At 51.6% G+C, this 70,146-nt stretch overlaps 1 protein-coding gene across 4 annotated transcripts; it reads left to right on the forward strand.

Moving 5' to 3' along the window:
* The first annotated feature begins 25,958 nt into the window (after window positions 1-25,958).
* Window positions 25,959-42,435, forward strand: VEGFA (vascular endothelial growth factor A). 4 transcript variants are annotated; one of them, XM_030796157.1, is made up of 8 exons: window positions 25,961-27,101; window positions 30,129-30,180; window positions 33,265-33,461; window positions 34,257-34,333; window positions 34,687-34,716; window positions 36,532-36,585; window positions 37,773-37,904; window positions 40,495-42,435. In XM_030796157.1, the coding sequence occupies exons 1-8, from the start codon at window positions 27,036-27,038 to the stop codon at window positions 40,514-40,516; spliced, it is 630 nt and encodes a 209-aa protein (XP_030652017.1). In that variant the 5' UTR covers window positions 25,961-27,035; the 3' UTR covers window positions 40,517-42,435. The 4 variants fall into 4 exon arrangements, with proteins under 4 accessions (XP_030652019.1, XP_030652017.1, XP_030652016.1 ...); XM_030796156.1 differs by having other exon boundaries at window positions 25,965-27,101; window positions 36,532-36,603; XM_030796158.1 differs by lacking the exon at window positions 36,532-36,585 and having other exon boundaries at window positions 25,971-27,101.
* The last annotated feature ends 27,711 nt before the right edge of the window (window positions 42,436-70,146 follow it).

Here is a 70,146-nt window from a genome sequence, read left to right on the forward strand (position 1 = left end):
CTCCTTTCAGACTAGGGGTCCTTGGGGTTGGAAGTCTTTCTTGGGACTTCCCCTAGGCTTCCCTTTGCAGGCCCAACGTTGCACTAGAGGGGTGACTGTGCCTGGTGTGGTGCCCAGTTGGCTGTGTGTGTGCACACGTGTGTGTGTGTGTGTGTGTGTGTGTGTGTGTGTATTGTGTGGGGAGGGTTTGCTTCTGGTTTTCCATCACCTTCCCTGTCCTTTCCTGATCAGATCCTCTGAGTGAGGCTGGTTAGGGAGACGGAGCTTGGAATGAGGGAGGAAGATGGGGCGGTGTGGCACCCCAACCCTACGTCCGGCCAGGGCTCCAATGGAGAGTGGGCAGCGTGACCTCCTTCCTGGGCCTCCCGCTGGGGTGTGAGGGAGGAAGGCCAGTCTTGAGCTGGGGTCAGGGTGGAGAGGGGCAGCCTTTCAGCTGAGGTCCGTCACTCAGAGGCAGGGTCCGTGGCATTTGGCCGGCAGGGGAGAAAGGACGGAATGTGAGGAATAGGCTGACTCAGCAGTTGCCCCCTCCCAGCTCCGGGGACAGGCTCTAGGGGAGGACTGATTGCTGAGAACATGCAGATGGTGGTGGCAGTTCCTCTGGGTTGTGTTTTGAGGGGAGGGCTGGGGAGAGATAGGAGTCAGAAACACCAGAGTCCCCCAGAGATACTGGGGAGGCGTGAGAGGGAGCCGGGGGAGGGGAACCCAGGAGAGGGTGCCTTTTGACATTGCCATAGCTGTGAATATCAGTGACATGCAAAGGAATGCCCCAAACATGAAGAAGGCCGCTCCTTTGCGGGGATGAGCTGGGGACAGTATGAGGAGAGGGCTTGACTAGGGGGCAATGGGACCTGTGAGGGAGTGGAGGGTGTTAAGAGTGAGCCAACAGTGGCCAAGCCTGGCCCAGCCGAAGGGGAGGTAGACGGCAGACCTGCTTTGGCCGAATCTAGAGCTCCTCTCTGCAACTTGATCATAAGTTTCATTAAGGCAGGGGCCGTCTCATAACATCTCTTAATTATCTGACAACCCCTCCACAGGGCTGGGCACATATAAGCATTGTGCCCAAGTTTAATTTTGAGTATACTTAAATTATTTTTAAAGCAGTCTTGCAATATCAGGCACCCCACATTAAACTCACACCCATAATCCCAGCTATTTACTTTTCTCCTTGTACCTTCCAAAATCTTTATAGGCATGCTTACGTAAGGGTGACTTAGGTAAACGCGGCCTGAGTCAGGCTTTTCCACCAGCTTTACCGGGTGCACTGGTTGACGGGGTGTAAGTGTATGTACTGGGCTCCTTTGCTCTGAGGTAACCCTTGTTTGCAGGCAAGGAGAGCTGGGGGCACCCTCATTACCCAGTCTCCATGCTCTTCCCTCTGTTTACATTGCTGCCAAGCGGACACCTGCTTCATTTATCTTCTCACCTGAAACAACTCTGACTTATGCAAAAATGGACTTACTTAAGATTTACCAGAACAGAATACTAGCTTGATTTGGGGACTGTGTGTGTGTGTGGCAATGGCTGGTTGATTTCAGGTAGTGATTCCCAAACATTTTGAGCTGGAAAACCCTATTTTAACACTAAAAAACAAAAACAAAAACAAAACCTTCAGAGAACTCCAAAAGACAGCGATTGTATAACAGATATTCATCATCTGAGAAAAATCCATGAAGACAACAAACTGTGGTGAAGTTAGAAATAATTTGAAATTATCACATATTATTGATCTCCACAGTATCTACATAAGTTTGAAAGAAAAATAGCAAATGCATTCAGGAATATTATTCACTTGACTATGTGAGCAAAGATGTTCATGATAGCATTATAATTTAAAGTCAAATAACTAGCGTCTGTTGGGAGATATTGTCCCCTACTTGGGTACGTGACTCTACCATGTAAATGCAGCACTGTACTGTATAGAACTGTGTGTGTGTGTGTGTGTGTGTGTGTGTGTGTGTGTGTGGAAGAGGGCACATGTGAAGAACGGGAAGGGAATGTATTAGAACACAGTGTTTTGCTTGTGAAAATTCAGTGGTCTCTGGGGGGTGTGGGGGAGGTAAGTGACAGGAAGGAGCTGTGCTGATGGCTGAAATCTATGGGTGCTGAGAAGTCCTTTCTGAGAGCAAAGTTAGTGTCTGGCTTTGAGTTCTGGGGTGGGGAGAGGAGGCTGAAGAGGCAGGCGAGAGCCAGACCACACAGGCTCCGGTGGGCCATGTGAGACAGAGACTCCTTATCCTTAGAGAGGAGATGTCCTCTCTGGGTGTGGTGTGAGACAGCCAGGAAGTTCCTCCCTACATGAAGATCCTTCTTGCTATGTGTTTTTCCCCATCCCCTCTTCATTTCTCTGCATTTTATATCATTGCTCGCTGGGCCCAGGGCAGCTCAGTGTAAATCTTCAATCTACAGTTCCAGGAACCCTGTTTCCCAACCCCCAAAATCTGGGCCTGAGGTCTGACAAGTCCCAGAAGAGCTGCGGGGATTACGAGGCAGGATGTGTAAAATCAGGGCCGTTCAGGAACATGGAGCTCGACGGTAGCAGGAGGAGTGGAGAAGCCAGGCCTGGGACTGACTCCCATTCCCCTAATTAGGCATCTTGCCCCTCCCTTGGGGGGCTGGGGGCGGTCAGCTCCAGGCTTCCCCACGTCTCCACGGCACCTTCCGCTGCCCGTGCTCTTCTGAGAGCAACGTGCTGAGGGAGCACTTGTGAGCCATGGGGGCAGGAGTTGGGGCAGGGGTCAGGGTGCTTTTTAATTTCTCGTTAGCAATGACAGCTGTAGAACTCAAGCAATTAAGGAGGACGACTCCCCCAGGATGCCAGAGGGCCAGCCCCCCGCCAAGCTGTGCACAACTTCCTCCCTTCCTCCTTTTCCATGTCCCCGCTCACCCCCATCACGGGCTTCCCCTCCCTGGGCCCAGGAAGCTGTGAGCCACTGTTCAGGGGAGGAAAGGGGTGCAAACGGTCCCCTTCCAACATTTTATCAGGGAGAACAGAACAAAAGGAAGATGGAGGGGCTCCTGAGTCTGGAAGCTGCTTCTCCCTCCCTGTGATCCACGCCTGGGGGTGGGCCGGTCCTGTGGAAAGGGGTCCACTCTCTTCAGAGTTGGTATTGAGGATGGGGACATAAAAATGACCAAAGGTTGGCTGGGTGTGGTGGCTCACATCTGTAATCCCAGCACTTTGAGAGGCCAAGGTGGGAGAATCATTTGAGCCCAGGAGTTTGAGACCAGCCTCGGCAACATGGTGAGACTCGGTCTCAAAAAAAGACCAAAAAGGCATAGCAATTTTCCCTGTGCTTCAAAACTGTTCTTTTTTTCTAAGATCTACAGGGCATTCAACTTCTCTTGAATTTCTTCTTCATCATTTGGCTGGAGCTTTTCAGCAGCCTACTCCGGATCCTGCCTACCGCGCAGACTTGTTCTGTCCCCACCTGCCGGGCGAGGGTACATGTGTCATGTGTTCAATGCTATGCTTTTATTAACATCAGTCCTGCTGCATGGGCAGGGACATGTTTTTGGGTGCAGGAGCAAAGCTTTATATCCTTGTCCAAACATCTCACTCCACCCAGCAGCTGATACTTGAAACCCTACCATTAATATTTGCCTCCTTTACGGTCATCTCCTTGTGAAATTGCAAACACCCTTGGGAAGGAAACCTCTTCTGCATGAACAAAAGATCTGACAGCTGACATTGATATGGAATAACAGGGGTGGGAGGCTTGCTGGCCAAGATTCCCAGGGATGAGGAGGAGTTGGGGGCAGAGGGTTAAAGAGAAGAGTGGACACACTTCATAGTTTTCCCCTGCTGCTGGTTAAGTCTTTAGAGCCTGGAAGACTAACAGACCAGCTGTCTTCTCTGACCTAAAAGAAAAGACATCCTTCTCATGTTCACGGTCATGACCATTGCCATCAACAGCCTCATATGGATGTTGAACACCAATGATGCCTCAAAGATATTAAACACATGGTCCTTGCTCTCAAGGCGCTCACAGCTCACTATGGGGCACCCCGCTCACCTGAGTGTGCAATGATGAGCCTATGAAAGTTTTAGAGGAAGGGCTTACATGTACCAAGTGTTATCTAAGGGAGATTAGCCAGGTGTTGGTGACCAAGGCGGATTGAGCACAGGGGAGAAGAGATGGTGAAACTTGCTGGGAGCCCTTTGCCATCACGCAGGTGAGAGCTGAGAGGCCTCAGATAGGCTGATGGCAGTGCGAACACAGATGCTAGGACTTACAGAAAGGCGTTTTGGAAAAGCAATCTCCAGGACTCTGACTATGGAGAGGGTAAGAGAAGGAGGAATTGAGCATCAGCCCAAGGTTCAGAACTTGGGTCCCCAAAAGATGGTGGCAACAGAAAGGGAAGTCTGTTGGAGCCATGTTTGAATGGAAGGTGAGTTCTGGTGCAACATGCTGCATTTAAAGAGAGGTCATCCTACCCCATGCCCCACCACAAACAAGGCAGGACTGAAGGCAAGCTGTGCATACACAGAATGCAATTTTTCTGAAAGAACTTATACAAATATCAGCAGTCCTCCAAAGTGGTCAGTACAAGAGGCTAGGCAAGTTTTCCAAAGAGCTCGCCTTTGATCAACACTTTTTTTTACTTATTTGTGGGATATTTCCTGTGTGTCCACTAGGTGCCTGGTGCAGTCTAGTGCAGGAGACATGTAGACTGTTGGTTTCTGCCTTTAGGCAGCTTACTATCTAATTAGGGTGACAGTAAAGTCAAATTCATAAGAAAGGGTCTATGTATCTATGACTTCCCATCATATTGAACATAATGGCTTTTTTATTGCTGTGCAACAAATGACCACAAACTTAGCACCTCTGAATAACACCTATTGATTAGCCTACAGTTCTGTAGGTCAGAAGTCAGGGACAGTGTGAGTGGGCTTTTCACTCAGGGTGTCACAAGGCTGAAATCAAAATGTCAGCTGAACTGAGTTCTTTTTGTTTTTGTTGTTGTTGACACAAGGTCTCACTCTGTTGCCCAGGCTGGAGTGCAGTGGTGTGATCATGGCTTGCTGCAGCCTTGAACTCCTGGGCTCAAGTGATCCTCTTACCTCATCCTCTTGAGTAGCTAGGACCACAGATGTACACCACCACACCTGGCTAATTTTCAAAATTTTTGTAGAGGGGGGTCCCACTATGTTGCCCAGGCTGGTCTTGAACTCCTGAGCTCATGTGATTCAGGCGTGAGCCACCAGGCCTGGCTATGGATAATCTCTCATTTTGAGTCACCTATGCCATGGAACAACCTAACCGCGGGGGTGAAACCTATCATATTCACAGTCCTGGGATTATGTATAGGGGCAAACCAAGGAGCAGGGGATTTTGGTGGGTCATCTTAGAATCCTCCCTACCACACTTAGAATTAAATATGAAGTTTTTACAGTGGCCTATAAGGCTTTACATGTTTTGGCCCCTAGCTACCTCTCTCCTTTGCCATTTAGACATTCTTACTTTTCCTCAAAAAGACAAGCATATTCCGGTTTCAGGGAATTTGCCCTTGCTTCTGTCTCAGCCTGGAATGCCCTTTCCCTAGATATTTCCGGGCGTTCCCCCTCATTTCCTTCAGATCTCTACTCAGAATGAGCCCTTTGTTGACCTCATCTAAAATAGAAACAGCCCCTTCTCCCAAAACCTGCTCAGTCTCTGTCCCCTCACCTTGCTTTGTCTGCATAGCATTTATCAACACTATTTTTTAAAAATAAATTTATTTGTTAAATTACATGGTCAGTGCCGGGCACGGTGGCTCACGCCTGTAATCCCAGCACTTTGGGAGGCTCAGGCAGGCAGATCATTTGAGGTCAGGAGTTCAAGACCAGCCTGGCCAACATGGTGAAATACCGTCTCTACTAAAAATACAAAAATTAGCCAGGCGGGGTGGCGTGTGCCTGTAGTCCCAGCTCCTCTGGAGGCTGAGACAGGAGAATCACTTGAACCCGGGAGGCAGAGGTTACAGTAAGCCAAGATCACGCCACTGTACTCCAGCCTGGGTGACAGAGTGAGACTCCGTCTCAAACCAATCAACAAACAACAACAACAACAACAAATTACATAGTCCATTTGTGTGTGTGTGTATGTGTGTGGTTTTTTCTTTATTGAGATGGAGTCTTGCTCTGTCACCCAGGCTGGAGTGCAGTGGCATGATCTTGGCTCACTGCAATCTCCGTCTCCCAGGTTCAAGCCATCCTCTTGCCTCAGCCTCCCTGGTAGCTGGGACTACAGGCGTGTGCCACCACACCTGGCTAATTTTTGTGTTTTTAGTAGAGACAGGGTTTCACCATGTTGGCCAGGCTGGTCTTGAACTCCTGGCCTCAAGTGATCCACCTGCCTCGGCCTCCCAAAATGTTGGAATTACAGGGATGAGCCACCACGCCTGGTCTACATAATTAATTTGAACATATGATATATTTATCTGTTTGTTGTCCATCTCCAACTAGAATATAGGGTCAGTGAGGGCATGACCTTTGTTTTATTCACTATCTCTGGTGCCTAGAATAGTGCCTAGCACATGGTAGGTGCTCGATAAATATTTGATGAATAAATAATTGGACATGTTTTCAGACTTACTGAGAAATTTTGAAATGAAAAGTTTATTTTAGAGCACAAGATGAAAAATTATTTCTGTACTTTTTGTTTTATAGTTTAACATTTCTAATGAATTTAAAAACCTTTGACTAGAGCAAGTTAAACACAAAGTAAGGAGAAGAAATTAGATAATAAAGATCAGAGAAAAATTTAGCTAGGTGCAGCGGCTCACGCCTGTAATCCCAGCACTTGGGGAGGTCGAGGCAGATGGATCACTTGAGGTCAGGAATTCGAGATCAGCCTGGCCAATATGGCAAAACCCTAACTCTACTAAAAAACACAAAAATTAACTCAGTGTGGTGGCAGGTGTCTGTAATCCCATCTACTCGGGAGGCTAAGGCATGAGAATTGCTTGAATCTGGGAGGTGGAGGTGGCAGTGAGCTGAGATTGCACCACTGCACTCTAGCCTGGGTGATAGAGCGAGACTGTCTAAAAAAAGAAAAATATCAGAGAAAAATTAGTGAAGTTGAAAATAGAAGAACATTGAGACAATCAATAAAACCAAAAGCTGTTATTTCAAGAAAATCAATAATATTGATAAACCTCTGGCCAGATTGATCTGGAAAAAAAGAGAAGACACAAATTACCGGTATCAAGAATGAAAGCTGTGATTGACTACAGACTGTATAGATAGTAAAAAGATAAGAAAGTAATATGAAAAATTTTACTTCAATAAATTCCCTAACTTAGATGAAATGAACTAATTCTGTTGAAGACACATACTATGGTAGCTTACTCAAGAAGAAACAGAGGCCGGGCGTGATGGCTCATGCCTGTAATCCCAGCACTTTGGAAGGCCAAGGTGGGTGGATCACCTGAGGTCAGGAGTTGGAGACCAGCCTGGCCACCATAGTGAAACCCCATCTCTACTAAAAATACAGAAATACAAAAATTAGCCACGTGTGGTGGCACATGCCTGTAATGCCAGCTACTCGGGAGGCTGAGGCATGAGAATTGCTTGAACCTGGGAGGTGGAGGTTGCAGTCAGCTGATTGTGCCACTCCACTCCATTCAGGTTATTTAGAAGACATAGATAACTTGAATGGACTTATATGTAATTTTTTAAAAACTGAATTTGCAGTTGAAAGCCTCCCCACAAAGAAAATCCAGGCCCAGATGGCTTTACTGATGTATACTACCAAACATTTAAGGAAGAAATAATAATAATTCTATATGAACTTTTCTAGAATATTCAGGAGGAGGAAATACCTCCCAACGCATCAGATAAGGCTAAAACCAAACAAAGATACTACAAGAACAGAAAACTACTGGCCAATATCTCTCATGAGTATAGATGAAAAATTTCTACACAAAATTCATGTAAATATAATTGAACTCTCTCTATCACCTATACACATACTATATATACATATTCATGCACTGATAATGATATTTTGGTCAATGACGGACCTTATGTATGATGATGATTCTATAAGATTATAATACTGTATTTTTACTGAAACTTTTCATGTATTACATGAATACTTACCATTGTGTTACTATTGCTTACAGTATTTAGTAGAGTAACATGCTATACAGGTTTGTAGCTTAGAAGTAATAGGCTATACTACATAGCCTAGGTATGTAGTATGCTGTATCATCTATATGTGTATTAGTAGATATATATATATATATGTACTAGTGTATATACATGTACACTAATAACATCATAACCAAGTAGAGCTTATCCTAGGAATTCAAGGTTAGCTTAACATTCAACAATTCAATGTAATTCACTATATTAACAAATTAAAAAGAAAAACCCATACAATCATCTCAATAGATGTAGAAAATACATTTGACAAAACACAACATCCATTTCTGATTTTTAAAACTTAAACAAACTAAGAATATAAAGGAACTTCCACAACCTGATAATAAGCCTCTACCAAAAAAAAAAAAAAAACTATAATTGTGAAAAGATAGAATATTTTCTCCTGAATGTGCTTGATCTCATCTGATCTGATCTTGTAAACCTAAGCAGGGTTGGGCCTAGTTAGTGCTTGGATGGGAGACCACCTTGGCATACTGGGTGCTGTAGGCTTTTGGCCTTCTGTTCCCTTCCTAAAAAAAAAAAAAAAAGAATAGAACGAGGATGTCCACTCTTACTGTTTTTATTCAACATTGTACCAGAGGCTCTAACCACTGTAATAAGGCAAGAAACATACAAGGCATTCAGATAGGACAGGAAGAAGTAAAATTTTCATTATTTGCAGATGACATGATCAACCCTGTAGAAGGTCTGATGGAATCTACAAGGAAGCTACTAGAACTAATAAATGAATTTAGTATGGTAGTGAGACACAAAAGTGGTATACAAAAATCAATTACATTCCTAAATATGAGCAATGAACCAGTGGAAATTGAAATGTAAAAATAATACTTAAAAATATTATCTGTTGCACTGAGCTCTCAGGGATTCCTCAGTTACGGGAAATTTTCTTAGATTATGTCACTGAGGATGTCTTTCCCTTAGTTTCTCTGTTTCTCCTGTTATTTAGATGTTGTTGTCTCTCCTGGACTGGTCCTGTAGTTTTACTGCATAGTTACTTGTAACTTTCCATCCTTTTGTTATTTTCTCTCTACTTGATGGACATTTCCTCAGCTTTATCTTCCAAATTTCCACTGAATTTTTTATTTCTGCTATCACATTTGATTTTTTAAGACCTCTCTCTTATTCTCTGTTTTTTAAAAAAACACTGTTCTGTTTTTGTTTCATCTTTGCAATATTTTTTCTTATCATTCACAGTATATGATAATAATGTGTTGTTATTTTTAAGCTTTCTTCTTGCTACGTAGACTCAGCTTCCTTCAAGTGATTTTTTGTTTGTTTTGGCCTCTGTCTTTTGTGTTAGAAGCTTTCCTCAAATGTCTCATAATCCTCAGTTGTTTGCTTATTTTTAGGTGTGGAGATTTGTAAAGCTAGTTGGGAGCTGTGTATGTGTGTGACTACGTATGTGTAGGTATTTGTGTATATGTGAGTATGTATATGAGTGTATGCATGTGGGTGTGTAGGTGTGTGTGCATATGTGAGTGTGTATGTGTGTGTGTGCATGTGTGTGTAGGTATGTGTGTATATGTGACTGTGTATGCTAGTGTATGTATGTGGGTGTGTAGGTGTGTGTGCGTATGTGTGTATGTGTGTGTGCGTGTGTGTAGGTGTGTGTATATGTGATTGTGTATGTGAATATACATATGTATGTGTGTAGGTGTGTGTGCATATGTGAGTGTATGTGGGTGTGGTTCTGTGAGCCTCACACTAGGGTGACCTGGCTGGGATGTTTCATTTTGTCCCCAGTGTTAGTGTCTTTGCTAACTTTGCTTAAGTGGAGATTCAGGAACAAGAAAACTAGATGTAAGAGTTCAGGCTGCCAATTTTTCCTGGAAGTCTTTTAATTTATTTTTAGATGCTTTTTTTATTTAAATTTTTTATTTTTTAGAGCTAGGGGGTCTCACTATGTCACCCTGGCTGGTGAGCAGGAGCTATTCACAGGCACAATCTTCATGCACTACAGCCTTGGACTCCTGCCTTAGCCTTCGGAGTAGCTGGGACTGCAGGTGTGCGCCATTGTGCCCAGCTATTATTATTATTATCAATTCCATGTAATAATACTGAAAGAACAGATCAGGTATGCTCTGAAATTGAGTCAGTCTGGTTTACTGTGCCATTTCCATCCCCCAGCACAGGGCCTGGTATATAAGGAAGTATCAATAGATATTTACTAAATTTATGGATAAACAAACAAATAAGCTACTTTCGGAGCCTTTATCATGTTAAAAGTATTCCACAATGGTGTCAAGACTTCATCCTGGCCAGGAGTGCTGGCTCACACCTGTACTCCTAGCACTTTGGGAGGCCGAAGCAGGCTGATCACTTGAAGTCAGGAGTTTGAAACCCGCCTGGCCGACATGGTGAAACCTCGTCTCTACTAAAAATACAAAAAATTAGCCGGGCCTGGTGGTGGACACCTGTAATCCTGGCTACTTGGGAGGCTGAGACAGGAGAATTGCTTGAACCCGGGAGGCAGAGGTTGCAGTGAGCCGAGATTGAGCCATTGCACTCCAGCCTGGGCAAAAGAGTGAGACTCCTTCTAAAAAAAAAAAAAAAAAGACTTCATCCTAGGGAACCAAATGTAAGTGGAAATAACCAAAAGTTGTTTAGTGCCCAGGTGTGTGACCTAGGAGACTGAGCAAACTGAGTAGGTAATAGCAGCACCGTTTTTTTTTTTTGTTTTGTTTTTTTTTTTTTGGTCCAAAACAAGGTGTGGCACCAAATTAAGAAATTGATTTCCTTGTTTGGTGTATAATGAAGTCTAAGATCAATTCATAAGGGGAAGTAAAGTCCAAAAATGGCTTTGAGCAAATTTGGTTTTGTTGGCCTAGGTGTGTAGGGTCCACTTTTTGAATGTATAGGATTTTGCAGGTGAATTAGAAGCAAATGGTATGTGATTTGAGGCATGCCATTTACATTGCAGAGTTTTGCCTTTCCTTTCAGAAAAAATAAAGTTGAGTCAGATGAGCTCTCACTACCTTCTTAGTCATGGAGTTTGATGATTCTAAGTCTTGAGGGGCTGGGGTGTGACTGGAGGGACGAGAGAGTAGTGAGTGAGGGCTGATTCTCAGGGACATGGATCCTAGGAGACAGGTGGGAAAGCGTGCCGGGAGAAGCAGTTTTCCCACAGCTAGAGAAGTTCAGGCCTCTGGGCATCTTTACCAGGCTTGAAATGACAGCACCCACAGCCCCAAATGTTTCCTCTGCTCTCCCTCCATGCCAGTTGCTGTGTTTCCTACACATTGCCTGGTTGGATCCTTGCCATGGCCCTGTAGAGTTGGTGGTCTTATGATCCTCATTTCCCAGGTAAGGACACTGAGTCACAGAGAGGGGAATGTAATGTAGAGATTCCAAGGGCAGTTTAATGCCACAGCAGCAAAAGGAAGATGGCAAAGGAGAACGGAGGCCTGAAGGGGATACATTTCCCTTTGACAACATTTTATTGTAACAGTTGGGGATTGATGGGAGTATGTGTGAAAATGAGTCAGTGAGTGGTTTTCTGGTAGTTACTCCATGTAATATTGCTGACTGGCCAATGTTGTCCATTTAGTTATCAAAAAGTTGCCAAATTGTTAATAAACAAATGGAGAGCAAATAAAAGTTTCTCCTACAGAAGTTAAAATAGAGCGAGGGTCGACAGGAACATTCTGGGAATTGAACAAAGTAAGTGATTTTTCTGACTCACTCTGGGATGAATATTTTTTCAACCCCATTTGTTGAAAAAATGGTCTAAAACCCTACTGAGTAAGGCAAGACCCTCTGGGTGCCTCTGAGACCATCTGGGTGTAATGACTGGGTGGGGGCTCTGGTCTCAGTATGAACAGCAGAACATTCTGAACTTGAACCCCAACAGATTCTGATTTAAAACCTTGAAAGCATTTGACTGAAGTTCTGATATCTGCTTGCTTTTTGGTTATTTCTTTCTTTGAGTACAGAAAGGAAATTTGGTTTGTTGATTGTTCATTCTTGTATTCAAGCCATAGTGGTTAAGAGTGCTGGTTTTGGAGCCAGAGAGAGTTGAGTTTAAATCCCAGTGCTATTGCTTATTTGCTGTATGACTGTGAGCAAGTTACCTAAACTCTCCTGGCCTTTGTTTTATAATTGTAATCTACTTCACAGGGCTATTGTTGGGATTAATGAGATAACATAAGGCACACAGTAGGGATATGATCCCAGGCAGTATTTACCACTATTATTTTCTTTTTTTTTTTTTTGAGACCAAGTCTCACCCCGTTGCCCAGGCTGGAATGCAGTGGCACGATCTCAGCTCACTGCAACCTCTGCCTCCCAGTTTCAAGTGATTTTCCTGCCTCAGCCTCTCGAGTAGCTGGGACTACAGGCACCTGCCACTACACCTGGCTAATTTTTGTATTTTTAAATTAGAGACGGGGTTTCACCATGTTGGCCAGGCTGGTCTCAAACTCCTGACCTCAGGTGATCCACCTGCCTCGGCCTCCCAAAGTGCTGGGATTATAGGTGTGAACCCCTGTGCCCGGTCACCATTATTATTTTCATTCATAAAGAGTTTACAAGTAAACTGGGCGTGGTGGCTCACACCTGTAATCCCAGCACTTTGGGAGACCAACATGGGCAGATTGCTTGAGCCCAGGGGTTGGAGACCAACCTGGGCAAAATGGCTAAACCCTGTCTCTACAAAACAAACAAACAAACAAACAAACAAACAAACAAAATCACAAAAATTAGCCAGGTATAGAGGAACATGCCTGTGGTCCCAGCTACCCAGGCAGCTGAGGTGCCCAGGAGGTCGAAGCTGCAGTAAGCTGAGATCATGCCACTGCGCTCCAGCCTGGTAAACAGGGCAAGACCCTGTCTCAAAAAACAAAAACAAAAACAAAAACAAAGAAAAGAAAAGAGTCTACATGTGGATGTCTATACCTGCAGGCCTGTATTAGTCCTTAGGGTTGGATGGGGTAAGAGATCACTGAAAAATACACTCTCTCCTCTGTGAATGCACTTGGAGAAAGATAAAACACACACACACACACACACACACACTCCTTTACAAAGTTAAATACATCAGACAGCATTTGAGGCTGGATGAAGAGGTACAGACAGCTCATCCTCTAGGAGTTTAGGGGAGACTGCTGAGCAGAAGTGGTCTAAGAAGGCTTCATGTTTTAAGAGGCAAATCTTCACGGCTGGCACTGTATAGACCAGGATGAAGAAATGAGCAACCTGTGCTTGGGGCTGTCAGAAGACTTGGCTGGCTGGAGTGGGATGGATGTGTAAGGAGGCAGGGGAAAGAAGGGGCCACACACAATCATATTATGAATAATAATGGGAATAGAAACCACCATTTGTTTGGTTCCTACTATGCACAGGCCAGGTGCTCATGCTACACCCTTTCCATATATTATCTCATTCAATCCTCACAAGAACCCTGTATAGGTATTATTAGCATGGGTTTTCAAGGAAACTCAGGTTCAGAGAGGTTGCATGACTTGCCCAGGGACAGATAGCTAGAAGTGGGGAGATCCACAATCTGAATGAGCAAATTACACACACAGACACTGTCACAGACAGGCACACACACACAGAGCCCAGGCGCCGGCAAGACAGTTGTCTGTTTCACCTCATCTGTGGCCCCACTCTCCTTTAGTTGAGTTAGGTGCTAGTTCTTTCCTTTGAGGGGTCCAGTGTGAAAAAGTGACCCCACTCCTCATCCCAACTCTGTCTTAAATGTCCCTGCGGCTTTAGTCCCCAGGCAGGCTCCCAAGAGGGCGGGGCCTGGTGCAGTGTTTAAGGAGGCACTCACTCTTAGGGCCTGCACTGCACCTGCATGACCCTTATAAGAGTGAGCAGCTCCTTACTCCTTACATTTGGTCCTCACCTAGCAGCCTCGCTTGCCTCTCCCTAGTTCCGACCCTGGATGAGGCGAGGGTAATGGTGATTTGCAATGCGACCCAAGAAGCCTCTTTCTCTTCCAAGGTCAGGCAGAGATTCCTGAGGCTCAAGCCATTGCTCTCCTTTCTGTACTCAAATGAACAGTGTATTTCAGCATATTATCTGAATATTGCTCAGATAATATTTCCATCACTCAAACCTACCCTTCTTCAGGGTCCTCCACAGTCCAGCCTACCTTTCTGTCCCTGAATCATCCAAGCAGTCCTCGTCCCAGCCCTGGCTTATACCCCATACTTCCCTGCTCCTAGAGGGTGAGTCTGGATAGACAGCCTCCGGTGTGGTGCCCCCTCCTCAGGGACCAGGGGCCTGTGCAGAAAGCCTCCTGGGCATGCCCCAGAGGCTGGGAAGTCCAGCACTGCTCTCCCTCGCCCTCTAGAGGCTCGGGGTGGCACTAGGTGAGGTACCTGGGAGGGGTCCTGACTGAGGAGGGGGCCCTGGGCTTCCAGAGAATGTCTGGGGTGTGGCCACGGTTGGGCAACAGCTACATCTGAAGCCCACTGATGGAAGGTGCCCAGCAAGGTTGTTCTGTCATCTCAGACAGAAGGGGGTTCAAGGCCCCCCACCTCTGTCTGGGTGTTGCGGGTCTTCCCTCCTGTGGGCCAGAGAAGGGGCTCCCTAACCTGCACCCAGCCAGGCCAGCGGGACAGCCCCTCTCCACCTCCTACCTTCCTCTTGGGCAGCTTCGAGGAGCCTGGAGGCTGCCCCTGCCAGCCCTGGGGGACTGTGGCCCCGCTCTAGAGAGCCAGACATCCCTGAGGAGCTTTAGGACAGGAGGGGAGGAAGTGTGAGGAGCTGTGTCCCAAGGTGGCTGTGATCGGGGTTGATGTAGGCAGAACCTGGGAGATGATGGAAGAAATCTTCAACTCCTGGTAGGGAAGGACACATAGAAAAAGGGGAGGATGGCAGTGTGGAGACAGCCTGTGGGAGAGTCCAGAGTGGACAGAGGCTGTGGACTCACTTAACAAACCTTTCTGGGCTGGAAGACTCGGTGCTGGGGCGTGGGCCTCCAGAGCGGAGTAAACAGGGCAGACCCACCCTTCCTCATAATACATATGCATAAGCTCATTTGCATAACACCACACCTGCTCACCTGGCTCCCATCGAGGTAACTGGCCTTGCCTCAAATGGTCCACTATTTTTGACTAAAGTATGGGGAAAGGGGACCCATTCTCTTGCTCATCCTTCTCCTTATCTCCCAGATTCCTGGGTTTGGAAATGAAGGAGGAGTAGCTGTGGAATGAGTCACAGAATTATTCCACCTGCCCCAGGGCCAGGCCAGGAGTACAGTGAGGATAGACGTCTCCCTAGAGCCTCACCTGCTGCCCCTGGAGAGGTCTGGGGCTTCCACCCAGAGGAAGAGCAGGGGTGGTCTGGGCATCCCAGGAGTCCGGGGGAAGGAAGCACCCTTGCTCCTCATGATCTGTGTCCTGTTACCCTCCCCAGTGCCTGGGGCCAGGGGTAGGTGTGTGTTATCTCACCTCAAACAGTGGCTCCGGGCTCCCCTGCCCAAGCTAATGTCATAGTGGAGGCCTCGGGCCCTGCTCCAAGAAGATTCTGTAGTCCCTGGAGTCAGGCTGGGGGAGCCCAGGGCTGAGACTCCCTTTCATCCCCTCCCACCAGGAAAGGGTCTTTCTCGGTATTTCCCACAAACACTCATATCACCACTTGACAGTCTTTTCATTCCATTCTCCCGCCTCGCTCAGCCCCACCACACCCCTGACACATTCCTTCCCCTACTTCAGCTCCTGGATCGCAGGCAGGGGCACCCTGCCTACCCCCTCGCCCAAAGGGGGTGCCTGGGAGCTGACATCTTGGCTCACCTTCTCCTCCTTTGTCTTCTCTTCCTTTCCCCCACTCCCCAGCATTTCATCCAGGCCAGAAATGGACCTAGAAGTCTGTAGAAAGACATCCCACTGCTATCACTCCACAAATACTCTAGAGAGGATGAGTTTGGTAGACCTCTGCTTATCTGATTTAAATTTTTCTTGCTGCTATCTCAGCTGTTCTGGTTGGTGGCAATAGGCAAACTCAGGCTGTTGGTCAGACAATGGACTGAAGGGTTTACTTTTCTCTGCTTCCCTGCCCAACTGTACCTGAGTAATCTTTATAGTATCTCTAAAAGATGGTCCTGGAATGGTGCTCCCTGGTCCTTCCCCGTCTCTTGCAGTCGGCCAGGCCACAGGCGGGAGTGTCCACAGCTCTCATTTTATAGTTTCCTTCCCATTCCCTACAGCAATAGACAGGGAGCCCTAATGGAGTTTTAGCAATCAGTCCAGCCCCTTCAGTCTAGAAAGGAGGACACTGAGGCAGGGATGGGCGGTGCCTTGCTCCAGGCCACACAACAAATCAGTGACAGTGGCTGCGTTTGAACCCAGGTGTCCTGACCTCCAGGACCCACACGTGGCAATCTGAGGAACCGCTCAGGGTGCAGAGTGCTTAATGACAGGGCTTCAGGGACACTATTTGTCAGAGGGGCTTTCAAGGTAACTCCTGTGGTGGTGTTGGGAGGGGCTGCTCAGCCGACACCTAGTCTCTCTGTAGCCTTGATGGGGAGGCCATTGTGACCCAGGTCGGCTTGCCTGGAACAGCTGGGTTTCTGGAAACACTTCTCTCTTCTCTGTGGGGCCCTGTCGTGGGTGGTGGTGGTAGATGGGGTTTGTGTGTGTGTGTGTGTGTGTGTGTGTGTGTGTGTGATTTAGTAGTCCCTGCAGCCTTCAGCCTGGAAAGCTGAGGAGACATGGAGAGGCAGGGGGTTGGTGGATGAGTGACGGGAGGGAAATGCAGTGGGGGAGGAGATGCCAGCCCAGGGCTACTGTCAGAGCTGGTGAAGGGCAGATTCATCGTGCCTCCCTCTGTCCTCCTGAAGACCTCTGGTCATGCCAGGGTCTTATGGAGGGGGTTTGGTGCTCCGCACTGTATTTGTTGCTCTCTCTGGAGTTGCCGTACCAACTGTCCTGGCATCCCGACAGGCAGGAGTATGTCCCATAGCCACAGAAATGCCTGTTTGCAAGTTCTTCCTAGTTCTTGGAGGGCTAGAAGGAACTGAGGGGATGTGAAGAACGAACATCTTTCCTCCTAGCTTGTTCCCCACTGCCCAGGCTTGCTCCCCGACAGTGAATGGGAAGTGGGGAGCAGTCACCTTCCCAGGGGGCTCCAGGAAGCTGAGGACAGTGGAGCTAAGCTGACAGAGGAGCACGTTGTCCATGGGACTGACCCAGGAGGCCCCCGGGACAATGGGGCTAGGCAGAAAGGAGGAAGAGAGAAGGAGGCAAGGAGGGATGGAGACATCTGAGGAAAGACAGAGAAGGAAGGGAAAAGAAAATGCTCTGTTCACCCATAACCGTCCATGATCTGGACATTTGGGGTTGGAATTCCACCCCAGAGCTGGGGCTTGCCTTGTCTACCATGTTTTCAACAGTGTCTGGGACCCATGAGTCCACCGCCTCAGGCCTGGCCTCTGGAACTAAAGACCTGGTGAGGTACCTGCTATGTTGGCTGTAGGCTACACTTACGCATGAAGATTAGTGGGGAGTCCTGGCCTGGCCTTTCCAAGAGAGGAGGAGGTAGGGAGGCATGCAGACCAGGGACCCAGACAGGCCTCATTCTCAGCAGGGAGCTGCACATTCCAGCCTGGAGTCAAGAGTGGACTGGGGCAGGGCAGACATTCACCTGGTGTACCCCAGCACGCCTCCTGATTGATTGGTAAATAGCTGTTGTTCCAGTCCTTGAGTTCCCCCTGTGCCTCTCTGGCCACCCCAGTCCCTTACTTGGTACCCTGGACCTCTCCACCATCCAGAAATTGAGGTTCATGTCTGGCTTGGCATACGCCGTCAGCTCTACGTGAACTGTGCCTGAGCCACAGCAGGTGTTAAATGTTTTGGCCATCACCCTGAGCTCCGTGGGGGCCTGGTGCCCCACAGCTGGAGCTGACTGCTACCAGGTCCTGGAACTTGGAGAAGCTGGCGGCAGGCACAGCAGCTCTGAGCATGCCCTGCCTCACTTCTCCTGATGCTTCCAGCTGTGTTCTGGAAGGAGATGGGTCTGGATGAGCAGGCTGGCATGCAGGGAGATGTAGGCGGGACCATCTCTCCAGGAGACCCCAGTGGGGCATGGTTTAGCTGTGCCCTCTGAAGGGCACTGCCTGGAGTGAGGGAGTGCTGAGCCCTTCCAGGGAAGGAGGAGCAAACAACAGATCCCTGGGTCAGCTGCTGACACACTCCTATGCACGCAGCATCTAGTTCCAACACCTCGTCTCTGGCACTGCCTGGCTCCCCACCCAGCCAGTCAGTTCTTAGAGGCAGAAGCCCAGTGTATCCCAAAGGTGCCTGGCTCAGTGCTGGGCCCCGATTAAATGATGAAGTGGCCCTGGGGAGGTAGAAAGAGCCCCAAGCTGTGAGTTGAGTGATCTGGGTTGATGTCTTGACTCTGTGCAGCGCACCGGCTTTGGACAACTCTGGGCCTCCTTCTGCTCCTCTGGCCGGTAAGCTTCTTTAGCAGTGGAAACTTTTCCTCAAATGAAATTCCAAGGGAAGCGCCAATAAATGAAGCAGATAAAACTGCATGTACTCTGTTTGCCCACTCCCACACCTTCCTGCCACCTGTCCCATCTCTGAGGACCCTCAAGACTCCTAGGAGCACAGTCTGATGTTCTCCTGACATGGATATCCTCTGACTAATTGCCTGCTCCCCTGAATATCTCGAGGTTATTGGGCCAGGCTGATCCTGGAAGCTGAGGGGAGGCCTCCCCACTCCCCATGCCCTGCACTTCTGGGTCTGGGACAGCAGGGAGGATGGTGGGACTTTGAATCCAAAGTCCCTGTACTTTCCACTGTCTTACCTAGATGTCCCTGTACCTCCTGTAAAATCAGCATAGAGCCTGGTGCCTGGTAGTCCCTACAAATATTCACAAATTGGAGCTTAGCTCAGCTCTCAGGGGGCCAATCAGGGGGCCAATCATTAACTGGCTTTATCTTTGTGAACCATCCTGGGGGGCCCAGGTCATCGCCCCAGCTTCCAGCCCAGGCCCAGGGGGCTGCTGGGGGAAGGGGCCCTTCTTGCTGGGAGGTAGGGGGCGCCTTGGGTCCCTGCCTCTTTTTTTTCCTGGGACTTCCCCGAAGGAACTCACATTGCAGTCAGCTCAATGACAACCTAGTTACATAGTTGCTTCAAAGAAAGACTAAAGCAGGAACCAAGCCAACAGATCCCCCACCCCTAGTCATCTTTGGCATGCATTATGTGATTTCTTGCTTTTCTTTTTTTTTTTTTTAACCAGGGGTGGGGCAAACCCATTTCCCTATTTGTTTCTGTTTTACTTTAGCCAGATGACAGTGGGTTTGCATTCTCTAAGAGTTTGTTCACGAATGGGGGTAGGAACAGGAGACAGGGAAGGGAAAAACATTTATATGACACTTACTCTGGGTGAGGAGCTTAGCTGATGTTTGCTGTTTCCACATATTTCCCTACAACCCTGGGAGGTAAGAACCATGAACCTCATTTTACAGATGAGGAAACTGAGGCTCAGACAGATAAGTGAATTGTCCAAGTCTTAAAGCTTGGAAGTGTTGAACCAAGATCAAACCCAGCCTGTCTGGCTTTTTCCATTACTCGCTATGGGGGTGGTGGGGTGGAGCAAGGGGAGTGGGTGGGTGGCTGAGGCTTTTCACAGTGAGGGTTCATCAAGCTGGTGTCTTTCCTGAAAGGACAGAGGTCTGGCATCTCAGGTAACAGAGGAAGCGGTTCCCTACCTGCTGGGATTTGAGGAGTTCAGGAGAACTGCTTCTCCCTTCCATCACTTGGTGCTGAGCCCCAGATTTCACCATTAGTGCTAGATTTGTTTGAGTTAAGCACTGCCCTCTCCAAGAGGCTTTTAAAACACACAGGCCCTGGAAGATGTGACATTTGGTATCAGTCATCTCATTTGGAGTGTTTGAGGGAGATGTTACAGGCTCACAGAGCCTCAGAGCTTAGGGAGTGGAACCTCATGCTTTACCCAGGAGAAGCCTGAGGTCCAGCAAGGGGAGCTGACTCGGCCAAGGTCACACAGCATGCAACAGACTCTGGAAATTTTTTTTTTTTTTTTTTAGACGGAGTCTCGCTTTGTCACCCAGGCTGGAGTGCAGTGGTGCCATCTCGGCTTACTTGCCTCCTGGGTTTAAGTGATTCTCCTGCCTCAGCCTCCCGAGTAGTTGGTACTATAGGCACGCACAACTACGCCTGGCTAACTTTTGTATTTTTAGTAGAGACAGGGTTTCACCATGTTGGCCAGGCTGGTCTTGAACTCCTGACCTCAGGTGATTTGCCCATCTTGGCCTCCCAAAGTGCTGAGATTACAGACGTGAGCCACCACACCCAGCCAGACTCAGGAATTTTTTGCCCAGTGCTGTTTCCAAGTCGCCACATGCCTGTGACAGGTAGACAGGAGGGCTCTGGGTACCAGGTAATGAAGGGAGGGATTAAAGCTGGAGGAAATATATCTTTCTGCTTTATGCCTTGGCCCAGCTGAGTGGCCCTGTGCTTGTCACAGGCTGGTGTCCTCTGCTCTCCTTCCCTCACTCCTGGGGCAAGCAACAGTGGTGTTCCATGTGTGAGCTGGACCTGCCTCTAGTGCTGGCTTGTTTAAATTCTCTGACAGAGACAAACTGTCCCCGGGGGGTGGGGAAGGCAGTGTGGAGCTCACCCCCTGAGGGAACAGCATTGTCTCTATGGGCTTTGGCTGGGAATGTTTCTGAAGACGCCCTAATCCCCTGCCCTGCCTAGCCTCAAAGTCTCTATCACTCAGAGGAGTACTGGGAGGGCTCACTGTGAGCCATGAGAACCTTCCAGGCTATCTTCCCTTGCTTGTTCTCTCTGCACAGTCCACTTGGTTTGCTAAACTCCTGCTCTTTCATCAAGACCCAACTCAAGGCCAGGCACGGTGGCTCACGCCTGGAATCCCAGCACTCTGGGAGGCAGAGGTGGGCAGATCACTTGAGGTCAGGAGTTCGAGACCAGCCTGGGCAACATGGTGAAACACCATCTCTACTAAAAATACAAAAATCAGCCACGTGTGGTGGCAGGCACCTGCAGTCCCAGCTACTCCGGAGGCTGAGGCAGGAGAATTGCTTGAACCTGGGAGGCAGAGGTTGCAGTGAGCCGAGATGGCACCACTGCACTCCAGTCTGGGCGACAGAGTGAGACCCTGTCTCAGAAAAAAAAAAAAAAAAAGACCCAACTCAAGTATCATCTCCTCCAGGAAGCCTTCCCCTACTCCCAGCAATTAAGTGCTCCTCAGAGAATTCCCATTTTTGGTTTAGTCTTTGGTTTACCTCCAGACAGGAAGCCCCCACTGACATTGTTGTAGTCCCAGGGTCCAACACAAAGCAGAGATCACAAGCTGAGTTTAATAATTGCTTGTGGAATACATGTCCCAAGCCACCTCCTGTAGGAAGCCCTTCCAGATGCCCATTCTAGCCAGTCTGGCTCTTTGCTTCCACACCTTCACAACACTTGTGCCTCCCCCAGGGCCTCTTTCTCATCTTGCTTTCTGGGGCAGCTGTGTGCACATCTGTCTATGTGCAGCAACTCTCTAAGGCAGGGATTTTTACTTCTATTTTTGATGAGGGGAGCTGTGGCTCAGAGAGGTTGAATAACCTGCCTAAGGCCACACAGTTAGTGGCAGAGCCAGGAATGCGACTTGGGTCCATTTGAATCCAAAGTCCCTGTACTTTCCACTGTCCTACCTAGATGTCCCTGTACCTCCTGTAAAATCAGCATGGAGCCTGGTGCCTGGTAGTCCCTACAAATATTCACAAATTGGAGCTTAGCTCAGCTCTCAGGCAAGGCACAGGTCAAAAGAGCAGATACAACTTTGGGACCTTAGTTGCCACCACATGCCACACCTTCTTCCCAGCAGAGGGACTCCCTCCAAGACAGGGTAGGGGTGGAGGATGTGAACAGGGGCAGAAATGGGCATGTTTTGGGGTCAGACTTGGAGGAATAGCAGAGATTGGAGAGTCGGAAGGTGGGCATGCCTGGGGCTGTTGGGGAGATGCAATTCATCAGGGACAGTTTAGTGTCAGGGGATTAGACTGGGGCCCATGAAGGAGAGGCAGAGGCTGATGGGCCTAGGGGTGGTGTGGGTAGGTGAGCTTCCCCAGACAGTGACTCTGCCCTGCCCTCTCTCCAGCTAGGTCCTCTTCCCCATTCCTTCCCCCTTTCCTGACTGGATCCTCTTGGGAGAGTTATCCTCCTTGGCTTCCTCTGCTCCAAGCTTTTTATCAATTGGCTGTCATTACTTATCATTACCTCAAGTCAAACCTCCAGATCCACATGGGGCTAGGACACTGGCACTGGACAAAAGAGGCCCTTTTCTTTGCTTTCTCTTTGTCTTTTTAATGCTTTGTTGCAAAGACCTGGCAGGGGGGTGGCGGGGGGAGACAGACAGAGAGAGAGAGAGAGAGAGAGAGAGAGAGAGACATTGACCCACAGTCAGGGTCAGGGAATTGAGGGGAACCAACCCAATTCTCTCTCCTTCAATTCACCAGATTTGTATCCTGCCCTTCCTGCAGATCAGTGTCCTGCTAGTCACCTGGGGGTCAGGGGATGGAGTGAAGGACAAGACCTCCTTCCATTGCAGTGAAACCACTTGGAGAAATGTGTGGAAAACGGCAAGACCCAGTGACCCTCTCCTCACCTTCTTTCCAATCTCAGGAGAGATTTTGTCCCTTCATCCACCGGCTTCTAGATTAACCACCCACACCCACACAGGCGAGAGTTTCCCTGAATATTGGAGGTGACAGGACATCAGGACAAAGTACAACTATTGTGCCTTGGCCCAATCACTACTTTCTTTGTCTGGGGCCGCCGCTGGCTCCTGGCTGCCTTTCACACTCTTCTCCACCCCCACCCCTTTCTCCCCTTCCCCCTCACCTGGAACACCTTCCCCTTCCTCCTTGGCTCCTTCTGAACTGCCTTCAGAGCCACAGGCTGTGGGGAGTGGCCACTGCACTCCCAAGGTGAGGCCCTCCAAGCGGGGCCGAGTTTGCCCCTCAAATGGGAGCCAGCGTGACCTCTGTGTGGACTGCTCTCTGCTTCACTGCCCCTTCCCCCAATCTGCTAGGAGACCCTGGGCCTCTTTGTGCCCTCTCTGGGCCCTTGGAGGATTCCTTGGGGTGACAGTCTGCTCTGACGCCCCCTCCCCTGCAGCAGCCTGGGGAAGGAGGTGAGGATAAGTGAAATCAAGTTTGTTCAAGGGGCTAAGCCCATGGAAGGGAAGGTGCCACAGAGATACATGTGGTCTTGTGATTGTTGTTTTGTGCTTTTTCCCCTTTTTTGAAGGCTCAGGTGACTAGGTGACTTAAGCTTTTAATTTGGTGACAGTGTGGGCATTGGCTGAGTCCATAAGAGTACATTGTTGTAAATGCCGGTGACAACATACTGGGGCATGGGATCCAGAGTTAACCCCTCCAGGTCACAGCCAGGTTATATCTCCAAAATGAAGGGGGGAGGTGGGCCATACTTTCTCGCCCTAATGAAGGTAGCTCAAAAAGCCCGAGGCCAGGTTGTAATCCTAGCCTTATATAAAAGGAATTCTGTGCCCTCACTCCCCTGGATCCCTGGGCAAAGCCCACAGAGGGAAACACAAACAGGTTGGTGTAACACACCTTGCTGGGTACCACCATGGAGGACAGTTGGCTTATGGGCGTGGGGGTGCCTGGGGCCATGGAGTGACAGGTGATGGCTATCCCTCCTTGGAACCCCTCCAGCCGCCTTTTAGCTTCAGATTTGTTTGTTTATTTGCTTTTTACTAAGACCTGCTCTTTCAGGTCTGTTGGCTCTTTTAGGGGCTGAAGAAGGCTGAGTTGAGAAGGGATGCAAGAGAGGGGGCCAGAATGAGCCCTTAGGGCTCAGAGCCTCCATCCTGCCCCAAGGTGCCTACAGCTTGTGCTCCTGGGGTGCTAGAGGCACACAAGAAGGAAAGTTAGTGGCTTCCCTTCCATATCCCATTCATCAGCCTAGAGCATGGAGCCCAGGTGAGGAGGCCTGCCTGGGAGGGGGCGCTGAGCCAGGAAATAAACATTTACTAACTGTACAAAGACCTTGTCCCTGCTGCTGGGGAGCCTGCCAAGTGGTGGAGACAGGACTAGTGCACGAATGATGGAAAGGGAGGGTTGGGGTGGGTGGGAGCCAGCCTTTCTCCTCATAAGGGCCTTAGGACACCACACCGATGGAACTGGGGGTACTGGGGAGGTAACTAGCACCTCCACCAAGCCACAGCAGATGGGGCTGACTGGGTAAGCTCCCTGGAGCATTTTGGTTAAATTGAGGGAAACTGCTGCATTCCCATTCTCAGTCCATGCCTCCACAGAGGCTATGCCAGCTGTAGGCCAGACCCTGGCAAGATCTGGGTGGATAATCAGACTGACTGGTCCCACTCTTCCCACAGGCATCAGAGCCCCAACTTTGTTCCCTGGGGCAGCCTGGAAATAGCCAGGTCAGAACCCAGCCAGGAATTTTTCCTATATGCAAGAACGGGATGGGGGCCTTCGGGAGCACTTAGGGAAGATGTGGAGAGTTGGAGGAAAACGGGGCTTGGAAGTAAGGGAGGGGACTGGGGGAAGGATAGGGGAGAAGGTATGAGCCTGGAGAAGTAGCCAAGGGATCCTGAGGGAATAGGGGAGCTGAGAAGAAACCCCCATTTCTGTTCAGAAGATGAGCTATGAGTCTGGACTTGGGCTGATAGAAGCCTTGGCCCCTGGCCTGATGGGAGCTCTGGGCAGCTGGCCTACAGACGTTCCTTAGTGCTGGCGGGTAGGTTTGAATCATCACGCAGGCCCTGGCCTCCACCCGCCCCCACCAGCCCCCTGGCCTCAGTTCCCTGGCAACATCTGGGTTTGGGGGGGCAGCAGGAACAAGGGCCTCTGTCTGCCCAGCTGCCTCCCCCTTTGGGTTTTGCCAGACTCCACAGTGCATACGTGGGCTCCGACAGGTCCTCTTCCCTCCCGGTCACTGACTAACCCCGGAACCACACAGCTTCCCGTTCTCAGCTCCACAAACTTGGTGCCAAATTCTTCTCCCCAGGGAAGCATCCCTGGACACTTCCCAAAGGACCCCAGTCACTCCAGCCTGTTGGCTGCCGCTCACTTTGATGTCTGCAGGCCAGATGAGGGCTCCAGATGGCACATTGTCAGAGGGGCACATTGTGTCCCCTGTGCCCAGCCCTGGGCTCTCTGTACATGAAGCAACTCCAGTCCCAAATATGTAGCTGTTTGGGAGGTCAGAAATAGGGGGTTCAGGAGCAAACTCCCCCCACCCCCTTTCCAAAGCCCATTCCCTCTTTAGCCAGAGCCGGGGTGTGCAGACGGCAGTCACTAGGGGGCGCTCGGCCACCACAGGGAAGCTGGGTGAATGGTGCGAGCAGCGTCTTCGAGAGTGAGGACGTGTGTGTCTGTGTGGGTGAGTGAGTGTGTGCGTGTGCGTGTAGGGGTTGAGGGCGTTGGAGCGGGGAGAAGGCCAGGGGTCACTCCAGGATTCCAATAGATCTGTGTGTCCCTCTCCCCACCCGTCCCTGTCCGGCTCTCCGCCTTCCCCTGCCCCCTTCAATATTCCTAGCAAAGAGGGAACGGCTCTCAGGCCCTGTCCGCACGTAACCTCACTTTCCTGCTCCCTCCTCGCCAATGCCCCGCGGGCGCGTGTCTCTGGACAGAGTTTCCGGGGGCGGATGGGTAATTTTCAGGCTGTGAACCTTGGTGGGGGTCGAGTTTCCCCTTCATTGCGGCGGGCTGCGGGCCAGGCTTCACTGGGCGTCCGCAGAGCCCGGGCCCGAGCCGCGTGTGGAGGGGCTGAGGCTCGCCTGTCCCCGCCCCCCGGGGCGGGCCGGGGGCGGGGTCCCGGCGGGGCGGAGCCAGGCCCCCCCCTTTTTTAAAGTCGGCTGGTAGCGGGGAGGATCGCGGAGGCTTGGGGCAGCCGGGTAGCTCGGAGGTCGTGGCGCTGGGGGCTAGCACCAGCGCTCTGTCGGGAGGCGCAGCGGTTAGGTGGACCGGTCAGCGGACTCACCGGCCAGGGCGCTCCGTGCTGGAATTTGATATTCATTGATCCGGGTTTTATCCCTCTTCTTTTTTCTTAAACATTTTTTAAAAAACTGTATTGTTTCCCGTTTTAATTTATTTTTGTTTGCCATTCCCCACTTGAATCGGGCCGACGGCTTGGGGAGATTGCTCTACTTCCCCAAATCACTGTGGATTTTGGAAACCAGCAGAAAGAGGAAAGAGGTAGCAAGAGCTCCAGAGAGAAGTCGAGGAAGAGAGAGACGGGGTCAGAGAGAGCGCGCGGGCGTGCGAGCAGCGAGAGGGACAGGGGCAAAGTGAGTGACCTGCTTTTGGGGGTGACCGCCGGAGCGCGGCGTGAGCCCTCCCCCTTGGGATCCCGCAGCTGACCAGTCGCGCTGACGGACAGACAGACAGACACCGCCCCCAGCCCCAGCGCCCACCTCCTCCCCGGCCGGCGGCCGACAGTGGACGCGGCGGCGAGCCGCGGGCAGGGGCCGGAGCCCGCGCCCGGAGGCGGGGTGGAGGGGGTCGGGGCTCGCGGCGTCGCACTGAAACTTTTCGTCCAACTTCTGGGCTGTTCTCGCTTCGGAGGAGCCGTGGTCCGCGCGGGGGAAGCCGAGCCGAGCGGAGCCGCGAGAAGTGCTAGCTCGGGCCGGGAGGAGCCGCAGCCGGAGGAGGGGGAGGAGGAAGAAGAGAAGGAAGAGGAGAGGGGGCCGCGGTGGCGACTCGGCGCTCGGAAGCCGGGCTCATGGACGGGTGAGGCGGCGGTGTGCGCAGACAGTGCTCCAGCCGCGCGCGCGCCCCAGGCCCTGGCCCGGGCCTCGGCCCGGGGAGGAAGAGTAGCTCGCCGAGGCGCCGAGGAGAGCGGGCCGCCCCACAGCCCGAGCCGCAGAGGGAGCGCGAGCCGCGCCGGCCCCGGTCGGGCCTCCGAAACCATGAACTTTCTGCTGTCTTGGGTGCATTGGAGCCTTGCCTTGCTGCTCTACCTCCACCATGCCAAGGTAAGCGGTCGTGCCCGGCTGGCGCCGCGGGCCGCTGCGAGCGCCTCTCCCGGCTGGGGACGTGCGTGCGAGCGCGCGCGTGGGGGCTTCGTGCCCCACGCGGGTCCATGGGCACCAGGCGTGCGGCGTCGCCCTCTGTCGTCTTAGGGGCAGGGGGAGGGGGCGCGCGCTAGGTGGGAGGGTACCCGGAGAAAGGCTCACCGCCCACGCGGGCCCTGCCCACCCACCGGAGTCACCGCACGTACGATCTGGGCCGACCAGCCGAGGGCGGGAGCCGGAGGAGGAGGCCGAGGGGGCTGGGCTTGCGTTGCCGCTGCCGGCTGAAGTTTGCTCCCGGCCGCTGGTCCCGGACGAACTGGAAGTCTGAGCAGCGGGGGCGGGAGCCAGAGACCAGCGGGCAGGGGGGTGCTCGGACCTTGGACCGCGGGAGGGCAGAGAGCGTGGAGGGGGCAGGGCGCAGGAGGGAGACGGGGCTTGCTGTCACTGCCACTCGGTCTCTTCGGCCCTCGCCGCGAGTTTGGGAAAAGTTTTGGGGTGGATTGCTGCGGGAACCCCCCCTCCCTGCTGGGCCACCTGCGCCGCGCCAACCCCGCCCGTCCCCGCTCGCGTCCCGCTCGGTGCCCGCCCTCCCCCGCCCGGCCGGGTGCGCGCGGCGCGGAGCCGATTACATCAGCCCGGGCCTGGCCGGCCGCGTGTTCCCGGAGCCTCGGCTGCCCGAATGGGGAGCCCAGAGTGGCGAGCGGCACCCCTCCCCCCGCCAGCCCTCCGCGGGAAGGTGACCTCTCGAGGTAGCCCCAGCCCGGGGATCCGGAGAACCATCCCTATCCCTTCCTACTGTCTCCAGACCCTACCTCTGCCCAGTGCTAGGAGGAATTTCCTGACGCCCCTTCTCTTTACCCATTTCCTCTTTAGCGTGGAGAGAAGCCCCTGTCACCCCTTTTATTTTCATTTCTCTCTGCGGAGAAGATCCATCTAACCCCTTTCTGGCCCCAGAGTCTAGGGAAAGGGTGATCACTGTCAGAAGTCGTGGCGCGGGAGCCCACCGGGCGCTTTGTCACATTCCACCGAAAAGTCCCGACTTGGTGACAGTGTGCTTCCCTCCCCTCCCCAACAGTTCCGAGTGAGCTGTGCTTTAGCTCTCGTGGGGGTGGGTCAAGGGAGGATTTGAAGAGAGTCATTGCCCCACTTTACCCTTTTGGAGAAATGGCTTGAAATTTGCTGTGACACGGGCAGCATGGGAACAGTCCTTCCTGAACCCTGGAAAGGAGCTCCTGCCAGCCTTGCACACACTTTGTCCTGGTGAAAGGCAGCGCTGGAGCAGGTGTTTTTTTGGAACTCCAAACTTGCCCACCCAACTTGCTTCTGAAAGGGACTCTAAAGGATCCCTTTCCGCTCCTCCCTGATGCCTTCCCTCAGCCAGAATTCCCTTGGAGAGGAGGCGAGAGGAAAGCCATGGACAGGGGTCGCTGCTAACACCACAAGTTCCTCAGACCCTGGCACAAAGGCCTTGGCTACAGGCCCCCAAGTAGGGAGGAGGGGGAGGAGTGGCTGCCTGGCCACCGTGTGACCTTCAGAGGCCCCCAGAGAAGGACACCTGGTCCCTGCCTGCCTAGAACCGCCCCTCCTGTGCCCCCCTGGCCTTGGAAGGGGTATGAAATTTCCGTCCCCTTTCCTCCTTGGGGCCCAGGAGGAGTGGAGGGTCCAGGGCGAATATTGTCAGGGGGAAGGCAGGGGGTGTCATGGGAATGGGTGAGGGGCTGAGGTGCAGAATCTAGGGGGTCCCTGGAGGAGCCGCAGTGGTAAGCTGTCCAGCTGGAAGCCTGGGAACTGTTGCTTTCTCTTGAGAGGGGCTTCCTGTGACCTTGGCTGTCTCTGGGAGCAGGGCTGGGGGACCTGAGTGGGGTGCATTTGGGGTGTGTGGGAAGGAGAGGGAAAGAAAGATGGACAGTGGGACTCCCCCCTAGCAGGGTCTGGTGTTCCGTAGGCTAGAGTGCCCCTCTACTCTGCGAGTGCTGGGCGGGAGGGGAGTTGGTGAGAGCTGGAGACCCCCAGGAAGGGCTGGCAGAAGCCTTTCCTTTTGGGTGCTGTCAGGTCCGCATGCCTTGGCGTGTTGACCTTCACAGCTTCTGGCGAGGGGAGGAATGATCTGGTGCGGGTGGGGAGGGTTAGGGGAGGCCTCAGGCCTAAGGTGGTGCAGGGGGCCCCCTAGGGGCTGGGCAGTGCCAAGGCATAAAAGCCTTCCCTGGTCCCTGGTGGCATTTGAAGGTGCCCAGGTGAGAGGGGCTTGGCACCTCCTCACCCTGGGAGGGAGAAGAAACCAGGGAACAGGTGGGAGTGGGAGAGAGGTGAGGCTTTGGAAATCTATTGAGGCTCTGGAGAGATTTGTGTAGAGAAGAAAATGGGGTTCTCCCCCAGAGTCTCCTGGGTTTTTACCCTCAAAGCAACCTGTGGGCATGCTGGGTTATTCCTAAGGACCAGAAGAGCTTGGATGGGGGAGGGTGGTTGGCGCCCTTCGGTCCTCAGCACCCCCCTCCGTCTCCAACACCAGCTCACCCTGGTATTTGTCATGTCAGCAGGAGAAGGTCACCATGTTGTTTTTCTTGCCCCCAGTCCTTCCTTCCTGCCCCAGTCCAAATTTGTCCTCCTATTTGACCTTAATACTTACCATGGCTTTGGACCAGGGAATCAGGGGGATAGTGAGAGCAGGGAGAGGGAAGTGTGGGGAAGGTACAGGGGACCTTGACAGTGAAGCATTCTGGGGTTTTCCTCCTGCATTTCGAGCTCCCCAGCCCCCAACATCTGGTTAGTCTTTAACTTCCTCGGGTTCATAACCATAGCAGTCCAGGAGCGGTGGGCATATTCTGTGCCCGTGGGGACCCCTGGTTGTGTCCTGTTCGACTCAGAAGACTTGGAGAAGCCAGAGGCTGTTGGTGGGAGGGAAGCGAGGAGGGAGGAGGGGCTGGGTGGCTGGGCCTGTGCACCCCAGCCCCTGCCCATGCCCATGCCTTGCTCTCTTTCTGTCCTCAGTGGTCCCAGGCTGCACCCATGGCAGAAGGAGGAGGGCAGAATCATCATGAAGGTGAGTTCCCCTGGCTCTTGGATGGGGTTCCCTGTCCTCTCAGGGGATGGGTGGATGGCCTAATTCCTTTTTCTTCAGACCTGTGGGGAGGAAGGGGAAGGGGCACAGGAATATAAGGATCAAGAAAGAAAGAGCTGGGCACCATGAGGTTCACCCTCAGTTTCGTGAGGACTCTCCGCTTTTGAGGTCTCTGCTAGGAGTAGGACTTGTTGCCTTTTTCTTCTGCTCTTTCCAGTAAAATTTTATTCGGAGAGGGAGTCGTGTGCACAGAGCAGGAAGACAGTGCACAGAGCAGGAAGACAGTGTTCAGGGATCCTAGATGTTGGGGGAAGTGTCCCTTGTCTCCCCTAGCTCCCGGGGGAGGGTGGACATCTAGTGTCATTTCCTATATAGACATGTCCCACTTGTGGGAACTGTGACCCTTCCTGTGTGAGCTGCAGGTACAGAGGGCTCAGCCTAATGGGATCTCCCCTCCCTTCCCTGGTTTGCATTCCTTTGGGGGTGGAGAAAACCCCACTTGACTATGTTCGGGTGCTGTGAACTTCCCTCCCAGGCCAGCAGAGGGCTGGCTGTCGCTCCCAGGCGCCCCGCCCCCCTGCCCAACCCCGAGTCCGCCTGCCTTTTGTTCCGTTGTGGTTTGGATCCTCCCATTCCTCTGGGGACACCCTGGCTCTCCCCACCACTGACTGTGGCCTGTGCTCTCCACCTCTGGGGAGGGAAGGCCCTGGGGTCTTCCTTCCCGCGAGTTTCCCTGACCTAAATCTGGCGTGGCTGGGTAGTGGCCAGCAGTGGTGATGCCCAGCCTGTTCTGCCTCCTCCTTCCCCACCCCAGGAGCCCTTTCCTTGGCCTAGGACCTGGCTTCTCAGCCACTGACTGGCCCCTTGCTTCCAGTGCGCCACTTACCCTTCCAGCTTCCCAGTGGTCTCTGGTCTGGGAGAGGCAGGACAAATGGTCTTTGTTTGCTGGAGAAAAGGTTGTCTGCGTTAAATAAGGAAAACCACGAAAGCCTGGTTGTTGGAGTGTATGTGTGTGCTCTCCCAGGCAGTGGAGGCCAGTCCTCCTTGGAGGGGCGGCTGCCTGATGAAGGATGCAGGTGAGGTTCCCCCCTCCACTTCCCATGGGACTTGGGGATTCATTCCAAGGGGAAGCTTTTTGGGGGAATTCCTACCCCAGGTCTTTTTACCCTCAGTTACCAACCCCTTGCCCAGGTCAGACCTTTCTGCTATCCCCTCCTGGGCCACAAGCCTGGCCCTCCTCTGTCCCAATCGTGATGAAGGGGCAGTTCAAAACTTCTTGATTAGTCATCTTCTTCCCTATCGACTTGGCTTTAAAAAATGACCTTTTCAGACTTCTGGTCTCGTTCACTCTTTTTGATGATGCTTTGCTGTAACTCTTCGTGGGTAGAGAAGGATTCTGTGCCCGTTGGTGGTCTGGATAAAAGAAGTAGAGACCTCACAGGAGGCAATGGACTGGCCTGTTTCCCCACTGTTCTTTCTGTTTTCACACCTGTGGCCTTCTCCCCACCTTCTTCCCAATCAACCTGTTGTGTACATAGCCCCCCTCGTTGTCCTTTATTCTTCTGGAAAGCAGACCTTGGAGGGAGGAGTGAGGGGGAGGCTCAGCTGTGGTCTCTGGGGGATGGGGGTTGGGAGCTGGCGTGGAAGTCCACGAGGCATACACTTAAGATGCTTTGGTGAAGTTCTAAACTTCATATTACCCAGGCTGAAAAAAGAGCACTCGTTCCCGGGGCTGGAAATGGAACCAAAACACCACCTTTTCAGCCTGTTTCAGCATCTTTAGAGATCAGCCCAACCCACTTACACAGTTGAGCAGAGTTGGAGGCCTAGAGAGGGGAGGGACTGGCCCAAGGTCATACCAACTCATGGCCAGAGCCTGGGCCTCCTCACTGGCCAGGCGTTATTTCTTCCCTCTGTGTAGGGAACCTATTTCAGGGACAGGATTGCTATGTGATAGTGGTGGTGGGGTGCGATAGGTGTGGCAGGCTGGGCCACAGTTTGGAGTAGTCATGCCAGAGTCCTGCATTTATTTATTCTCAAGGGCCCCACCCCTGTGGCCCAGAATTACCCCTTCATGCTCCAGCGCACCCCAGGCTTCGCGGCCAGCCTGGGAAACTGTCTACCCCAGTCTCCCTTCAGATCAGCTTCTAGAAATGTTTCGTGGCTACAGTGGCAGCACTGTTTTTTCCATGATGCAAGCAGTTTGCCCTCTTGGGCGGGGTTATCAGTGGCTGGCAGGGCTGGCACAGCATGTCCGCCCACTGCCACCTGCGGGTTCCAGGAGGGCCCAGCCCCTGTGCTGATGCCCACCACCTTCTCAGCTCATGTCTGGGGAAGAGGACTGGCGGGGGGAAAGGTGCCTCCTTCTGAAAGGTGCCTCCTCTGTTTTTGCTTCTTGGGAACACTTTGATGTCAGCTAATTCTGACTCCTTTACTTACTAGCTGTGCGGCCTTGGGGCAACTTACTTAGCCTCTTTGAGCCTCCTGTTCCCCATCTGTAAAATGGAATCTCAGTAGTGTCTAATAGTACCATGTGGAGAAACTTGTGTGAGATGATAGCTGTGGACTACTGTACACAGTACCCAGGATGTAGTAAGTGCTCAATAAATAGCTGTTGGTACGGTTGATGTTATGGTAGTGGTTGTGGGGAGGACGTAGGAAACTGGAGACTAGCTTGGCAAAGCTGGCTCTTCCTCCTTTTAGGGAAAGCTTAGCGCATCCCCATGGGGTATACCCATACTCAAACTGTCCTCTGGCATCGAGGTTGGCCCAGGATTCAGTTCAGCTGTCACAGTGAGGTGGCGGGATCAGATGTGGCAGGCCATGTCCCTTGGAACTTGAGTACATCGTGTGATCTCTGGAATGAAAACAGGCCTCCACCAGTGTTGATGGTGGAAAGCTTAGGGAAGTGCTTCAAACACAGTAGGAGGGACTTAAGTTAGATTTTTGGAAGGACTTGCCTGATTCGGAAGCTCCAAAGAGTGGCTTTACAGAGCTGAGTGGAGAGAGGGGCTAGCCATCTTTTGTGTCGCCCACCGGGCTCATGTGTCGTCTCCTCTCATGCAGTGGTGAAGTTCATGGACGTCTATCAGCGCAGCTACTGCCATCCAATCGAGACCCTGGTGGACATCTTCCAGGAGTACCCTGATGAGATCGAGTACATCTTCAAGCCATCCTGTGTGCCCCTGATGCGATGCGGGGGCTGCTGCAATGACGAGGGCCTGGAGTGTGTGCCCACTGAGGAGTCCAACATCACCATGCAGGTGGGCATCTTTGGGAAGTGGGGGCGGGGGGCATAGGGAGGGGTGTAACACTTTGGGAACAGGTGGTCCCAGGTCGTTTCCCGGCTAGACTTGCCTTGTCTGACTCCTGCTCCTGAGTTGCACAGGGGAGGTGTGGTGGGGTCTTGCCTTCCGTGGAGAAGATGCTTGCATTCCCAGCCCAGGTTCCCAGCAAGCCCCAACCATCTCCTTCTCCCTGATGGTTGCCCCCTGGGCTCAGGAGGGGGCAGGTGGATGCCTGTGTCAGGGGCCCCTCTCTCCCTCTCTTGGAGAGAGTCCTGAGGGCCCTCCCTTCTTGAGGGCTCTGTTTGGGAAGCTGGATGAGCCTGGTCCATGGAGAGTTTAAAAAGTCTTTTGGTGTTACCTGGTAATGGGGCACATCTCAGCCCAGATAGGGTGGGAGGGAGCTGTGAAACACAGGGAGGGGGTTGCTTTCGGGTATCTACTAGGAGTCAGGGTGAAGCCTAGAGAGGATGAAAGAAGGGGAGGGGATGGGGAGTGGTAAGAACCTAGGATTTGAATTCCCAGCCTGGCCAACCCTTGCAGCCATGTCTTGGCCTCAAGTGGAACAAGGGCTCCTTGAGGCCAGCAGGGTTGGGGGAGTTGGGGTGGGCCTGAGCCTCTTTCCTGCTAGAGCTCTTGGTCCTCCCTGCCTCCACCACCCATCCCTGCTCTGCAGAACCCCTGGGTGCTGAGTGGCAGGAGCCCCAGGGTTGTCCCATCTGGGTATGGCTGGCTGGGTCACTAACCTCTGTGATCTGCTTCCTTCCCTTCCAGATTATGCGGATCAAACCTCACCAAGGCCAGCACATAGGAGAGATGAGCTTCCTACAGCACAACAAATGTGAATGCAGGTGAGGATGTAGTCATGGATTCATTATCAGCAAGTGGCTGCAGGGTGCCTGATCTGTGCCAGGGTTAAGCACGCTGTACTTTTTAGCCCCTGTCCAGCTTCCAGCTGTGTGACCTTTGGCATTTTACTTCAGTGTGCCTCAATTTCTACATCTGTAAAATGGGCACAATGGTAGTATACTTCATAGCATTGTTATAAGGATTAAACAAGTTATAATATGAAAAGATTAAAACAGTGGTGCTCCGTAATAAATGCTGTTTTTACTGTGATTATTATGGTTATTATCCCTATCATTATCATCACCATCTTAACCCTTCTCTGTTTTGTTCTTTTCTCTCTCCCTACCCATTGCAGACCAAAGAAAGATAGAGCAAGACAAGAAAAGTAAGTGGCCCTGACTTTAGCACTTCTCCCTCTCCATGGCTGGTTGTCTTGGTTTGGGGCTCTTGGCTACCTCTGTTGGAGGCTCCCATAGCCTCCCTGGGTCAGGGACTTGGTCTTGTTGGGGACTTGTGGTGGCAGCAACAATGGGATGGAGCCAACTTCAGGATGATGGCTCTAGGGCTAGTGAGAAAACATAGCCAGGAGCTTGGCACTTCCTTTGGAAGGGACAATGCCTTCCGGGTCTCCAGATCATTCCTGGCCAGGACTTGCTGTTTCGGTGTGTCAGGGAGCACCGTGGACACTGGCTCACTGGCTCACTCTAGGGCACCCACAGTGGGGAGAGGGAGTGGGTGGCAGAGAGGCCAGCTTTTGTGTGTCAGAGGAAATGGCCTCTTTTGGTGGCTACTGTGATCGTGCAGTTGGATGCAAGGCCTGCTGGAGGGTGGTTTCTCAGTGCATGCCCTCCTGTAGGCAGCAGGCGGCAGACACACAGCCCTCTTGGCCAGGGAGAAAAAGTTGAATGTTGGTCATTTTCAGAGGCTTGTGAGTGCTCCGTGTTAAGGGGCAGGTAGGGTGGGGCGGGGGACAAGGTCTGGCGGCAGTAACCCTTCAAGACAGGGTTGGCGGCTGGCATCGGCAAGAGCTTGCAGGGAAAGAGAGACTGAGAGAGAGCACCTGTGCCCTGCCCTTTCCCCCACACCATCTTGTCTGCCTCCAGTGCTGTGGGGTCATTGAAGCCTCCCCCCAGGCCTCAACCCCTTGCCTCTTCCCTCAGCCCCCAGCTTCCAGAGCGAGAGGATGCGGAAACCTTCCTTCCACCCTTTGGTGCTTTCTCCTAAGGGGGACAGACTTGCCCTCTCTGGTCCCTTCTCCCCCTCCTTTCTTCCCTGTGACAGACATTCTGAGGTGTGTTCTCTTGGGCCTGGCAGGCATGGAGAGCGCTGGTTCTCTTGAAGGGGACAGGCTACAGCCTGCCCCTCTTCCTGTTTCCCCAAATGACTGCTCAGCCACGGGGAGAGTGGGGGCTCGCCTGGGCTCGGAAGAGTGTCTGGTGAGATGGTGTAGCAGGCTTTGACAGGCTGGGGAGAGAACTCCCTGCCAAGTACCGCCCAAGCCCCTCCTCCCCAGCCCTCCTTAACTCCCACCCCACCCTGCTGCCTGCCCGGGGCTCCAGGACACCCAGCTCTGCCTCTCAGTCCAGGTCGCGCTGTGCAGGCTGGTGTTGCTCTTGGTTCTGTGCCAGCTCCCAAGGTAGCCGCTTCCCCCACACCGGGATTCCCAGAGGTTCTGTCGCAGTTGGAAATGAAGGCAGAAGGTGCCTGACACACAGCCCTCCCTCCCACTCCTGCTCCCCATCGAGGCAGGTCTCTGACCTTCTTCCCAAAGTCTGGCCTACCTTTTATCACCCCCTGACCTTCAGGGTCAGACTTGGACAGGGCTGCTGGGCAAAGAGCCTTCCCTCAGGCTTAGCCCCCTGCTGGGGACCGGGAGCCACTGTGAGTGTGGAGACCTTTGGGTCCTGTGCCCTCCACCCAGTCTCGGTTTCCCACCAAAGCCTTGTCAGGGGCTGGGTTTGCCATCCCAGGGTGGGCAGCGTGAGGAGAAGAAAGAGCCATCGAGTGCTTGCTGTGCAGACACGCCTGTGCGCGCCCGCGCATGCCTCCCCAGAGACCACCTGCCTCCTGACACTTCCTCCAGGAAGCGGCCCTGCGTGGCTTTGCTTTGGTCGTTCCCCCATCCCTGCCCTCCTTACTACTTCTTTTACTCCCCCCACCGCCCCCGCTCTCTCTCTGTCTCTGTTTTTTTATTTTCCAGAAAATCAGTTCGAGGAAAGGGAAAGGGGCAAAAACGAAAGCGCAAGAAATCCCGGTATAAGTCCTGGAGCGTGTACGTTGGTGCCCGCTGCTGTCTAATGCCCTGGAGCCTCCCTGGCCCCCAGTCCAACCTCCGCCTGCCATTCCCTGTAACCCTGCCTCCCTCCCCTGGTCCCTCCCTGGCTCTCATCCTCCTGGCCCGTGTCTCTCTCTCACTCTCACTCCACTAATTGGCACCAACGGGTAGATTTGGTGGTGGCATTGCTGGTCCAGGGTTGGGGTTAATGGGGGTGCCGACTTGGCCTGGAGGATTAAGGGAGGGGACTCTGGCTTGGCTGGGCACCGATTTTCCCTCACCCACTGGGCACTGGTGGCGGGCCCATGTTGGCACGGGTGCCTGCTCACCCAACTGGTTTCCATTGCTCTAGGCTTGTGCACTCGTCTGGAAGCTGAGGGTGGTGGGGAGGGCAGACGTGGCCCCAGAAGGGCTGTGAATGACTGGAGGCAGCTTGTTGAATGACTCCTCGGCTGAAGGAGGAGCCTGAGTGGGATCAGACACCATGTGGTGGCCTCCCTTCATCTGGTGGAAGTGCCCTGGCTCCTCATGGAGTTGGGGCCTCTGGAGGGGAGCCCCCTATTCCAGCCCAACCCATGGCACCCACAGAGGCCTCCTTGCAGGGCAGCCTCTTCCTCTGGGTTGGAGGCTATGGTGAGCCCTGCCCTGGGCCCTCTGGCCACCAGCGGCCTGGCCTGTGGACACTGCCTCTGGGCTTCGCCTCCCATCACACCCTACTTTAGCCCACCTGGGTGGAAGGGCCTGGACATGAGCCTTGCACAGGGAGAGGGTGGCCCCTGCCATCTCAGTGGCCCCTGATTGCCATCCCCAGCAGGTGAAGACTCAAGGTGTGCTCCGATGGGGGCAGCAGCAGTTGGGTCCCTGTGGCCTGAGACTTACCCTTGTCTCCCAGAGACACAGCACTGCCCCTTATGGCAGCCTCTCCCTGCACTCTCTGCCCGTCTGTGCCCGCCTCTTCCTGCAGCAGGTGTCCTAGCCAGTGCTGCCTCTTTCCGCCGCTCTCTCTTGTCTTTTGCTGTAGCGCTCGGATCCTTCCAGGGCCTGGGGGCTGACCAGCTGGGTGGGGGTGCAGCTGCGGACGTGTTAGGGGGTGTTGCATGGTGATTTTTTTTCTCTCTCTCTGCTGATGCTCTAGCTTAGATGTCTTTCCTTTTGCCTTTTTGCAGTCCCTGTGGGCCTTGCTCAGAGCGGAGAAAGCATTTGTTTGTACAAGATCCGCAGACGTGTAAATGTTCCTGCAAAAACACAGACTCACGTTGCAAGGCGAGGCAGCTTGAGTTAAACGAACGTACTTGCAGGTTGGTTCCCAGAGGGCAAGCAAGTCAGAGAGGGGCATCACACAGAGATGGGGAGAGAGAGAGAGAAAGAGAGCGAGCGAGCGAGCGAGAGAGCGCCTGAGAGGGGCCAGCTGCTTGCTGAGTTTCTAGCTGCCTGCCTGGTGACTGCTGCCTTCTCTGCTTTTAAGGCCCCTGTGGTGGGCTGCAGGCACTGGTCCAGCCTGCCGGGGCCTGTTCCGAGGTTGCCCTGGTTGCCTGAGTGGTAGGCTGGTGTGGCTTAGTGTGGTGGTGTGGACGCAAGCTGTGTGTTGTGTCCTGTGGTCCTTCTGCTCACAGTGGCTATTGGTCCTGATGTTATTACTACCTCTGGTGGTAATGCTGAGAAGCTGAAAGCCGATTCCAGGTGTGGACAATGTCAGTAAAGCACAGACGCTCTCGCTGGGGCCTTGCCTCGGCCCTTTGAAGTCTGCATGGCTGGGCTTCTCACTCACTCAGTGTTTCTTGATGGGGGAAGGGATTGAGTCTCCCACTTCAGACTGGGCCTCCCTGAGGAAAGGGCTGTGTCTCCCCACTCAGACTGAGGCTCCATGAGGATAAGGCTGTGTCTCTCCCCTCCGACTGGGGCTCCCTGAGGACAGGGCTATGCCTCCCCCCTCAGACTGAGGCTCCCTGAGGACAGGGCTGTGTCTCTCCCCTCAGACTGGGGTTCCCTGAGGACAGGGCTATGCCTCCCCCCTCAGACTGAGGCTCCCTGAGGATAGGGCTGTGTCTCTCCCCTCAGACTGGGGCTCCCTGAGGACAGGGCTATGTCTCCCCCCTCAGACTGGGGCTCTCTGAGGCAAGGGCTCTGGCTGTTGGTTTAGGATGGGGCAGCTTTGCCTACACACTGAAGGAGCTGTAGCATTGGAGAATACTAGATACCTTTAATCCTCCACCAGTCGCGGTGACAACTCCAAGCAGCCCACACATTTTCAAGTGCCCCCAGGATGCGTGGAGGGAGGGGTCTGTGCCCATTCTCCTGACATTGGACTGTGAGCTCCGTAAGCCCGGGCCTGGTTCACTTACCTTTGTGAGCCCCGGGTATCATCTGTACCTCTGTCCCTTGTCCATACTGGGGACCAAGGAAGTGTCAAGTGCGTGAGTGAATGCGTGACTCAGTTCAGGGGGTGAGGTCAGGAGCACAGGGCCGGGACAGGTGGCTGGCAATCTTTTAATGCCTTAGCCTGTGTTCTTTATACCAACTTGGCCTGTGCTCAGAGTGAGGGAGGCCCTGGGGGTCAGGGTAAGCTTCACTCAGGGAGGCAAGACTTTGTGGGGATTTCCTAGACAGGGCGAAGGCCCCCCCAGCTCGCCCCGAGGCTGCGTTAGGGAAGTCCTTGGAGCATCTCCCCTGCCCCAGCAATGTTCTTGTGGCTTGTGGGTGCTCAGGGGATGCTGGGAAACAGGCCTGGGTAGTTGGTGTGGGGTGCTGTCTGTCTTGGCCCTATGTGAAACCAACAGGGTGTTTATTAGTGCTGGGGGTGGGGGCTCTGCCTAACGTCAGGGCTGGATGAAGGGAGTCTCAGTTCCCTAGAGGTCCTTGGGGAAGATAAGGGACTTGACATTTTAGGGTTTTGAGGTGATTATTCTGCTGATGGGGGTTTGTGTGAAGTGACCTGGGAGCTAACCGAAGTTACTCTAACCTCCCAATACCTTTACCCAGCCCCCAAGCTGGCTGTATCTGGGAATATCAGTTTCCAAAATTGGAGGCTTAGGACTCCCATTTCCGGGCTCCCCAGAAGGGTAGGGCCTGTTCTGCCTCCTCCTCACAATCACCCAGGGGCAGGGGCATGCTGAGAAAGTTCTTGGAGGCCCCCTTTGCTTCAGCGGGAGTAGCGAAGCCACCGAATTGTCTCTCCCCATCCTAAGTGAAGCAGCATGTTTGAAAGGAAAGACAACCTGGTACCTGGGCCTGCAACCTCCAGGCAGCTCAAGAGAGATGAGGCCTACAGCCACACTGGGAGGGGACATGGGGAATGGAGATGTTCCCTCACCTTCCTGGGGCCTCCTGCTCTATGCTACCCCCTCAGGAGCCTCCTGTCCCCAGGGCAGGCCCCTGCTGTTGTTGGCCACCCAGCCAAGCCTCTCTGCCTCAGGCGTTCTCCCAGATGATCTGCCCACTCTCTTCCCCACACCAGCCCCTAGAGACTGAACTGAAAAACCTCCTCAGCAGGGAGCCTCTTCTGATTAAATTCATCCAGCTCTGGTCGCCTATCAGCTCTTAAAATGTCAAGTGGGGACTGTTCTTTGGTATCCGTTCATTTGTTGCTTCGTAAAGTGTTCCCATGTCCTTGTCTTGTCTCAAGTAGATTGCAAGCTCTGGAGGGTAGACTGGGAGCCCCTGAGTGGAGCTGCTGCTCAGGCCGGGGCTCCCTGAGGGCGGGGCTGGGGCTGGGGCTGTTCTCACACTGGGGCTTTCTGCCCCAGGACCACACCTTCCTGTCCGCTCTGCTCTTATGGTGCCGGAGGCTGCAGTGACCCAGGGGCCCCCAGGAATGGGGAGGCCGCCTGCCTCATCGCCAGGCCTCCTCACTTGGCCCTAACCCCAGCCTTTGTTTTCCATTTCCCTCAGATGTGACAAGCCGAGGCGGTGAGCCGGGCAGGAGGAAGGAGCCTCCCTCAGGGTTTCGGGAACCAGATCTCTCACCAGGAAAGACTGATACAGAACGATCGATACAGAAACCACGCTGCCGCCACCACACCATCACCATCGACAGAACAGTCCTTAATCCAGAAACCTGAAATGAAGGAAGAGGAGACTGCGCAGAGCACTTTGGGTCCGGAGGGCGAGACTCCGGCAGAAGCATTCCCGGGCGGGTGACCCAGCACGGTCCCTCTTGGAATTGGATTCGCCATTTTATTTTTCTTGCTGCTAAATCACCGAGCCCGGAAGATTAGAGTTTTATTTCTGGGATTCCTGTAGACACACCCACCCACATACATACATTTATATATATATATATTATATATATATAAAAATAAATATCTATATTTTATATATATAAAATATATATATTCTTTTTTTAAATTAACAGTGCTAATGTTATTGGTGTCTTCACTGGATGTATTTGACTGCTGTGGACTTGAGTTGGGAGGGGAGTGTTCCCACTCAGATCCTGACAGGGAAGAGGAGGAGACGAGAGACGCTGGCATGATCTTTTTTTTTGTCCCACTTGGTGGGGCCAGGGTCCTCTCCCCTGCCCAGGAATGTGCAAGGCCAGGGCATGGGGGCAAATATGACCCACTTTTGGGAACACCGACAAACCCAGCCCTGGCACTGAGCCTCTACCCCAGGTCAGACGGACAGAAAGACAGATGACAGGTACAGGGATGAGGACACTGGCTCTGACTAGGAGTTTGGGGAGCTTCAGGACATTGCTGTGCTTTGGGGATTCCCTCCACATGCTGCATGCGCATCTCGCCCCCAGGGGCGCTGCCTGGAAGATTCAGGAGGCTGGGCGGCCTTCACTTACTCTCACCTGCTTCTGAGTTGCCCAGGAGGCCACTGGCAGATGTTCCGGCGAAGAGAAGAGACACATTGTTGGAAGAAGCAGCCCATGACAGCTCCCCTTCCTGGGACTCGCCCTCATCCTCTTCCTGCTCCCCTTCCTGGGGTGCAGCCTAAAAGGACCTATGTCCTCACACCATTGAAACCACTAGTTCTGTCCCCCCAGGAGACCTGGTTGTGTGTGTGTGAGTGGTTGACCTTCCTCCATCCCCTGGTCCTTCCCTTCCCTTCCCGAGGCACAGAGAGACAGGGCAGGATCCACGTGCCCATTGTGGAGGCAGAGAAAAGAGAAAGTGTTTTATATACGGTACTTATTTAATATCCCTTTTTAATTAGAAATTAAAACAGTTAATTTAATTAAAGAGTAGGGTTTTTTTCAGTATTCTTGGTTAATATTTAATTTCAACTATTTATGAGATGTATCTTTTGCTCTCTCTCGCTCTCTTATTTGTACCGGTTTTTGTATATAAAATTCATGTTTCCAATCTCTCTCTCCCTGATCGGTGACAGTCACTAGCTTATCTTGAACAGATATTTAATTTTGCTAACACTCAGCTCTGCCCTCCCCGATCCCCTGGCTCCCCAGCACACATTCCTTTGAAATAAGGTTTCAATATACATCTACATACTATATATATATTTGGCAACTTGTATTTGTGTGTATATATATATATATATGTTTATGTATATATGTGATTCTGATAAAATAGACATTGCTATTCTGTTTTTTATATGTAAAAACAAAACAAGAAAAAATAGAGAATTCTACATACTAAATCTCTCTCCTTTTTTAATTTTAATATTTGTTATCATTTATTTATTGGTGCTACTGTTTATCCGTAATAATTGTGGGGAAAAGATATTAACATCACGTCTTTGTCTCTAGTGCAGTTTTTCGAGATATTCCGTAGTACATATTTATTTTTAAACAACGACAAAGAAATACAGATATATCTTAAAAAAAAAAAAGCATTTTGTATTAAAGAATTTAATTCTGATCTCAAAGCTCCTCTTGGTTTCTCCTTCTCCATTGAGTCCTTGCTCTAGACTTCCTCCCGCCCCCTTTCCTCTTCCTTTGGGGAACATGGCATTTGTCTTGGGTCTGGGAAAGGTATGTCTAATGTGTAGGATATGGGGTGATCCACCTTGTTGTGCTGGGGGCAAAGTCCTTCCATTTTGGCTGAGCTGGTCCTGGGGGAACCCATCCATCCTGTCTTGATACAGAAGGTGGGAAGCTCTGGGAATGGGTGGAGGGGGAGAAACAGCTTAGGAGCCAAGGGCCCTTGCAATTGGTAGTACTGCCTTCAGGAATTAGATGATCCAGGCCCCTGTCCCTTAGCCAGGGAAAGAACTGGCCATGTCTCCAAGCTTGCTGCCCAGGAGACAGGAGAGAGCTGTTTCTGTCTGTGGGGGTCTTGTTAGCTGCAACAGGCTGGGAGTGGAAGGGGGATGCTGCTGGAGGGCTGTGACCCCAGGGTGTAACTTAATTTTACATAGTCGTACCCTGGAGTTCCTTGAGCCTCTGGAAGATGGACCCATAGGTCTGGTCGCCACTGATGGGACTCCCTGCCCCAGCTTGCCATAAGCTCTCCTGGGTAAGGTGGCACCTGTCCAGGTCTTTGGCACTGAAGAGCAGCGCTTCCAAATTCACTTCCTCTAGCCTCTCATTTATTCTGGCAAACCATAAATATGGCTTGAATAAATATTGAGCCAGTCATTGTGCTGCTATGAATAAGACACAATTCCACCCCTCAAGGATCTGGTGAGGGTGAGTGGGTGGGGAGACACAAAACTATAAATCCATGAGCAGAAAAATACATAAAATGTGCTGGGGGCATCTGATCTAGCTTGGGAGTGGGAGTTGTACTGGGGGTGGTGGTTGGGGGGTGGTGTCTTATGACATTATCTCTAGGCTGCCACTTAAAGGATGGGTTGAAGACAGAACGGGGGGCGGAGTGAAAGGGTTGAGGACATCCCAGGCGGAAGGGATAGTGTGAGCAAGGCATGAAGGTGGCACTTGGGTAGGGGCAGGAAGTGGGTGGGTGGAGTGGAGGCTGGAGACACAGGCAAGGGTTAGCTCCAAGGGAGCCTGCAGCACCGTGCCAAGAGCCTAGGGCCTGTCAGGGATGAGCAGCAGCTGAGGGGTTTTAAACACTGAGCGGCCCAGTCAGATACACTTTTCCATAGGTGCCTGGCAATAGTATGGGAGGCCGAGAGGCCGGTAGAGGCTGTTGTAGTCTTCCAGGAGGAATTGTGCTGATGGTGGGGAAGCACCTGTGGTGACTGGCAGTGCAGGCCATTGCAAGGTCTCAGTCTCAGGCAGCTTTTGGTCTAGTAAGTGCTCCTTTCCCAATCACTGACCACGTGCTGGCCCCTACATTGGTTAACACTGAATCTGTACAGCAGCCCTGGGAGGTAGGTGCTGCTTTTTTTTTTTTTTTGAGATGGAGTCTTGCTCTGTCACCCAGGCTGGAGTGCAGTGGTGCAATCTCGGGTCACTGCAACCTCCGCCTCCCGGGTTCAAGGGATTCTCCCTCCTCAGCCTCCTGAGTAGCTGGGATTACAGGCACGCGCCATCATGCCCGACTAATTTTTGTGTTTTCGTAGAGACAGGGTTTCACCATGTTGGCCAGGCTGGCCTCGAACCCCTGACCTCAGGTGATCCGCCTGCCTCGGCCTCCCAAAGTGCTAGCATTACAGATGTGAGCCACTGCGCCCGGCAGGTAGGGGCTTTTTTCATCCCATCTGGATTTTTGCTGGAGCCTTGAAATTGGCTGCCTGGATTCTCCTCTGGCCTTCCTTTAGCTGAATCTCACACAACTGCCAGAGTGAGCCTGTTAAAATGTGAGCCTAAGTTTTGTCACCTTTTGACTCAAAACCTTCCAGAGAGTTTTACTCAGAGAAAAACCCAAATGGCCTTAAAAGGCCTGCACCATTTGGGCTGCCTCCCTGACTACTCAATGACTTCGGGCCCCGCCTTGGCCACGTGGCTTCAGCCATGCTGCTTTCGCTGTTCCTCAGATGCAGTGAGCATGCTCCTGCCACAGGGCCTTTGCACTGGCTGTCCTCTCTTCCTGGAGCACTCTTTCCTACACGTGACCCACGTTGTTGGATCCCTCACTTTCAAGTCTTGTTACCTTCTCAGTGAGGCTTACCCTGACCACTGCATTTACGATTGACTCCCCTTCCCACTCTGCACTTGGGTACCTCCTTTTCACCATCCCTTCTTTTTCCCCATAGCACATGTAGCCACTTAACAGACTCTAGAACAGTGCTACCCAATAGAAATATAGTGTGAGCCACTTACGGAATTTAAAATTTTCTAGGCACCGAGTTTGAAAGCTATAAAAAGGTAAAATTAATTTTAATAATTTATTTTAACTCCAACATATCTAGAATATCACTTCGGCATGTAATCAATGTAAACATTATTAATGAGTTTTTTTTTTTTTTTTTTTGAGACGGAGTCTTGCTCTGTCGCCCAGGCTGGAATACAGTGGTGCAATCTTAGCTCACTGCAACCTCTGCCTCCTGGGTTCAAGTGATTCTCCTGCCTGAACCTCCTGAGTAGCTGGGACTATGGGCGCATACCACCACGTCTGGCTAATTTTTGTATTTTTAGTAGAGATGGGGGTTTCACCATATTGGTCAGGCTGGTCTTGAACTCCTGACCTAAGATGATCCACCTGCCTCGGCCTCCCAAAGTGCTGGGATTACAGGCATGAGCCACTGCGCCCAGACTATTAATGAGAAATTGTATACTCTTTTGGCACTAAGTCTTTGCATCTGTCCAAGGGCAGAAATTGGGTGTAAAGAAAAAATAAATCTTTGAATCTGATGGATATTTTATATTTATCACATGTCTCAATTAGTTGTAGCCATGTTTCAAGTGCTTAATATACACATGGCTAGTGGCTACCATTTCAGACAGAATAGCTTTAAAATATAGTCCCCCTTTTGTTTGTCTCCCTCAGCTAGAATGCAAGCTCCATGAACGAAGAGATTTTTGTCTTTTTTGTTCATTGTATCTCCATCTCATGGAACACAGTACATGCTCAATAAATATTTGTTAAATGACTGACATTGTTGAAACTGAGGCCTGGACCTGAAGATTTCATCCCAAGACTATGGAGGTGAGTACAGGACTTCTACAGAGATGCCAGGAGTTGTTGGTGAGGGTTAGCTGGACAGGTGGGGACTTGAGCGGGGATTGTCTAGAAGAAGTGAACTCAAAGCCAGCTGGTAGGGATTAGAGCAGGGGCCTCTTTGTCAGTGCCAGTACTACCTCCTCTTAGCCACCCTGGAGATGGGGCTCATTATTATTGCTTGGCAGATGAGAAGCAGGAGGCTCAGAGAAGGTAAATAACTTGCCCGAATTTACACGCAGCCAGTAAATGGCCAAGCCAGAATTTAAACCAGCTTTTCTGACTCCAAATCTAGTGCTCTTTTCACCACACCACAGCTGCCCCAGGCTAGGGCAGGACATCAACAAATAAAAATGAATCGTCTAGACTGAATACAAACAGCGAATAAGAAAAGTGGGACAGGGGGAGGATGTAGTGGTGGCCAAACCCAGGGCTGAAATCCAGACTTCCCCAAGTGTGGCAAGGCAAGGCAAGGCAAGGCAAGCAAGAGATGTCTCCAGGGGCTGGGGCTCGTCAGTGGAAGATCGGAAACCTAAGCACGCAAGAGATTGCAACACACGGCCTTAGATGAGAGAAACAGCCTTGAAATAGACCACGGAGAAAAGAAGGAGAACGTGAAAATGCCACCTCCCCCAATTGTAGAAGACCTGCCCAGATACCCCCCTGGAGCCTTTCCCAAGGATCTCTCCAGACCTAAGCAAGTCCCAGGGCCTACCCTGCCTTCCCAGATCATCTCCTCTCTGTGGGACTCACACCCCCTGGTCTAGCCACTGTTTCCTCTGGAGCTACCCAGTGCTCCTTCTCCTCTGTCCAGCCTGAGACTCTCCCTTCTCCAAGGAGCTGCCCATCCTGCTCCCAGCCCTGAAAGGCCTTTAGAGAGTCTGCTGGCCCAATCTCCTCCCTCCCACAAGACCTGAAATGCTGATGGGTGGATCCATAGAAAACTTGGTGATTCTGGATCAATTTCATGTGTTAGGATCATTGTGGTGGCCAGTGTGCAAACACGGCTGTCAACAGTCCTTTCCATCCCTGTGCCCACATGCTTTGCCCCCCAAGAAGTAGAGTCTGTTTTTCCTCTTTTTGAATCTGGGCCGGCTTTATGACTTGCTTTGAATAAAAATGCAACACAAGACAGATATTCTGGAACTTTCAGGTCTAGGCCTTAAGAGACATTGTAGTGTCAATTTTTGTCCTCTTGTAAGGCAGCTGCCAGGCTGTAACTGTCCAACTACTCTACTGGAGAGGGAGACTGTGGAGAGACAGAGAGAGATAGGGGAAGAGAGACAGAGAGATAGAGGAAGAGAGAGACAGAGATGGAGAGAGAGAGGCTCAGCCAACTCCCAGCTGTTCCAACCACCTGAAGCTGAGGCACTGGACATGTGAGTGAAGTCACTTTGGATTCCCTAGCGCCAGGTGAGCCACTCTAGCCAACCACACATAAAGTAGAGAGAAGCCATCCCTGCCCCAATTTAGTGAGTCGTAAGCAAATGTATGCACTGTGTTGTTTAAAGCTACTAAGTTTTGGGGTGGTTGTTACTCCTCAATAATAGCTGAGCCATCCAATGAAACAGTCATTTCCTTGGGGTTAGGGTGTTTGTCCTTTCCCATCCATAAGGTTTAACTGGTATTCATGAAGATCTTAGTGGATGGAGGGATGTTCAAGGAAAGAAGGGTGTGTTTATAAGGGAATCAGAGACCAGGCATCTGCCATGGTGGTAAGTTTGGTGGGAAGACTCAGGGTAAGGGCTGACCCAGGCAGGACAAAATATTGTCCTAATTTCGAGAGTGAGGAGAGTGACTTGGTTCTACTGGAGTCTCACCAAGAGAAAGTGGGCCTCACCTGCAGCATGGGGGATAGAGGATAGCAGATGAGAAGAACTGCCAGAGAGCACAGCACGAGGGATCTGGAGGAAAAGACTGTGGAATCCTTTTTTTCCTTTCTTCCTTCCATCCTCCAGGGTTTATGGAATACCAGCCATATGTACTATGCCCTGGTGTAGGGATGGTCTCTCATTTACTAGGAGGGGCTTTAGCATGAGCCAGCCTAGAAAAGGGGGATGGATGGGATGACCCTTGGAAGGCTCCACCAGGTTGGCTTCAGAGTTGCTGGGAGAGAGATAATTCAGCTACATCCGCAGGACATTGTCCATTAGGACATGGGACTAGGGCAGGGCAGGGAAGGAATCAGTAAATATTTATAATCTGTCTAGAAAAGGAAAATGCAAGGCAAAGACAGGGCTTGACTGAGCATCTGCTGAGAAGGGAACAGAAGGGGTGACATGAAAGGGAAGAGCTAGAACCCAGGCAGCAGTGAGTCAGAGGAAAGGGCCCACTAGGCACAGGTGCCTACGGAGCAAGGCTGGGCTTGAGTCTCCCAGGACAAGAGCGGGCCAGGATCTGACAAAGATTTTCAAAGGCTGCCTTTGCCTTTGGGGAGTTAGTCTCTCTATGAGGGAAGTGCAAGTACCGCTCCCAGGGAACTCCCAGTCTCAAGGAGGATTGACATGGCCCTGGCCCTCAGGATGCTCCCAGTCCTTACAGAGTATCTAATCTGAGGGAGGAGACAGAGCCTCTGCCATCAGACATTTCTTTGGATACTAGTTTCAGGAAGGCAACACCCTGCCTCCGTTTGGCTGTTGCACTGTTCGGAGTCACCGGATGCTGCTACCCCATCCTTCCCTCCACTCTCGATGCGCATTCACAATGCTCACAGGGCTTCTCTCGTGTTTGTCATCAGCCATGCGTGGCTCACCAGCCTGGGCCCTGATTTTCTCCACACATCCCCTGATGGTCCCTGGGTCCGGCTCCAAGTGGAGCAGATGCTAGCACATGTCCCTTTCCTGGGCTTCTCCTGTCTCCTCTGCCGGAGAGGCCTGAGAACCCTGTTCATCAGCTCCTCAGACTTGCTGCAGGAAGACTGTTCCCCTACTCCCTATCTGTAGCTCATCCAGCTGTCCTGGGGCTGGAAGCTTCTGAGGAGGTGATGTCCTCTGTGGCCTGGCCCATAGGGACCTCTCTTTGGATGCCTCTGCAGAGCCTAATCTGGGCCACCCTAAGTCCCATCAAGACTTCTGACAGATCTCGATTGGAATCCTGGGTCTGCCACTGGAGAAATTACTTCCCTGCACCTCAACTTTCTCATCTAAAGTGGGCACAGTAACACCTACATGATGGAATTTGAGGGCCTGAAGTGACATTGACGTGTAAAAGTACCTCATGAAGTGACTGGTACATAGGATGTCGTAAAAAAAAGTCATTATCATTGTGTTGTTATTCTGGTCTCCACGTCAATGCGTTTTCCTCTCTGAGCGCCCCCTTTGGTACATTTTGGTTGTTTGTGGGGCTTTTTTCCCACTTTTTTTAAAAAACCTGAAATGGTCTGGCTGGATTTTATAACCATCTTTGCAAGCATGCATCCTTACTGTCCTGCTGAGGAGTGAGGCACGCCAGAGCAGGTTCAGCCCTGGAGCCCAGCAGTGAGAGAAAGGGATTGGACTGAAGGGAAAAGAGGGTGTGGAGAGTCCTTCCTGGCAGGGATGATGCCCTGTGGCTTTGAACCCAGGACCAGGTACAAGGTGGGCTTGCATGAATATTTGTAGAATTAATGAACAAATGAACAGGAGCAGAATGCATGATCAATCTTCTCTTAGGTCCCCCAAACACACTGGGAACCTCCAGTCTGATGGAGGAGGCCGGATGTCCACCCTTATACACACAGCTGTGTTCTGGGCAAGAAATGCTGAGGCTGGGCAGGGCTGCCTGGGCCAGGCTGCAGTGGATGGACGCCCCCAGGGCTGTCTTCAGAAGCTCCCTCAAGGTGAAAACCTGTCTGTTCCAGGATCTTTAGGTGAAATGATTTGTGGTATAGGTATGGAGGGGCCTCTGGGACCCAGGCAGGGGAGAAGCCCTTCCCTGGGACTTTGGAGAGCTGGGAGCTGCCATTTCCTGGGGAGGCCACAGGAGGATGTCTTCTGGGGAAATATTCAGGGAGGGTGTTTGCTTTTGGCTCCCAAAGGCATCTCCACCCCCACCCCAGGTCTCCTCTACTTCACTCCCCGGGGTTCCCTCCCAGCTGCTCTCCTGGCCAGCCTGAGATAGAGAGAGGATGGCAGGGCTTGCTGGGCCCCTGAGGCTGGGGGTTGTGGGGAAGGTCTGGCCCCAGCGGATGCCCTCCTGAGGCGTCCTCGATCCTGGAGCGAGACTCCTACTATAGATCTTCTTTCGCACGGGCACATCCACACGGGCTCGCATACACACAAGTGTGACAGGGGTCACCATTGCCTGTCACGGGGCGGCTGCCTGGTTGGGTAAGGGTTCCCAGGGGCTGGGTGAGGCCCAGCTGGGGGAGGCAGCATCTGGGGATGAGCCCCCATGGGGCTGGGGGTTGGGGGCTGACCTGGCTGCGGTCCCATGACCCGGAGCTGCCCTCTGGGAACTGCTGACTGTTCAGCAATAAACACCTCATGGCTATTAATAGTCCTCTGTGTGGCAGCCCAGAATTGATAACACTGGGTCACTTCTGGCCTGGCCCAGCCTGACTGCCTGGGTTCAAATCCCGGCTGCAATTTCTGAGCCCTGAGGTCCAAAACCCAAACCCCAAACACAGCCCCAGCTCCAACAGCTTCTCGGCTGTGTTTAGGACAATTCCCTTTCTGCATCTCACTTGCCATCTGTGAAACAGGCACCATGATATCTATTTCACAGTGTTTCATGTACATATGATCATGTCATCCTCCCCACACCAGACATAGGCAATAGGGTCCCCATACTAGAGCTGAGAGTGCTGGTGCTCAGGGAAATGCGGATGGTTATAGGAGGATGACTGGCACGCAATAAGGGCCCAATAAAGGTTAGCTATTGTCGTTGTGATTTGGCACAAGGATGTAGGAAGAGAGGATTTGAAATCGGACAAAGCTGAGCTCTACTTTTGACATCAGTAGAGTTTTCTAGCTCTGTGACCTTGAGCAAGTTGCTGGATCTCTCTGGGCCTCATTGCCTTGCCCTGTAAAATGGACATGGCAACACCTACCTCCCAGGCGTTGATGTGGATTATATTAGACAATGAACACACAGTGATTGCCACTTAAAAAGGAAGGAGGGAAGAAGAGACCTGGGGGTGAGGGGAAGAGTTCAGCTCGATGCTGGTAAAACCCACCCCCAGTCCCCTCTTAAGGGGTTCAATAAATATGGTACTTGTAAAATGAATGAATAAATGAACATTAGTCACCTCACCCTGTCAGGGTCCCCAAGAGCAGGGGCAAATTCTCTCTGATTAGCCCGTGTGCCCCCTGAAGGTAAGGGTATGACCTTGGGCCTTCTCCCTTGGGGAGAAAGGGATCTACGGATCCCTTTAGATGAACCATCTAAAATGCTGAGCCTTTTTTGGGATGGTTCATTCTCTTGGTGTGGCAATAGCCAGTGCAGAAACCCACAAGGAAAAATGGAAACAACTTTTCCTTTCCTTCTCGTAATGAGGTGTAGGTAGGGCACAGGGCCCTAAGCCCTGGGCACAGAGTCCCAGGCCTACAATTAATCCCCTCCCAGGATGTGGCCCCAGGCTTGGCTCCTGGCTGCATCCCCAGCATTGCTCTGTGCCCCACTCCCCAAGTCCTAGCGCTTACCCCCCATTCTGGGGACTGGGGAAGGGGACATTTTGCTGGCAAAGATTATGGGAGCCCAGGGAATGCCTTCTTGTTGAGGCCAGTGGGGCTCATCCCCTTTCTTTGTGACAGTGGTGACCCCAGCCATTCCCTTGGCACTGCCTAAGTCTCTGGCAGCCATATTAAAAACCCAAACGGTGGTGCTGGTGGTGGGTGGGAGGGCAGGCAGTGGGGAAAGAGGGCAGAAGAGACATGGGGGTTAGGGGAAGGGCTCAGCTCGATGCTGGTAAAACCCTCCCCTAGGCCCCATGACTTCGGAGAAACTGCCCCTCTCCCAGCCCGGCCCCCAGATGCCAGAGGTGTGCCGGCCGTTGGCGTTTGCTTCACAGGAAGTGTCCCTGGAGTCTGGCTTATCTCGAATGGGTGGCTGCTGGGAGGGGGCAAAGGAAGCCATTTCTTCCCTCACCCACCATTACATGTCCACTCCAAAGGCTATCTCTTGCATCCCAGACCATCCTCTCTCCCTCTCTGAAGGTGGGGAGGAGGTATCCATGATCTGAGGACTACCTACTGGGGGATGGGGGGTCCCAGAGCCCCTCATCTCTGTCTCACCCCCACCCTGGGTCAATACCAGGTACCTGGGCATGAAGCTCTTCCTCAGTTTCTCCTGCTGTCTGTTAGTCCTGCAAGGGCCTCAGGCCTCTCTGGTCAGCTGGCCTTCTGGGTCTGAGGAGGGAAGATCCTAGAAGTAAGTTGTCAGATGCAGCAAATGAAAACACGAGGTGCCCCATTAAATTTTCATTGTTTGTGTGAAATTCAAATTTAACTGGGCACCCCATACTTTGTCTGGCGACCCTGCCTGGAGGGAGTGGCTGGACCTCCCTCTTGTGAGTTCTCAGTTGCTTTCTTGCTCCCCTTCTTCCTCCCCAGCCTTCTCACTGCTTTGCTGCTGAGGTGTCCAGTGTCGACATTGTGTATGGGCCCTCGTTCTGGATTTGTCCTCACTTTCTGCCTGTAGCAGAGATCTGAAACAAATTCGGAGCTCTCTGAGGGCGCAGGCAGTGTCTCCACCATCAGACTGGGAGCCTCCTTTGGATTCAGTACATGTGACCTTGTAGTCAGGCCACTCCCCTTTCTCCTTTTCATCGTGCTCAGGAGGACCTGGCACTGACCCTCAAGGCTGACCTTTTCCACAGGCTCGGCATAGCCTTCACTGCTGCGACCTGCAGAAGCTCTGAGAGAGCCTCAGTAAACACCCATCTTCCCCTTCCTGATGACCTGCCGGTGGAAATTCTCTTCCCCAGTCCTCATTCTGCAGGCAGCTATCTCAGAGTCCCTTAGGCTCTGGAAACTTCCAGTGGAAATAATTCTCTGGGAGCCAAGACCCCAGAGCTATGGCTGGGCCTCTGTCACCGACCAGCCCTGTGACCTCAGGCAGCTCTTGGTTCTTCTCTGGGCCTCAGCGTCCCTACCTGTACGATGGCACTATATCTAGCTTGCTGACCTTGGAGTAGGGTTTCCAAACTGCACATTGTGATCTATGTGGGTCATGAAGTCGATTTAACAGCATGCAACCAGCATGATTCTTTTTCTTAAACAGGAAGGAGAATAGGGCAGAAAATATTTAGAGTCTTGCATGGAGAAAGGGTAAGTAGAGTTTCTTGAAACTTGTGTGGAGTGTGTGTGTGTGTGTGTACGTGTGTTCTGGGTCATGAGGTAGGATGTATTTTTCAGGGGGGTTGTGGTAAAACAAAAAAGTAAGGAAGTCAGTATTGGAAGCTGTGACAGAAGGGTGACGGTGGCAACTGGAGACCCGGACGTGGTCTCTGCTATTTCTCCACGTCACGGAGATGACAGGCCCACTTACAACCTCCTGTCTGGGGTTCTTCCTTGCTCTCTTGAGTAGTCTTCCTGCCCTGCCTCTGCTGAGCTCATGCCCCTCTCTACCCAGAACCCGGGGTCCTCCCAGCTGAGAGCCCTCAGGAGCTAGTCTGGTTCCCTGGGCCACTCCAATAAGAGAAGAAGATTCTGGGATCCACAGCCTGGTGGTGTCCAGTCTGCCCAGCTGCCTCCGGCCTGGTTCCACCTCACGGTAATAATACTGGATTGGGAAACTGAAGCTTGGGCCAAGTGGAGGAACATGGCTCCCTCCTAGCTTTCCCAATGCCCCGTACCCTGGGCGGGATACTCCTTAACCCCTTCCTAGGGGCAGGGGAGGTGTTCTGGGGTCCGGGTGGGTGAAAAAGGACAAATGGAGTGTGAGTGGCTGATGACCCTCAGCTTTGTGGCTCCTGCTAAATCTCTGATTTCTGGATCACACTGCCCTGTCTTTCCTCTAAGGAACCATATCCAGGTGTGACCCACATTAACCGGGAGGATTTGAGGATAAAACAGGTGGAATATGGGAGACATCTGGTGGTGATGGCTATTTAGATGGTTTCATCAGTACATGGCCCCTCTCTGTGGGTGCTGTCATCTTGGGTCCAATTCACAGAGAAGAAACCAGGCTGAGAAGAACTGGCCTAGAGTTGGGTCATGCTCAGTCAAGAGAGGAAGATTCAGGAAAAAAGGTGGGACTGAAAGCTCTTGACCTGTGGGAGAGTCAGGAAGAGAACAGCCCCGTCCTCAGGGAGCCCCAGTCTGAGGGGAGACACAGCTCCGTCCTCAGGGAACCGCAGTCTGAGGGAGACACAGTCCCATCCTCAGGGAACTGCAGTCCGAGGGAGTCGCAGCCCCATCCTCAGGGACCCCTAGTCTGAGGGAGACACAGCTCCGTCTTCAGGAAGCCCCAGTCTAAGGGAGACACAGCTCCGTCCTCAGGGAGCCCCAGTCTGAGGGGAGACCCAGCCCCATCCTCAGGGACCCCTAGTCTGAGGGAGACACAGCCCTGACTCAGGGAGCCCCAGTCTGAGGGGAGACATAGCAGTGTCTTTAGGGAGCCCCAGTCTGAGGGGAGATATAGCGGTGTCTTTAGGGAGCTGCCTTTAGGAGTTCAACCCCTTAGTCCTTCTTCTGAGGTAGTGGCTTTGGTGGGGCACTGGAGGCTCAGAGTTGGCTGTTTGAGAAAGAGTCTTTCAGGGCATTGCCATTCTTTGTCATTCTTTACTGTAGCCAGAGGTGTGGTGTGATCTGAAGGATTCCGGGCAGGTGTCCTCCTTCCCCCTCCACCGTGCCCACCGTCACCCTTCTAGTTCTTTCCCTTCATTCATTCACCGTAGTCTGTAATCACCATGCCCCACCTTAAATTAAGGTCTAGAAAGGATCTTGGAGATGTGTGAGTCCCAGATCAGAGGAGGGAACTGAGGCCCCAAAAGGGAAGGGGAGGAATCTTGCGTGAGGTCACCCAGGGAGTTAATAGCAGAGCCTAAATCTCAGAGCAGTGCTTTGGGCTTATGGAGAGACTCTGGGGGATGTGGGGCCACCCAGCACACAGGTGAGCAGAGAGGCGCTGTGAAGGATTATGTGTGTGTGTGTGTGTGTGTGTGTGTGTGTGTGCACGGGTGAGTGGGGTTAGGCGTCTGGGTCCCCTGTGAGCAGATGGGAGTTCATATGGGTGTCTGCTGCAAGGCCTCTGGCTGTTTTCCTATGTCACAGTGTGGGGTGGAGCAGGGAGGGACAGGCCTGTAGCAGGGACATCAGACTGGTCTTATGAGTCCGCCTGGCCCAGCCCTCTTGAGACCAAGGGCAGAGGGTGATGAGTCACAGATGACTCAGGTGCTGGAGGCCACAGCCACGCATGGCACGTGACAGCCAAGGATGGCCAGGTCTATTTCTGGACTGGATAGACAGGTGACCCAGGAGGCTGACACTGAAATCTCTCTTCCTAGAGGACAGGAGGGATTCTATTCACAGGCTCAGAGCCTGAGCCCCTGGGGTAGGGCTGAAAAGATGGCCTGTGGGCTTACCTGTCCCCTGGAGCTTTGCTCCACTGGCTGGTTGAGCTGTTACTTCAGTGGGGCAGGGCTGTCCTGAGCCATCCCCATTCCCCTGAAGATGTGGGGTTAGGGTCACTCTCCACTGGGGATGAGTTCTCCCTGGCCCTTTGGATGCCAGCATCTAGCAGCAAAGCACCCCTTCCCTGCCATGGTAATGCAGTGTCTGACCACAGACAGCCCCTCTTCTTTGTCTGAGGCAAGGGAGCCAAATCCTTGACCTGCCACTTGACCCCAAGGCCTAGGCCAGAAGATGAGGTAGTCTGGGGTGCAGTGTCTTGGGTTCAAATCTCACCCTGAGACCTGGAGTTACATTGTTTCCTCTTGGGGCCTCAGTTCCATCCTCTGTATCCCGTGGGGGTTGTGCTTGAATGCTCAGGGGTCCCCTCTAGCTGGCTCCTCATCAGGCCTTGAAGGCTGGGCTGACAGCGAGGCCTTGAAGCTGCCTCCTCTCTCTCGCCTATGTTTGAGGTGGGGACTGGGGAGGGTTGGCTGAGGATAGAAAGTCCTGGCCTGGTAGGGGCATGCCTCAGGGTCCCCGGTCACCTGAAACACAGTGATGATTACAGGGTGAGCCTCTGGGACCAGACACTGTAATCTGCTGCCCTCCTTCCTGCCAAGGGCCTACTGCAGCATTTCCTTCTGCTTTTCACAACTGTTTTCTAAGAACCCCAGGAAGGCAGAGGCCTCACCTCTGAGGGGTGCGGCAAAAGACTGAAGAAGAGGGGAGGGAGAAAATGGAGATGGTGAGAGAGGAAGGGAGAGAGGATGAAAGGATGAGGGAAAGGAGATGCGTGAGGTGTGGTAGACATCAGAAGGCTTTTCCCTGGTTGACAGTTTGAGGAAGAGGAGGCGAAAGAAGAGTGGGTGGGGTCATTCTCTGCCTCTAAGCTCCCAGTTTAGATGCTCCTCCTCAGAAAGACTGCCCTGACCTCATTACCTAAAGTAGCAGCCTCCTCCCCACCTCAGTCACTTTCTATCAATTGCTGCATTTAATGAGGAAGGGCTGAGTCAGCTCATGTCACTTTTTGGCTCAAATCCCCACAATGGCTCCTGGCTTTCCTCAGACTAAAGACCAAAGTCCTTACGATGGCCTTCAAGGTCCTACGTGATTCCTTTCCAAGAACAGCAAGTGTGTTCTTCAAACACATCTGGCATGCTCCTGACCCAGGGCCCTTGCACAGCTTTCCCCCTCTGCCTGGAATGTTCTTCCTCCAGATATCTGCAGGACTCACTCCCTTGCCTTCTTCAAGTCTTTGCTCAAACATCACCTTCTCAGTGAGGCCTGCCCTGGGCATCCTATTTAAAATGGCAATATTCTTCCTACACTTGCCAGCCCTCTTACCCTATACTCTTTTATCTTTTTTTCTAAACAGTTACCACTCTCTAATGTTTTCACATTATAAAATGCACGTATTTATTATGTGCATTGTGTATTTTCTGCCTCCCCTCACCTTGAATTTAAGTTTTACAAGAGTAGGTGTCTTTGTTTTATTCAATGATGTGTCTTAAGTCCCTGGAATAGCACCTGACACACAATAGCTACTCAACTTGTGGAGCAAATGGCACCTGTCACTGTGGGTGATGATCTTCTCTCTCTCTCCCTCTGTGTACACGCTCCCCACTCACCCATCCACCTCCCTGAGGATGCCTCACTCAGAATAGCAGTTCCGTGAGAGCTGGGAACTGCCTATCTTGTTCATACTTGTGCTCTCAGCACGTGTCTGGCACGGAGTAAGTACTCAGTAAATATGTGTTGGCTGCATGGAAGGGACCTGAAACAGAGGCCAGGGAGAGTGGGAAGACAGGACAGTCACTGGTAACAGGCCCGTAATGAGAGGATTCTCGAGGAAGAGAATGGAAAGGCGTCCACTGGTCATTATGAGGCCCCTAAGATCCTCCTATCTGAACAGAAGAGATGCTCCTTCAGATCTGTGACACATGTGCACCCGCACGCAATCCAGGGCCATCACACACCAGTATATAGAAGGAGAGAGCACTGGAAACTGCTGCCAGGTTGATGATGACATCAGGCTTGACCACTGGGGGCTTCCTGGAGGAGGTGGCCTAGGGCTAGACCAGCACAGGAGGAAAAAAGTTCAGGACATCTCTAGTCAGAGGTAAAGAAAGATGAAGGAAAGAAAGAAGGAGGATGTGGCAGAGGTCAGGGAAGGCCTAGGGCTGAGACTGGGGCTCGTCAAGGTCAGAAGCCTTGGGTTTGGGGTCCAGTAGGACCACACAGGATACAGAGTTGGAGGAAAAGACTGGATTTTCCCAACCAGAATCCCTAGAGGAAGGAATTTTCTCCATCTTCCTCTGGGGGTTGCATTGACAGGCGCAGGGCAGATTGCCAGTGTTGTCCTCTGATTGAGGGCGCCCAGCGGGAGTGCCACGGCAGGATCTAATGCCCAAGTTCCCCTCAGAAAGTGGTGCCGGGAATGTGATTCAGTGTATAATTCCAGCTGGCACTTTTTTCCAATAAAAAGAAACGCCTTCATTCTCAAAGAAGATGATTATAAAAGAAAAAAAAATCTCTTGGCTTACAGAAAGAACCATGCCCAAATCCAGTGACCATGGTTCGCACAACATGAAAATCAGATGAGAGGGAGCACGAGAGTGAAAGAAGCTCAAACACAGGGTGTGAGGTGCCCCTTCCAGCCCGGGTCCCTGACCACACGGCCCCGCCTTTGGCTGGAGGGAGAGCCCTGGCTGTCAGCCGCACGGTGTGGAAAGCCCAGAAGGAAAGCAGTTTTGAAATTTTACTTGTGATTGATACACTTTTGGCCACGTTGGCTATTTTCAGAGCCTGGCTCCCCCATCCTCTGTCACAGACACCTTTGAGTTCTTTAAATGGCTGTATCTTTTGTTGTCATATGGACACATGGTCTTTATAGTACATTCAGACAGAACAGGTTTTGTGAGCAAAGGATATCGAGCTTTTTCCCCTGATATACAAATTGCAAGAGTTCGTTCTCCTCATAAGCCTGTTACTTTCTTATACCTGTGAATGGCACCGCCATCCCCACAGTTGCTCAAGCCCAAAGCCTGGCATTCATAATCTGACCATCCCTTTGGGTGATCAAAGCCATCAGCAATCCCGGGGCCTGTTCTGCTTCAAAAATACTCTGTCCTTGTTCCCCTCTTTCTACCATCTGGCCTCAGCTCCATGGCTTCTCCATTCCTCTCCAGCTTCTCCAATTCTTTTTCCTCCCAGCAGCCAGAAACCACTTTGATGCCACATGAAGGATCATGCTACCTCTCTGCTTAAACCCTCCCTGCACACAAACTAAAGCCTGCCCTCATCTCCTGTCCACAAGGCCAGGCCTTGTCTGCCTCCTGACCATCTCTTCAGCCTCCTTTCAGGCCCCTCTCACCCTCTGCACACAATAATCTCTCCTTCCTTGAACATATCAGTGTCATGTCCGCTTAGGGACTTCGTACTTGCTGTTCCCTCCTTCAGGAACATGCTGCCTCCACATCTTTGCATGGATGCCTCCCCCTCACCTTTCAGGATTCTGTTCATATGTCACCTCCTCCAAGAGGCTTTCCTTGAGAACCTCTCCCCTCCTCCCCTGCAACACAAATGGCATCCCCAAGTTGCTTGCATTCCACTCTTTTAATTTTCTTCATGGTATTTATCTCTAGCTAAAATTTATTTTTTTACAGATTAACTTTCTCTCTCTAGGATTTCAGGGGAGCAGGAACCTTGCCTGGGTGATTGTCGAGACTGTTGGCCCCATGACTAGTGCTTAGGGTTCAATAAATATTTGTTAAGTGAATGAATAAGTGAATGAATGAATGAATGAATGAATGCTCTAACCCTGCCCTTGCTGAACTTCTAGAGATTTTGCAACTTCTCTTACACAATCAGGAGCTTGGTAACCTTGTTTGCACTCTCATTCCAAGGATTTTAGACTTGCTTTGCCAATCTAGTTACAGCTCATCAATTCTTGGCAGCCCCACCCCTCCCAGCTGGGCCCAGGACGCACAGTAGGTCCTCAGTGCACACCCATGGGACTGAGTTGGTGAATGTAGCCTGGCTCTTGTCCTGATTATCTGGGTGACTTCAAGCAAGTCACCTTTCGTTGTTTATAGTTCTCATCTGTGAAGATAAAGAGGTTTGTACAGATGGTCTCTAAGATTCTGTTTGACTTTCAAAGACCAGAACAGCATTAAGCAGTTCAAAAGAAGAGCTGTGGGTGGATGGGGGTTTTAGGTGGATTGAGAGAGGATGGGTAGGGGTAAGGGAGAGGGTAGTGAGGAGTTTGGAGGGGGATTAAATGGGACTTTCTTCCCAGGGCCTTGAGGACTGGGCTTCGGGGGACTCTCAGGGTGAGGTTTGATCCCTGAAGTTCAGGCTTGGCCCCTTGTTATTTCCTGCTTTCCTGGGGCTGTGGCTGTGGGAGACTTGACCCAAGAACGGACAGCCTCTCTTTTTCTGCTCTGCCATAGAGCAGAGCCCCAGCCTGGAACACACGAGCCCCCTGAAATTACCTGCACAGTCTTGGGGGTATGTGAATGAATGTCCTTTGGGGAGAGAAAGTCCTTATCTTTTATCAGATTCTCCAAGGGATCTCTGCCTTACAAAGTTTAGAAACCTGTATTTAGAAGGCCAGCCTGAACTAAGAAGATAAGTCATAGGAGGAGGAGAAGGAACAGGAGAGAGGACCCAAATTCTCTTATTTTAAAATGTCTTCTCTGGACCTTAGTTTCCTCATCAGTAAAATTAGAAGTTTGGGTGATCTCTGGTAATATCCAGCATTTAGAATAATAATGCCTAATTTTACTTTGTACATTATCTCCTTTGCTCCTTTCAAAAGCCATGTGAAAGTGTTTCTCATCAGCATCCCCGTTTTTCAGGTGACAACACTGAGGTTTGGTGACTCACCCAGGGTCATGCAGCCTGTGAGTGGCAGAGTGAGCCAGGAACCTGGCTGCTGGCTGAGAAATTTCAGGGCTTCTTCTCTGAGTGCCCAGCAGGACTGCAGCACCGCATGGCTCTGGAGCTCTCCCACTGGCCAGTCGGGGCTGAGGGGAACGAAGTGAAGAGAGGGAGTTTCCCCTAAAGGTTGGTTGTTGATGATATTGGAGAAGAGGAAGAGGTGGTAGGAGGAAGGGGGCATGCCCAGGTGGAAATCCTCAGCTCCTTCCAGCTGATCTAGAAGGCCTCCTGGACAAGGGGACACTTGGGGAGCTGAGGAACTGGGCCTCAGCTTGGGGAAAGGGAGGCATTCCTAGGCAGCGGGAAGCATCCTTTCTGGTGGGTAATCCGGTATTTATGGTGTTTTTGATGACTGGAATGCGGGTGTGGGTTCCCTATTGGACTTTGGGCTCTGCTGCAGGCCTCAGGCTGGGGAGACATTTTGGAATGTGTCCCTTGCCTTCTAGGGCCACCTTTGGCCTCACCTGCTGTTTACCCTCTTCTTCCTCCCCCTCTTCCCCCCTTGGCAGCCTGAGCTAGTGCCAGGAAATTGTTGGTCAAAGGTGAGGTCACCAAGAACCTAGAAAAACAACAGGTCTCCATTAACCTTGTTTACCTGCCAGGTAACTGTTGCTTTACAAAGGTTCTTCCGCCCCTTCTTTCATTACCTGCATCTCCTGCTCCCGTAAAAGCTCAGATCAGCTGAGCAGATTTTGGTGGGGTGTTCCTTCAAGATAAACCCTCCCGAGAGGCTTTCCACTCCTCTATTTTCTGGCATGGGGTCTATATCTATTAGGTCACATCTCAGACTGTGTGGTCACCTGAGTTTAGATGCTGGCTGCCCAGTGAGACTCTCAGCAATTTGAGGGAAGGGCTGTGTTCATTTACATTCTCAGGGCCTGGCTTCTAATAATGTCTGCTGCTTCAGTGGATGGATGAATGAATGAATGAATGAATGAGTGGGATGGATGTCCTGGGTCTCTATTTCAGAACTCACCTCCCCTAGGAGGTCTCCTGGAGTTACTTCCAGCCTATTCTTTGCATCGTATTCCCATCTTTGGTCCGCCTAATCTGTCCTGATTTCTTCGTGCTGTTTTTCTCAGAGTTTTTCATAAGGAACCAAAAGCAACTGAGCCATGTGGCCCTCTGACAACCTCCCCAGGGCCCTGCAGACAGCAGACTCCTGATCGATGGTCACTAACTGACCAGCTTATGGGATCTGGACCAAAGGAGAGCCAGGGAGGTCAGATTTTTTCTTGAGGTCACCCAGCTGTGAAAGAACTTGGGCCCATCCTTGGCCAAGCCTGCACATCATCACTCAGACCTGTGCAGAGCTGATATTTAAACACCATTGATGTCAATGCATCTATTCACTCAGAAAATATTGGGACCGTGCTTGCTCTGGCTCTCCGTGTTGAAGATGATACAGTTCCTTCGCCTCAAAGAGGTCACAAACCAATCAGGGAGATGAGATATCTACCAGAGCAGTTCCTCAGCACTGGAGCCAAAGGTTGGGACAGTCAGAGAAGGCTTCCCAGAGGCGCTGGCACTTGAGGCCCTTGAAAGATTCCTAACCACTTATTTGGTGTAAGCTGTTTAAGAGAGCTTTGCTCATCTTGGTTAGTCCAAGATGTGCCTGTGACCTGTTTGTGGTCCTGGTTCACAAGTAGGAGGGACAGTGGTGGCCATCCCCTGCATCAGCACCCCCTGTTCCATCACTGCTACCGAGGGCTGCAAAGCCACAGGACTAGCTGGCAGTGAGAGGGCCCGTTGCCTGCGTGTAGACACTGTGATCAGAGATTGGCTGAGACACACCAGAGGCCCCACAGTGACCGAGGGCGGAGCGGGGTCCAGAACCTAATAGTTCTGACTCCCACCCCTGTGCTCTCTCCGTGGATGCCACCACCCAGTTGCCTTTACGAGGCCAGTGGCTTCTCTGGGTCAGTACCTTGGGCTCTGGGCTGGGTGCTGGGTGTAGCTGGGGTGGTCCTCACCATGGTCCCCCTTTCACACGATGGGCATTGGAAGGATAGCCCAGACTGAGACCCTTGTTAGAAGGAGGTGGGGTATGAACAAAGCCTAATGATCCAGGGAGCGAGGATGCCCGTCAGAGAGGGTACCACTCCCCCGGACCTGCATGCATAGTGGAGTTACCGTCATTCACATTCAGGGCAAGCCTATAAGAGAGGAGACAGAGGGAGGAAGGCTGACAGAAGCGGCTCTCTGGGATTCCCAGCTGAGGTTCTCGCACTCCCGGGCCTTGTTTTCCCTAACAGCCTCAGGGCACAAAGTCCAGTGGTGTGATTTTGTCATCTCTTCCCAGGGCAGCCTTAAAGGGCCAGTGCCTCCTCCCAGGGTTAATGATTACCTGTTGGGTCACCAATAGACCCAGGTGTCCTTGTGTGTGAAGATGGTTGGGCGGATGGGTGGGAGGTGGTGAAAGAGGGGTGGCCTGCCTGAAGAGGAGGCTGGGGCTTCCTTTAAATACATCCTCATAGGGGCTGCCTCCCGGAGCTCTCCTGGTTAGCCTTGGGTCATGAGGAGGGATCTGTGTCTTTAATGGCTAACAGCACAGGGAACCAACCTGTAAACCCCAAAGGGAGGGTAAGATCTATCTAGGGTGCTTCCCCCCAGCTCTGACAGGACAGAAATTTGGGAGAAGAAAATATATGCCAGGCTTAGGATTCCCACAGTAGGAGGTGGGGGACTCTCCTAGCCGAATGGGAGGTGAGGGTATGTCTTAGACCTCAGAGGGCCAGGCCTTGGCTAGGGCAGGACCCTAGGACCCTTACTATCTCCTTCCCCTGTGCACATTCATGTCCCACCAGACCTGGAAGGTGCCCCAGTGTGACCCTGACTCGACCCCACCACAGTCGCAGTCTTTCTCCCATCTTCCATCTCTGTCTCACCCCCCAGCCTTGGAAAACACTTATATTAGTAACAGGCACTAATAGTGATAACAAAGGCTGCCCTTTGTTGGATCCTGGGCATAGCACATAGATTCACTTGTAATCCTTACAAGTGCCCTGTGAGAAAGGTGCATATCACACCCCCATTTTACCAGAGGAGAAGGGAAGCTCAGCTCACATCACTGCTCAAGATCACACAGAGCAAGAGGCAGAGCGGACTTGACCCTGGTCTGTACCGTGTCAAAGTCCATGCTTTTTGCCACCATGGGTGATGCGCCGTGTGCCTGCTCTTTCCCCACCACAGTGGCTCAGCCAGTCCTCCAGAAAGCTTTCAAGGCTTACCACATCCAGCCCATGCCACCCTCTGCTTTCTCCCCTAGTGAGAATCTAGTGGCCCTGGGCTCAGCCAGGCTGGATTCATCTGCCACCGCCTTGGGCTCTGTGTCTGCAGGCTGCTTCTGCCTCTGTGCAGCCCGGTGTCTCCCTGGGGGCAGGGTGGGGCCTCTGACTGGCCAGGAGGAGGCACAGAGATGGACAAGATTATCCTCTCAGGAAAGCAGCTGCAGAAAGGGCTGTTTCTCCTTCTGGGCAGACTTTATCTCAAGGTAGTGCTCCTTTCCTCCTTGTGATTCACAGACCTCTCATGATAGTTTGAACGTGTCTTGTTTCAAGTGTTCAGATCTAAAGACTTCCATCAGATTCCTGACCGCGGCTTTTTAACAGTTATTGTCTGTGTCATAACATCGCATACTTGCGGCTTATCATTTTCCAAGCTTTGCATACGGGTTTGGCAGGGCAGGCTTCACTGATCCCACTAGACAGGTGAGGAAACTGAACCCTAGAGCAGGGAAGTGACACATCTAGAACACGGCCAGGCTTGGTGGCCGAGGCCAGCTCTGCCGTCACACACTTGGCTCTCCCCGCTGCTGCTTTCTTTGCTGCTTCTGCTCTGTCTGCACCAAGGAGACTTTCTCCTCTGAGGCTGGCTGGCTGGCTTTGGAGTTACACTTTGCGCCTAGCTGCTTCTTCTATTTTTTTTAAATGTGTTTTATTGAGGTAAAATACACGTAACAAAATGTACCCTCTTAGTCGTTTTTAAATGTACAGTTCAGTGGTATTAAGTACATTCACATCGCTGTGTAACCATCACTACCATGCATCTCTAAAACTCTCCATCTTGCAAAACTGAAGCTCCGTATTAAACACTAACTCCCCATTCCCCTCCCTCCAGCCCCCGGCAACCACCATTTTACTTTCAGTTACTATGAATTTGACTACCCCATGTATCTCAAATAAGTGGAATCATACAGTATTTGTCTTCGTGTGACTGGATTACTTCACTTAGCATGATGTCCTCGAGGTTCATCTGTGCTATAGCCTGTGTCAGAATTCCTTCATTTTTCACCTGGGCAACATAGTGAGAACCCCCTATCTACAAAAACAAAAAGCAAAACAAACAAAACAAAACAAAAAAACAAAAAGAAAGAAAGAAAAAGAAAAGAAAAAAGAAAAAAATTTCTCAGTGCGGTGGTGTGCCTGTGATCTCAGCTATTCAGGAGGCTGAGGTGGGAGCATGGTTTGGGGCCAGGAGGTTTAGGCTGTCGTGGGCTGTGATCATGCCATGGCACGCCAGCCTGGGCAACAGAACAAGATCCTATCTCAAAAAAAAAAAAAAAAAAAAAAGGAATTTCTTCATTTTAAATATTTTAAATGTTAAATAATCTTGCTTGTCCTTTTATCTATTGATGGACCCTTGGGTTGCCTCCAGCTTCGGGTTATTGTGAATAATGCTGCTATGAACATGGGTGTACAAGTATCTCTTTGAGACGCGGCTTTCAATTCTTTTGGGTTTACGTATACGCCCAGAAGTGGAATTTCTGGATCCTATGGTAATTCTATTTTTAATTTTTTGAGGAACCATCATACATATTTTCCACAGTGGCTGCACCATTTTACATTCCCACTAACAGTGCAGAGCGTTCCATTTTCCCCATATCCTCTGCTTTCTGCATAGTAGCCATCCTGATGGGTGTGAAGTGATATCTTATTGTGGTTTTGATTTGCATTTCCCTAATAATTAGTGATGCCGAGCATCTTTTCATGTGTTTATTGGCCATTTGTATATCATCTTTGGAGAAATGTCTACTCAAGTCTTTTTGCCCATTTTTGAATTTTTGTTGCTGTTATTGGGTTTTAGGAGTTCCCTATGTATTCTGGATATCAATCCTTTACCAGATATACAATTTGCAAATATTTTCTCCCATACTGTGGACCACTTTTTCACTCTGTTGGTAGAGTCTTCTGATGCACACAAGTTTATACTTTTCATGAATGGCCCTAGTTCTTGATGCTGTGCATGTGGCTCCTTCATCTGGGGTTCTGAAGTGACTCACACCTACACTGCTTCTGCGTCTGTCTCCCTGTGTTTATCTGGATGACATCACCCACCAGGCAAAGAGCTCTTTAAGGGCCAGCACCAGCATAGGGCCCGGCATGTAGTGGGTGCTCAGCGTGTGTTCGGTGAATGGGCGAGTTTGACCTATGTGTGATGACAGGTGATTTAAGCTGGGGGACGGCAGGTGGGAGAGATAAGGAGGCCCCAGCCCCATGCGGAGAATGGGCACGTGATGACCTGCCACTGCCATACAGAAGGCGGATGGAGAGCAACATGGCTGGAGCGAGGGGCCTGGAGCCAGAGTGCCAGATTCCAAACCTGGCTCATGGCTGTGCAGCCTTGGCAGGTTACTCAACTCTCGTATGCCTCCATGTCTTTGCCATCTTTGAAATGGGAATAATAATGTCATCTAGCTTAGAAGGTTGGTTGAAAGGATCAAATGACATGAAAAGCACTGAGGACAGAGCTTAGCACATCATAAACGCTGTGCTGGTGCTGGCTGTCATCATTACAATGTTACAGTCTCAGCTCTTTGGGGGCATAGAATACATTTTCTACACCTCTTATGGCCCAGCACCTAAACACAGTGCCTGATCCAGAGCTGGCACTCAGCCAGTATTTGGTAACCAAATTAAGTTGTCTTTTGTTGTGCAGGCAGTCATTCCTCATGCCACCCTCAGTTTCTTCTGTTGCAGCTCTGAGCCCCTATCAGTCCTGTTCTCCGGCATCCTGCCGCACACTGGGTCTTCGTCTCCCCCTGCCCTGCAGGGGCCCCTAGCAAGGGAAACTGCTGGTTCTCAGACCTTCATGAAGGGATCCTGGGGCTGGGCTGGGGCAAGGGCTGAGTAAGCTGCGGCAGCAGGTTTGTAACCTCGAATCTGGCCACACTTTGTCCATGTGAACAGTCACTTCTCCAGGTGTGGACTCAGGTGGAGGTGGCGGGTCAAGAGGAGGGGCTGGAGGAGGGCTGTTCCTCTCCCCTTTCTTTGTCCTCTGTGTCCCCTGCCCCAAGTCACAGAATCATGGATTCTCAGGGCTGTTCTGCTCCCACAGAGGGGCCCAGGACATTCTGTGTCTGTTCTCCTTACACCTTGCTGGCTGCCTTGTTCACTCTTGGTATCAGGGGATCAGAGAGAAGGCCATGAGGGCTTCTATAGAGTGCTGGCCTTGTCTTCCCTCAGAGTCTCTCTGATGTGATTACTTTGGCTGGTTCCTTGGCATTGTTGTTACTCTCAGAGGCACCCTGGAGCCAAGCCTTGGAGCAAAAGCGGGAGACATCCCTGATCCTTCCCTGCATCCAGTGGCAATGGGCAGACTCCTGCAGCAGCCCCACTGTCCTCCATTCCCTGGTCAGTTACTATGAATTTGACTACCCCATGTATCTCAAATAAGTGGAATCATACAGTATTTGTCTTTATGTGACTGGCTTATTTCACTTAGCATGATGTCCTCGAGGTTCATTTATGTTGTAGCCTGTGTCAGAATTCCTTCATTTTTTGCCTGGGCAACATAGTGAGAACCCCCTATCTGAAAAAAAAAAAAAAAGAAAAAAAGAAGAAGAAAAAGAAGAAAGAAAGAAAAAGAAAACAAAAAAATTGCCGAGTGTGGTGGCACACATGATGCTGCGCATGTGGCTCCTTCATCTGGGGTTCTGAAGTGACTCACACCTACACTGCCTCTACATCTGTCTCCCTGTGTTTGGTGAATGGGCAAATTTGACCTACGTGTGATGACAGATGATTTAAGCTGGGGGTGGGTGGGTGGGAGAGATAAGGAGGCCCCAGCCCCATGCAGAGAATGGGCACATGATGACCTTGGTTTATTTAAAGTGGAGTGCTGCTATGGCCAGCTGTGCCCCAGGGGTGCAGACCCACACAGGCCTAGGCGGTCAGCCGTGCCCTCTGCCCAGGGCTAAGCCTTTACTAGGTTTCTGATGTCCTTATGCTCTGACATCACCTCAGGTCCTGTGACTTACCCCCTCCCACTCAGCAGGGACCTTGTTCTGAAGACTTTGGCCTTTTCTCGGATGCTCTCGGGCAGTGTGGCAGGTGGTGTCAGGTGGCAGTGGGTGATGGGGAGGTTTGGAGGCTGGCTGGGGGCCGGGGGTGGAGAGGTACCACTTTGTCCTGCATGGCTGGCTCTGGGTGTAAGTGCAGTGAGTCACACTTTTCAGGTAGTGGTGAGGAGAGAGGGCAGTGCATGGACCTTGGGTATGTGTGGGTGTGGGGTTCACACCCCATATGTTCCCGTCTTCTGAGAAGTCTAACGGCTGATCTGCATCTGCATGTACTGTGGGACAGGCTTGCGTAGGACTGTATGACTTGTGGGTGTGAGGGTGGGGATGTGAGGATGGGGCTTACATGTGCCTGTGAATTTCCAGTGAGTACACCTGTCTTAGACCTGAGGGATCTGGGTCTGTGGGCAGAGGTAGTGACATGCCATACAGGGCCAGTGGGAGTGTGTGCACTGTGTGAGTGTGGGGTGCATGGGGTTGGTCTATGGTGGCGATGGGATAGGTATTGAGTGTGATACTGGGCTTGGGGGTTGGGGGTGAGTAGAGGTCAGAGTAGAGAATGACCACAAAATTTCAATGTGCCTTGATCTTTATTTTAATTTAAGCTCAGCCTCTGCCAGGGCTCAGGTTGCTGGGTAATTGTTGGGAGTAGGGGCAGAATTTAGGGCCTGAAGATGTCCTTGGAGGAGGGAGAACTGCCACCTTCAGCAACGGTGCCTCAAGCAGTCAGGGTCAAGCTTGGCAGGTGGGGATGTAGGAGGTGCCAGGGAGGTCAGGGGTAGTGGTGCTAACATCCTGGCCTCTTGTCTCTGTGTGTTTCCAAATGAGTGTATGTGCGTGTGTGACATGTTTTGTGTCTGGTGTGTTTTTGTGTATACCCATGAGAGCCTGTGATGTCTCTACATGTCACTTTTGACCTCAAAAGTGTGTGACCTCAAAAGTGACTCAAAGGTCTGTGTCTTCATGTGTGTATATCCATGAGTGGTGCCACTGCATTCTATTTTTTGATTGAAGGAACATGCCACAGTCACATTTTAAAAATTGTACGAACAGAAACAACATTCTAGAACTAAATTTCAACAGTCACTGATATAAATAAATGCCTTTGATATATTGTTCAAACCTAATTTCCTTAAGCAACTAAAAATAAGAATCTTTTTGTAGTAATTTATTTCCTCTAATAGAAAAATGAATCATATTGTGATCAGATGCCTTTATTGTCACCATCTGAAAACAGTATTTATTTAATTATTCATTCTCTTTCTTCCCCACTAGGATATAATCTTTGTGAGGGCAGGGATTTATTTATTTATTTATTTAAGAGACAGAGTCTTGCTCTTTTTCCCAGGCTGGAGTGCAGTGGTATGATCATAGCTCACTGCAGCCTCCTGGGCTCAGTGGACGCTCCTGTCTCAGCCTCCCAAGGCTGGGACTGCAGGCACACACCACTGTGCCTGGCTAATTTTTTGGTATTTTTTGTAGAGATGGGGTCTTGCTATATTGCCCAGGCTGGCCTTGAACTCCTAGCCTCAAGGGATCCCCCCACTTCAGCCTCCCAAAGTGCTGAGCCATTGGCTTCAGCACTCTGTTCATGAAGAGGCGTGAGCCACTGCACCTGGCAAGGGCCTGTCTTGTTCATGATTGTATTCCCAAGATATGACCTAGAACAATGCCTGGCATTAGAAGGTGCTGAATAAATATTTTTTGTATAAGTGAAAGGGAAAGTATTTCTGAGAAAATGGCATTTAAGTAGAGGCCTGCAGGATGAGTAGGTGTTAACCAGCCAGGAAGGGGTGAGGACTGTGCTAAGCTGCAGGGACAGTGTGTACAAAGGTCCTGAGGCGCGAAGGAGCAGAGTGCATTCTGAGGAGCTGACAGGTGGTGGGTGCAGCTGTGTGTGTGTGTGTGTGTGTGTGTGTGGCTTTCTCAGTCATTCGAAAGAGTTTTGAAAGTTGCCAAAGAGTTTTAAGCAAAGGAGTGACATGATTACAGTTATGTTTTAAAACATCCCTCTTGCTGCTGGAGAGGCTGGATTCTGGGGCGGGGGTGAGAGTGAAAGCAGCAGGGCCAGGTGGAGATCTCAGGCGAGAGAGGGTGATGGCTTGGTCCAGGGCAGCTGCTATGAGGCTGGAGCTCCAAGGATAATCAGGAGTTTTTCAGCAGAAGACTTGGCAGGATTTTGGTGATAGGCGAGGTGTAGGAGTTGGGAAGGGAAGGAGAGGGAGCTGCTGGGGGTGAGTCCGAGATTTCTGACTTGCTTAATTGGCTGGACGGTGAGACCATTTATGGGAATGGAGAATTGATACTTGCTAATGACAGGCACTTTACTGGCTGCTTTGCTTGCCCAATAATCTTCACGGTCCTCTGAGGTGGGGCAGATGAAAATCCACAAGGAAACAGGGGCTCAGTGATAAAGCCTTTGCTGCAGGACTTACAATTGGTGCAGTGAGGCCCTCCTATCCAATACCATCAAGGCTTGTAGTTGGTTGGTTTGACAAACGATCATAAAGAAAGAAAACCTATACAATGTAAAGATTTCATTTTAATTGGAGACCTATGGATGTGCTAACAAGTGCCAGCATTTTGATGTATGAATGAAGCCTTCACCTGGGCACAGGCCCTCCTGTGCCCTGAATGGTCTTCTGGCATAAACTAACCCATTATATTCACTTCTTTGGGTTCTGGTTTTGGTTTATTTAAAGTGGAGTGAGAACTTCCTGGCTCTTAAGAACCAATCAAGGGTAGATTCCTTCCAGAACAGGCCCTCCACTCTGCCCACCAGCACCATTCTTTATAGTCT

This window comes from Nomascus leucogenys, chromosome 17 (assembly GCF_006542625.1).
Source record: "Nomascus leucogenys isolate Asia chromosome 17, Asia_NLE_v1, whole genome shotgun sequence".
In the NCBI taxonomy this organism is placed as follows: domain Eukaryota; kingdom Metazoa; phylum Chordata; class Mammalia; order Primates; family Hylobatidae; genus Nomascus; species Nomascus leucogenys.

Coding starts and splice junctions, on each gene's coding strand:
- VEGFA (XM_030796156.1), top strand. CDS start 27,036: ATGAACTTTCTGCTGTCTTGGGTGCATTGGAGCCTTGCCTTGCTGCTC. Junction 34,717..36,531: donor GATAGAGCAAGACAAGAAAA/GTAAGTGGCCCT, acceptor TTTATTTTCCAG/AAAATCAGTTCGAGGAAAGG. Junction 36,604..37,772: donor CGGTATAAGTCCTGGAGCGT/GTACGTTGGTGC, acceptor GCCTTTTTGCAG/TCCCTGTGGGCCTTGCTCAG.